Source organism: Dendropsophus ebraccatus, chromosome 5 (assembly GCF_027789765.1).
Source record: "Dendropsophus ebraccatus isolate aDenEbr1 chromosome 5, aDenEbr1.pat, whole genome shotgun sequence".
Taxonomy (NCBI): Eukaryota; Metazoa; Chordata; class Amphibia; order Anura; family Hylidae; genus Dendropsophus; species Dendropsophus ebraccatus.
In genome coordinates, this window is record NC_091458.1 from 18,776,564 (window position 1) to 18,848,652 (window position 72,089).

The 72,089-nt window shown below is 43.4% G+C and overlaps 1 long non-coding RNA gene across 1 annotated transcript; it reads right to left on the bottom strand.

The window, feature by feature from the left end:
• Nucleotides 1–13,282: 13,282 nt before the first annotated feature.
• LOC138793409 (uncharacterized) lies at nt 13,283–46,986 on the bottom strand. Its single transcript, XR_011363256.1, has 3 exons — nt 46,691–46,986; nt 14,799–14,855; nt 13,283–13,485 (listed from the first exon to the last, which is right to left on the bottom strand). It is a non-coding gene; the product is annotated as an uncharacterized lncRNA (long non-coding RNA).
• Nucleotides 46,987–72,089: the final 25,103 nt, after the last annotated feature.

Consider the following 72,089-nt stretch of genomic DNA (forward strand, 5'->3'; position numbering starts at 1 on the left):
CAGCTGTCCTTAGCTTGTATGGGGTATTGCAGCTCAGTTCTATTGAAGTATATGGAGCAAACCTGAGGACAGGGGTATTGTTAATTCTTTCTTTCTATTCTTTTTTTTTTTTTTTTTTTTTTTTTTTTTTTTTTTTAGAAAGCAGCCATGTTTATCTTTTTACAGCATAGGGGATCACAAGCCGGTCAGTGGGGGTGTTTGTGTGTGTGTGTAGGGGAGGGAGGGGGGAGGATGTCACCACTGGGACAACAGGGACAAAATTGTCCCCAAAATGAATAAACAGCATGGACCATCCACAACCAAACTCCTTCTTTCTCTATGGGGTTTCTGAAGATCATTTATTTATTCATTTATTATTTGTTAAATTATATATTTTGTTTATTTGTGATTTTTGTTGATTTTTTTTGGTTTGTTTATTATTCCTTTTATTTTTTTTCTTTAAATTTTTTCGACTCTTTCTATGGCGCAGTGAATAGGGCCAATAATACAATTTCTCCTGTAAAAAAAAAAAAAAAGCGTAAAAAAATTCCCCTACAGCTCTAATAACTTAAAAAAATAAAAAAAAAAAGCGTAAAAAAAGTTTTGACTCTTAAACTGTCTGTGACGCCAAAGGGGTCAAAGTAAAGTAAGTTTTCTATGGAGGTTAAAGCGGATGCCGCTTCATAACCAGCAGGAAAGAGGCGGCCGAGGCCAAACGCTCCCGGGATATTTGAAGCCGAGAAGTGATTTGTTTTTTCCTATGAACAAGTGAGATCTTCCACCGTAAGACGAATGTTGTGAAGGTTGAGGGACGGATGACTTTGCCGGCGACATCTCATCCCCCGCTCCACATCACAGCATAGAAATAAATGGCAGTGAATACATAAAACATTCCGTGTTCCGGGAGGATAATAGGTAGATGTTAATCTACATGTTGGAACGCGCCATTCCTGCCCATAGCGCTAGGTTTTCTGTTTTTTTTTATCTTTCCACAGGATTGAAAGCTCTGCATAGTACATAACATCCGAGCGATAGAAATCTTGCATAATGTAGGAGCCGACTGTCCCGGATACAGGAGAGCGACGCAGAATTCTCCTCTATACAGTAGTAACGCTGACAATAATTCGTCATAATATTCCCGATATCAAACGTCTATAAATCACCGACTATTTACGGCCTGGCCACCAGTCGATATTTACAGACGTCGCCTCTAACAGATGTCGAGAGCCGAAGATTTTTCAAGCGTAGTAAACAGCATAATGTAGACAATGATCGGCCACTAGAGGTCAGGTTGTAGCACATGTGCTGGATGTGACGGCTGCGGCCGTGAGATGCCGCCCGCCCGGCCGAGGATGCTTCTCTGCATACAGCGATGGGAGAAGGATTCGCTCTTCAGCTGATTTCTTCTCTTTTACATGTTGGAAATCATCAATATTTAATGTTGGATAAAGAGGCAACAAGCAGATTTTATCGGTTTTCATCGATTTATACAAATCTATCAAATTTATCATTTATCTAAATTTATAACACCCAGTTTCCGACACCAAATCTAATAGCTTGTTGTGTAACTGCAATCAAACATGTGATGACTTGTCATGAGTCTTTTTATTGTTAAAGGGGAACTCCATAATGGTGTCAGAAAATTCTATAGATTTGTAAATTACATCTATTTAAAAATCTCCAGTCTTCCAGTACTTATCAGTTGCTGTATGTCCTGTAGGAAGTGGTGTATTTTGTCCAGTCTGACACAGTGCTCTCTACTGCCACCTCTGTCCATGTCAAGAACTGTTCAGATCAGTAGCAAATTCCCATAGAAAACCTTTCCTGCTCTGGACAGTTCCTGACATGGACAGAGGTGGCAGCAGAGAGCACTGTGTCAGACTGGAAAGAATACATTACTTCCTGTAGGGCATACAGCAGCTGATAAGTATTGGAAAACTGGAGTTTTTTTTTTTTTTTTTTAATAAAAGTAATTTACAAATCTATATAACTTTCTGACACCAGTTGATATGAAAATGATGTTAACTGATACAAGTTCTGTAGAAGATCATCTGGGTTACATTGTTACTATGTTACTCCTGGGAGTGGCATCAATGTGTTTTTGGTTACAGTTTATACACAGTGACAGGACAAGGGGTGGGCAGGGTAGGCACCTGCCTAGGGCATCATTGCCTACCCAATATGGATCTCCATGCTATCAACATGGACCAATGTGCTAAGTAGCATCAATTGAGAAAGCTGATGTAATGTGGACCTTATAGCCCCCCACCCTATCTCTTACGCTGTAGGCTGCTGGCTGCATTGCGTCTGTGGTCTGCAGGAAGCTGGGAGAAGCACATCACCCCCTATCCCCTCCTCTGCTTCAGAAGCAACATGATGACTTCACTTATTGTGTATATTGGGGGAGTGATGGGCCTGCCGGCGAGGGAGCAGAGAGGAGGTAAGTATGTACTGTTATTTTATTTATGAATTCTTTTTGCTGAAGGGTTGAAACTACCTCCTGAGGGGCATGTACCCACAGGAGGCAATATGTACTATGTACTAGAGTGGGCAACTATCTACCTATAGGAGGGGTGTTTGATTACCTACAATGGGGCAACTACCTGGGGGGGGGGCAGCAGCTACATATACTTGGGGCACCTACTACATATAGCGGCATCTGGCTACCTAAAGGAGGGAAAATAGGAGTATTTCTCTACTGGTGGGCACCTTTATACCTACAGGGGAGCAACTGCATACTGGGGTTACCTGTCTACCTAGTCAGAGATATATTACTATCGAGTGTACATATATTTCTACTAGAAGAAGCACCCATCTACCTACTGTGGCAATATACCTGCTGAGGCACCTATCTACTGGGGGCCTATACCTGCTGAGGCACCTATCTACTGGGGGCCTATACCTACTGGGAGCCTATACCTGCTGAGACACCTATCTACCTAGTGGAGGCCTATACCTACTGAGGCACCTATCTACCTACTGGGAGCCTATGCCTGCTGAGGCACCTATCTACCTAATGGAGGCCTATACCTGCTGAGGCACCTATCTACCTACTGGGAGCCTATACCTGCTGAGGCACCTATTCACCTAGTGGGGGCCTATACCTGCTGAGGCACCTACCTACTGGGGGCCTATACCTACTGGGGGCCTATACCTGCTGAGGCACCTATTCAACTACTGGGGGCCTATACCTGCTGAGATACCTATCTACCTACTGAAGCCTATGCCTGCTGAGGCACCTATCAACCTAGTGGGGGCCTATACCTACTGAGGCACCTACCTACTGGGGGCCTATACCTACTGGGAGCCTATACCTGCTGAGACACCTATCTACCTACTGGGGGCCTATACCTGCTGAGGCACCTATCTACCTAGTAGGGGCCTACACCTACTGAGGCACCTACCTCCTGGGAGCCTATACCTGCTGAGACACCTGTCTACCTACTCGGAGCCCATACCTGCTGAGGCACCTATCTACCTACTGGGGGCCTATACCTACTGAGGCACCTATCTACCTACTGGGAGCCTATCCCTGCTGAGGCACCTATCTACCTACTGGGGGCCTATACCTACTGAGGCATCTACCTACTGGGGGCCTATACCTACTGAGGCATCTACCTACTGGGGGCCTATACCTGCTGAGGCACCTGACTACCTACTGGGGGCCTATACCTACTGAGGCAAGCATCTACCTACTGGGGGCCTATACCAGCTGAGGCACCTATCTACCCACTGGGGGCCTATACCTGCTGAGGCACCTATCTACCTACTGGGGGCCTATACCTGCTGAGGCACCTATCAACCTACTGGGGGCCTATACCTACTGAGGCACCTACCTACTGGGGGCCTATACCTGCTGAGGCACCTATCTACCTACTGGGGGCCTATACCTGCTGAGGCACCTATCTACCTACTGGGGGCCTATACCTGCTGAGGCACCTATCTACCTACTGGGGGCCTATACCTGCTGAGGCACCTATCTACCTACTGGGGGCCTATACCTGCTGAGGCACCTATCTACCTACTGGTGGGCAGGAAATTACTAGTGATACTCATCTTCCTACTGGAGACAGATACCTAATAGGGATTAGCATGAAGAGGGGAAGATGGATGATGCTTGATCACCGGAGAAGGAAGATATAGTACAAAGATTCTTATATTCACATCTACTATTGATCTATGCGAAATTTGTTGAAATGACTAGTTAAACTTCCCTTCAACCCAAGAATCTCTGCTGATCCTGACATAAATGAAGTTTTCAGCTTATTCTCTGGTTTTCACTTTAAATTACAAAAAAGGTGCAATCCATCTGCTTCCCTGAAATGTCTGAGAAGAATTATAGGAGAATGGAGGTTTGTGTAAGACGATAATGATAGATCCTGTATCTGCATTACCATTGTCATCTGTAATCAGCGCTCCCCATCTGGGGTGTAGGTGCTAATGCTATAGCTGATTCCTCACTGATGAGTGTGTATGGGTCAGGGGGAGGTGTCAGGGTGAGTACACACTTGAGTGTCACAGGATGATGAAGTGTCACCTGCTGCGCAGCCTAATAACATCAGAACATTATCTGCGAGCTCATTATCAGGGCTCATAGCCGCACACTGATTCTGACATCTGACATTTCTCTAGAATCTTTTCTGGATTTCATGGTTACGAACATTACTCCCAGGTCCGCTGGGATCTGTATGAGACAAGCTCCATTATGGGCCCATGGTGCTCATCATTCTTATCAAGATGGAAACGGCAGTGAGCCAGGGAGGGAAGTGCCTAACCGAGTGCTTCTCCCAGCTTGTTTTAAAGCTTGTGGATATGGGAAAAGTCCAAGCAAGAGAATCTCATGAACAGATTCCCAAAGCGTGCACGCCTAACTGCTGCTCCATTCATTGTCTAGGAGAATGTCAAAAATGGGGTACCAGTGAAGCATGTGCCCTGCTTCTCCATTCAGATGGAAGCTAAGGAAGTCCCATTCTTAAGATTGCAGGGAGTCCCAGCAGTCAAACACTTATTCCTTATAGAGTGAACTTGGTGGCAAAACCCCTTTAATTTCAGGGGCACAATGCAATACTTCACTTCCCCAGTGGTGGTGCTGCAGACAAGACAAACACTTCACACTACACATTACTCCTGATCACTGGCGGGGTTAGCATTCCTGCCAGTAGGGGGCACTGTTGGGCCTTTTTTTATGTGGTTTCACATGTCCAGGTCTACAAGGTGAGAGGAGACTAGATAGGCCAGTCCACAGGAGAAGTTGAGCAGTAGGAATTTGGCTTGGTTGTTCCAGTAGCTAAATGACTCACAAGCTCAGTGGTAGTCCTGTATCTATTACTGTCCATCTCATTCAGTCAGCGGCACTAAAACCTCCCCCTTACATCCTGGTGCAATGCCTTCCATCTACACTTTGAACTACACAATCCAGCAGCATGGCATACAAGGTCAGAACCCCCCTGCCTCCATGTGGCACAACCACTTTGCACAAACCACCCCCTTATATTTAACAAACATAAGGTGACCACATGCAAACATAGACATATCAATATATAACATACAGTATGTGCACTATGTCAGTAGCTTAGTATCAGGCAGGGGCCAGCAGTATCCTTATTACCGTGCCTAACCATGTATTATATTCTTAAAGCCCCCCCCCCCCCCCAAAAAAAAAAAGCGAACCTCGAGCATGTTGGAGTCCATCCGAACCCGATCGTTCGGCATTTGATTAGCTGGGGCTGCTGAAGTTGGATAAAGCTCTAAGGTTGTCTGGAAAACATGGATACAGCCAATGACTATATCCATGCTTTCCACATAGCCTTAGGGCTTTATCCAACTTCAGCAGCCACCACTAATCAAATGCCGAACGATCGGGTTCGGATGGACTCGAGCATGCCCGAGGTTCGCTCATCTCTTGTGGCTAACTCTACAGACCAGCTGGAATTCGAGTATATTCTTTCCTACGAGGAGGACATGTTGAAGTCCTTCCTTACCCATCGTGTTTCTAATCCCATCATTTCTATTCAGGGCACATGTGGAAGTGCAGACAATTACAATGCTCTGACAAAATAACTTTTTAGAAGAACCTGAATGTTTCCATTCTTTATACACCGAGATTGTAACAAGGTAAACGCAATGTTTGCTCATCCGCTCCGCTCATTTTTCTAAATCAGCCACATTTGACACATTTTTTAAAAGAAAAAATATTTCATTGCTTTATCCATCTCTGTCATGGCTGAGATAGATTTCAATTCGGAGCCTGCAGTAAAGAAGTAATTATACGTATTTCTTGTAAACTCCTTACATAGAGAATATTATTTATAGAGTATTGTCGGGGAAAGCTTCAGCGTTTTATAAAGGAGAGATGCTGGGGGAATTACACAGGTAAGGAAACAATGAGCTCAGCTTAAGGAGGTATTGCTTGTTATATGGAAGAAGAAAAAGAGAATAGCTCCTAGGCCAAAATCTGCAACAGGACCCCTGACTGTGGTGCTTCTGTAATGGTGCGGGTCTTCTGGGCCTTTCCAGACTCCAGGCCTGACCTCAGCAGAAGACATAGCAGCTATATAATACAGTATGTGCAACTACACAGAGACCAATGAGGTGCAACAGACCACTGCCACCTTAAAAGTAGCCTATTAGATTGCATAGAGAGGCCCTTAGATGTCAGTATCCACCCATTTATATTCTATCTATCTATCTATCTATCTGTGGTACTCGGCCAGTAGTATTATTGTCGTGACGCTAGTGCTTGTCCAGCTTGTCCACAGGTGTGATGTTCGTACCTGATTGTTTGTGTGGCTTAAATAAAAGTAAAAAGAAAAACAAAAAGTACTTTGCTCAGCGCTGCCCAGAAGGAACCATCCAGAGATTGCCAAATAGAATAAAAAATGAGATTTATTTATAAAATAGCACTAGTATTTACGCGATTCGGGAACATGCAGGCTCCCTTTCTCAAAATAAGGTGTTTGTGTGGCTGGCAGTGATCCCCAAATGGTCGGTGACCTGCCAGGTTGTTGCAGGTCCCTTGGGCTCTTGTTACCACAATCCTGAGTGACAACTGGCCCACCCGGACTGTCGGTACCGCCACCCACAGAAAGGGGAAAAATGATCCAAGATGTACAGTGCTGTGTGTATAGGTGCTGGTGCATATAGAAGATGACAGAGTCCCGATAGTATAAAAATAAAACAGCTTTACTGTAAGGCTTCTCAGGGCAACAGTACACATTTCACAAAATAGATAACTCTACACAGACTTTAGTGCTTAACCTTTTGTGCTTGAGAAAAAGTAAGAGAGGTAGTTGTAGTGGTGCTTGTAGGGTACAGTAGAGTAGGGTAGATGAGAGGAGTTGGCCAGAGGAGCCCCAACCCTTGTAGCAACCTGAAGATATCTTTGTAGTGAGAAGTTTACTTGTATTTGTGTATTGACCACCTTCTGCCCCCTGGTATCGTCCCAGTAGGGTAATACGAGCCCCAGCCATGGTTATCTGGGTGTAGCTAAGTGTCTGGGATGTCCCAGTTACCTGCACTGCACGATAGGATACATAGGCCCTCAGTACTGGCTGCTTTGTCCTATTGAGGCTAGTTCCTCTTTGGTTAAGGATACTGCCCTGCTCTTTTTAGACGTATTTTCTGCTTAGGTCAGGGTTTTCCTGGGGTGACCTCTTCCTTTAAAGTGCTTAACACTGCATATTAGATAAAAGAGTAGTAGTAAAAGAACTGGTTGTCTCTTGCTGCATCTATACAATCCTGTGTCTAGACTAGACTGCACTCAACTAACTTCCTCCCACACTAAGCTAACTAATTCCTCCTACATGGAGTAAGTGAGTAGAGAGTACAGATTGGCAGAAAAAAGAAAAAGCACCTCCTACTGGTCAGCAACAAACACATGATATAACAAACATTAGCCTATAACTTTGTGCAGCTGTACATAGAAATACATAAGCACATAGAAAACACTGACACCTAGTGGTGAAACTTTAGAATGCCTCATCACCATTTTAACCTGAGAGAGAACTTTGTGACAGGTGCATAAGGCACTCAATAGTGGGACACCACCTATCTATCTATCTATCTATCTATCTATCATCTAGCTAGCTATCATTTTACATTTACAGCAATGACTAAATAGATAAAGAATAAAAACAGAAAAGGAAAATCACACAAGCTGCAGAGAAGCAGGAATGTGTGTGGGGGAGGGGTTTGAGGTTATTGCACATTGTATGGACCAAAGATCATGTAAGTGTCTCATTAATCTCCCATATACATGACATATAGGGGGTCTTGACCACAAGAAAAGCTCACTTGTTCTCTATATGTTCCGCAGTTTTTATTTTAGTTTGGAAAAAAAAATATGTTTTTTTTTTTCAATTCTATTGTATATGGATCCTCTGTGTTATTCACATTTATCAGTAAACTCCTCAGCAATCAGGATAGGGCTTTGGTTTTTAAGAATCTTTCTAACCTATGAGATTTTATAAGTTTCAAAGAATACAATCCCTTTAACACAGTTATCACTGCACACACAGCATATCCATATATTACTCTCAGCTATAGAATCCTATATAGATGGTGTCTTTGTGTTGGGTCATTTCCCACATACAGTAATAATAAAAGAGCAATACAAGCCGGTATCATTGTGCAGGATTCTGGGATGGCATCAGGCCTATACATATCTACCACAAGGTGGCACTGTAAGAATTTCATGTTTTATATCGGGAAGATTTCTTTATGTGTTTGAACTTGAATATAAACACGTTTCAACTGCAATGAGGCCGAACCTTATATCTGACCGTATAACCGTATATATGTGCAGCCGTGACATTGTTTCCGTTTTTGTTACTGAAGATTAACCCTTTGAGAACCAAGCCCCAAATGACCCAGTGGACGGCGCCAATTTTCATTTTTTGCACTTTCATTTTTTCCCTCCCCCCTTCTAAGAGCTCTAGCACTCTCAGTTTTCTATCTACAAGGCCATGTAAGTGCTTGTTTGTTACAGGAATAGTTGTACTGTGTAATGGCGTCATTCATTTTACCATAACATGTATGATGGAATCCAAATATATTATTTATGAAGATATAAATAGGTGAAATCGTAAAAAAGATTGCAATATGGTAACGTTTGGGGGGTTCCTGTGTCTACATAATGTACTATATGGAAATAGCGACATGATACAATTATTCTATAGGTCAGTCCGAACACAACCATATGCAGGTTACACAGATTCTCTAATGTTATAAAAAAAAATTTTATGAAATCCTTTTTTTTTTTTTTTTTGCAATTAATTATTAATAAAATGGGCCTATTGTGACTCTTATAACTGTTTTAGTTTTTTACCTTTGGGGCTGTATGGGGTGTCATTTTTTTTTGCGCCATGATCTCTAGTTTTAATTAATACCATATTTATGTAGATTTTTGATCAGTTTATTAGGGTTTTTTTTTTTATAAATAAAATAACAAATAATCTGTAATCCTGGTTCTTTTTTCCCCCTTTTCGTTTACACCGCTCGTGGTGAGGATTACGCAGGCTACGTTATAAAATATGTTTATTTAATTATTTTTATATATTTTATTTATATAATGGGATAGGGGGGTGATTTTAATATTTATTGGGGGAGGGGCTTTGGGGTATTTAAAAAAGAAAAATCCTATTTTTTACACATTTTTAGTCCCCTTGGGAGACTTTTACATGCAATCATTAGATTGTATACACTGATCATTGCTATGCCATAGGCATAGCATTGATCAGTGTTATTAGTGTTCTGCTTATTGAGCCTGCCTGTGGCAGACTCAATCAGCGGAGCACTTATCGGACCGCACAGAGGAAGGTTAGAGACCTCCAGCAGTCCGTGAAAGCGATCGGGACCCCGCAATCACACTGCAGGCGTCCCGAGTTGCTCCTGTCACTTACACTTTATTAGGCTATGTTCACACTACGTAAAAGTACGGGCGTTGTTGCCATCGGAACAACGGCCGTACTTTGTACCGGGTGGAACACTGCCTATTCTTATATAGGATCCCGGCCAGAGCGCATACACATCATACACACTCCGGTCGGGATCCTATGCGGCACCGCAAAGAACTGACATGTCAGTTCACACAATGAAGCGAGCGGCCCCGGCAGCTTGCTTCATTGTGTGCTGAGAGTTCTGATACGGGCGCGGAACGGCCGTTCTCTTACGTAGTGTGAACATTGCCTAAGGGTTAATGACAGGCTGCAGCGTGATCGGTGCAGTCTGTCATTAACAGTGAGGGCCCCACCTGCTATGAGACACTCTCCGTTCCGGAGCGCTCTTCATAGTTACTTAGAGACCCATAACGTACAGTACATTTACGTCCGTGGTCGCCCGGTGACAGACATCCATGACGTACGTGTATTTCCAGGGTCGTCTAGGGGTTAAAATGCAGAATAAGAACATTTAATGCTGTGTGATTGCACATTATTGCAGCTCATGTAAGTGAATAGGGTCGTGTTCCGACCCACAAGTTGCCGAGACCTTGCAGTTACAAGAAGTCCACCTGAGATGGATTCCAAGCATTTATGGGTAGCAGCACAACCCCATTCACGTACACGAGATGCAATGATCTTTGATCGAGTAGCAAAACATTGTTGGTGTTTCTTTGGTCACATGATCAGATATCACTCATTTGCCCCAGCCTAATGCCCCATGCACAAGTCAGGAAAATTTCCTGACCCATAGGCATTTTTCCCAAAGGGTGTGCATGCCGGAAAAGAGATTCTGAACATTATAAGACATATCCAGAATTCTGGCACGGATGTCCCATAAAACCCTATAGGAGCATCATCGATTCTGGAAAGCACCAAGTGGACATCCATAACCTGTCTGGAATACTGGATTTTATGCTTGCAGAGCGCACCAGCATAAGCGCCTAGGTAAGTGCCCCAGGTTGCTGTTCCTGGCTCTTTAACTGTATGTGCTCCTAATCAGTAGAGCATACAGTTAAATGTGTTTGACCGGGTGAGGAGCCATTAGCTCCCCGCCCTGTCACTCACTCTTCTAGGATGAGGCAGCATGATACATGAACATGAGGGTTGCAATTATCCTGGTACCACTGGAATTCATCTATCTTTATTTTTTTTGTCCAGTATATAGAGTAGAAAAGGGTAGCAAACATGTCCGAGTGCCTCTTTATTCAGATGAAGATGGGTGGCATAAGGCCTCTATGGGTGGCATAAAACTGCAACCAATCAGATGCTCATCATCTATCCTGCATAAAGTAAATAAGTGTCTTTTAACCCTTTGAGGACCAGGCCCAAAATGACCCAGTGGACCACGCAAATTTTGATCTTAGTGTTTCCGTTTTTCCCTCCTCCCCTTCTAAGAGCTCTAGCACTCTCAGTTTTCTATCTACAAGCCATGTAAGTGCTTATTTGTTACAGGAATAGTTGTACTGTGTAATGGCGTCTTTCATTTTACCATAACATGTATGATGGAATCCAAATATATTATTTATGAAGATATAAATTGGTGAAATCGTAAAAAAGAATGCAATATGGTAACGTTTGGGGGGTTCCTGTGTCTACGTAATGCACTATATGGTAACAGCGACATGATACTATTATTCTATAGGTCAGTCTGAACACAACCACATGCAGGTTACACAGATTCTCTAATGTTATATATTTTTTTTATGAAATCCTTTTTTTTGGCAATTAAATATTAATAAAATGGGCCTATTGTGACGCTTATAACGGTTTTATTTTTTCACCTACGGGGCTGTATGGGGTGTAATTTTTTCCGCCATGATCTCTAGTTTTTATTAATACCATATTTGTGAAGATCGGACGTTTTGATCACTTTTAATAGATTTTTTTTAATATATAATGTAACATAAAATCGGTAATCTGCGCAATTTTTCCCCTCTTTTCGTATACGCCGTTCACCGATCACAATGACGCTTGTTATATTTTAATAGATCGGACAATTACGCACGCTACGGTATATTATATGTTTATCTATTTATTTATTTTTATATGTTTTATTTATATAATGGGAAAGGGGGGTGATTTAGACTTTTATTGGGGGAGGGGTTTTGGGGTAGTGTAATAGTGTTTTGAACTTTTTTTTTTTTTTTACACATTTGAAGTCCCTTTGGGGGACTTCTACATTCACTACTTTGATTTATACACTGATGATTGCTATGCCATAGGCATAGCATTGATCAGTGTTATCGGCGATCTGCTCATTGAGCCTGCCTGTGCAGGCTTAGTGTAGCAAATCGCCGATCGGACCGCAGGGAGGCAGGTGAGAGACCTCCGGTGGCCCGTTTCAACGATCGGGACCCCCACAGTCACACTGCGGGGGTCCCGATCGGTAAGTGACAGGGGACTCCCCCTGTCACTTACACTTAAACGCCGCGGTTGCCGCGGTTTAAGGGGTTAATGACACGCGGCAGCGCGATCACTGCAGCGTGTCATTACCGGTGAGGTCCCGGCTGCTGTTTGCAGCCGGCCCCCACCTGCTATGAAGCGCGCTCCGCTCCGGAGCACGCTTCATAGCGGGAGAAACACCCAGGACGTAAGGTTACGTCATGGGTCGTCTGGGGACAGACTTCCATGACGTAACCCTACGTCCAGGGTCGTCTAGGGGTTAAAGGAAACCCTCTTTAAATGGGTACTCCAGAGACAACAATTGTATTTGTGCTCCCTGCTGCCACCTCTGTCCATGTCAGGAACTGTCCGGAACAGAAGAGGTTTTCTATGGGATTTGCTACTACTCTGGATAGTTCCTGACACGGACAGAGGTGGCAGCAGAGAGCACTGTGTCAGACTGGAAAGAATACACCACTTCCTGCAGGGCATACAGTAGATGATAAGTACTGGAAGACTGGAGATTTTTAAATAGAAACAATTTACAAATCTGTATTACTTTCTGGCACCAGTTGGTTTAAAAACATTGCACCCCCGGAGTACCCCTTTAATTGAAATAAATATATATATATATATATATATATATATATATATATATATATATATATATATATTGCATTTGTGGGCTTAGTAGAAAAATAACAAGATGGAAACCTGGCAGAAAGTAAAAGTTTATTACCTGACTGCTAGTGACAAGCGCTGTGAAGTCCTCCTGCGAGCAGCACATTGAAGTCATCTCAATTCTAACCAGGATCCTCTTGGCAGACAGTGATGGAGTGTGTATATTTATAGATCATGTTCCAATAGAAAATTGTTTCATGTTGTTTGTTAAGGATGCAAAGAAAACAGAATTCTTTGGAAATAGTCGAGATTTATGAAATTCTAAAAAGGCATTAAAAATAAATTTATTAAAAAACGTCAGGATGGATGAATCACGTCTCATTACAACGACAACTAAGGAAGGAGGGGAGAGCAGAAGTTGCAGGAAAATTAAAGAACATTTGGGAAAAAAGTTTCCGTTTGATGGATCCAGAGATGGAGGCTGTGAAAAATTCACTACTCTGTGTATCAATCCTGACACTTCAAGGGACATGGGAGAAGTCTCGATCATCTCATCAGCAAGTCACTGTGAAACATTACATTCAAATGGTTTACATAATTTCAATAAACTTTGCATAAATCAATAGGACGAGTGAATAAAAGAAATTTTATAATATATCTTATCAGAGAAAAATGCTTCTCTTATAATACGCCTCCCTCATATTCGTTCTGTAATATATCTTATCAGAGAAAAATGCTTCTTTCTCATATTAAGCCTCCCTCATATTCAATCTGTTTATTTAATTCTGTATGGTGTTTACATCTAGTAGCTAGTAGGTAACTGGGAGATCATGTTATATGCTGCCCATACAAGTTTATGGCAATGCGAGGGCTAAAAGGGAATTGGGAAGGGGAGTAAATTAAAACAGGAAAAGCAGCCAGTGACACAGAAAAAAGTTGCATAGAGAATAAACAAGTGCTAATTTATTCCAGGTTCATTATTTCTCAATAATGTCCTCATTTCTGCTGTCACTTCTTAGGGTGTGTATGGAGGCCTAGGTGAGCAGGATCTTCTCTTTGGAGATAATTAGAGATGGGCAGTGCTTCTCCACAAAGTCAGACAAATAGTGAGATTCTCCTCATGTACACACAAATAGTGCTTCTCCTCATGTACACACAAATAGCGCTTCTCCTCATGTACACACAAATAGTGCTTCTTCTCCTGTACATAAAAATAGTGCTGCTCCTCAAAGTCCCATAAATAGTGAGCTTCTCCTCATGTACACACAAATAGTGCTTCTTCTCCTGTACATAAAAATAGTGCTTTTCCTCATGTATACACAAATAGTGCTTCTTCTCCTGTACATACAAATAGTGCTGCTTCTTCTTCTTCTTCTTCTCCTCCTCATGTACACACAAATAGTGTTTCTCCTCATGTATATACAAATAGTGCTTTCCCTCATGTATGCACAAAAAGTGCTTCACCTCATGTACACACAAATAGTGCTTCTCCTAATGTACACACAAATAGTGCTTCTCCTCATGTACTGTATACTCAAATAGAACATCTCCTCATGTACACACACATAGTGCTTCTCCTCATGTACACACAAATAGTGCTTCTCATGGACACACAAATAGTAAGCTTCTTTTCATGTATACACAAATAGTGCTTCTCGTTATGTACACAGTACATAAGGAGAAGTAACACAGTAACACCAAGTCATGGATTTCTAGTAGGAATAACAGAGGATCAGCCCATCGGAGAACCATAAGAGTAGCTAATCCAGGATTGTTATTTCATAGAGAATGCAAGGACTTAGTGAAATAGACAAGTGGTGACACGTTCCCTTTAAGAGGAAGGGGAACCCTGGCTACATCTGTATATGAAATACTCACCCCCTGCTGCTCCTGTGCATTGACTCTGTCCAATAGGTGGTCCCTGTACTTCTGTCTCTACCAAAAAAAAAAAAAAAACACATGTTAATTTGTGATTGTTGCATCTGACATGGCATCATCAGAAGGGGCCAGAACACTGACACCAGCCAGACGCATGGGATTTGCAGAAGGTTAATATACTGTTTATTTTATTTTCCTGTAGTTAATCCTAAATGAATTTGGTGCACTGGGGGCGGGGCTACCGCCATGGAGCACTGATCTGCCCCTCCCCCTCTCATGATTATAATGGAGGGATGTCACTCCAGCCGTTCATTACTGCAGAGAGCTGGATGAATGGTGGATTTACTATCCAATCTAATTCATAGACAGTGAAAGGAGATTTACTAAGATGTTTTTATCAAGTTTTTTGTGTGTGTTTTTTATATTTTACTTTTTAGACATATTTTTTATGCATTTGCAAAACTTTTTTTTTGCAAACTGTCAGGTTTTGACCTAACACCCCCCAAATGTAACGTAGAAAAGTGGCCTGGAAAAGTCCAAATAATAAATCCCCCCCTCCCCATGCTTTCCCCTTAGACCAGTCTCAAGCCAAGCAGATAAGCCACGCCCATTTCTCAATAATACACGCCCCCTTTTTTTTTAACAAAAGTATCTAAAAGACATAATACACATGAGCAAAATGTATTCATCAATTTAAAATATCAAACCTTTCAGTACCTATCAGCTGTGGTATGTCCTGCAGGAAGTGGTGTATTCTTTCCAGTCTGACACAGTGCTCTCTGCTGCCACCTTTGTCCATGTCAGGAACTGTCCAGAGCAGGAGAGGTTTTCTATGGGGATTTGCTACTGCTCTGGACAGTTCCTGACATGGACAGAAGTGGCAGCAGAGATCAGTGTGTCAGACTGGGAAGAATACACCACTTCCTGCAGGACACACAGCAGCTGATAAGTACTGGAAGATCTGAGATTTTTAAATAGAAGTAAATCTATCTACAAATCTATATAACTTTCTGACACCAGCTGATTTAAAAAAAAAGCAGTTTTCATCAGAGTACCTCTTTAACCTCCATTGTTAGACAGCAGAGATGCAACTTATAGTACCCAGGCCCCAATGCAGAATTTGTAAGAGGCGCCTGCACTGACCTTGTCCCATTTATAATACTGATGTCCTGAGGGGAGGCAGACAGCAGGGTCGGGGTGCTACTTTTACCTTTGCACCCTCTATATACACCTCTGATCTGTAGTGCGCTATGAGTAACAACACTTTGTCGGCTTCTTACAGAAATTTGCTTTTACTTTTCCATTGAAAAACAGAGAATGAAGCATTGTAGCTTTCAATATTGCTGACATCTAGTGGCCAGACGGGTTCTGTAGACCATCCGGAAAACCTGTATTTACAGTCTACAGTAAAAGTGAACGTTATCACCAGATTATTCCACGTAAGAGGAGGACTCCCCAGCAGACTAGTGATGAAGATCCCGGCGCACATCACGTCTATGTCAGCTGCTCACTTCAATGTGGATAAGGTCCGATAACAATCTGAACTCTTTAAGGGTATCTTGACTATACCTCAAAGCCAGATCTCAAAAATCGAGACCTGGGTTCTAGTACATGCCTTGCCTTATAAATAAGCCTAAACATCACATCACATCAACTGGTTTCAGAAAGTTGTATAGATTTGTAATTTACTTCTATTTAAAAATCTCCAGTCTTCCAGTACTTATCAGCTGTTGTATGTCCTGCTGGAAGTGGTGTATTCTTTCTAGTCTGCTGCCACCTCTTTCCATGTCAGGAACTGTCCAGAGCAGCAGCAAGTCCTCATAGAACACATCTCCTGCTCTGGACAGTTCCTGACATGGACAGAGGGGGCAGCAAAGAGCAGTGTGTCAAACTGAAAAGAATACACCACTTCCTGCAGGGCATACAGCAGCTGATAAGAGTTGAAATTTTTTAATAGAAATAAATCACAAATCTATATAACTTTCTGAAACCAGTTCATTTGAAAGAAAAGAAAAAGGATTTTCACTGGAGTACCCCTTTAACCTTACCTAGTTTTAAATGCAAATGAGCCTGCATGTTCTAAATGTTTCTTATACACCCAGACCCAGCACGGCAGAGAGGTCAGAGGATTTTTCAAAATAATGTTTAATGTATAGACTGAGGTCACGGGTCATATGGCTTTATAACAGGAGAATAAATAATCATGGCAATATGATTCATTATATACTGTAGTGTCAGTGCTTAAATCCCGGGGGAACTGCATAACAAGTTACATTCAGGAGGATGAGGATCTCTACCTACTATAATATATGTGAATGGAGAAGAAAGTAATATCCAAGTGACGTGATTGGATCCCTGATTCAGTATTTATTTATACATGGAGAATGTTATTTATATACTGTATAAGCCAAGCATGTTTGACACCTGGGAGGAGCTTAGCATGGTAATAGTTGTACTTAAAGGAGTTTCAAAGATCCACAGTGTCAAATCATGCAAGGTCCAACCCCTAAGACCCCTACAATGTCTAAAACAGGGCCCAGGGTTCCATAGTCTCACTGCTCTTACATTAACCCTTAGAGGACCGGGCCAATTTCAATTTTTGCGGTTTCGTTTTTTCCTCCCTGTGCATAAAAGGCCATAGCACTTGCATTTTTTCACCTAGAGACCCACATGAGCCCTTATTTTTTGCGCCACTAATTGTACTTTGCAATGACATGCTGAATTTTTTTTATAAAGTACACTGCGAAACCAGGAAAAAATTCAATGTGTGGTGAAATTGAAAAAAAAAAAAAAACGCATTTCTTTTATTTGGGGGGTATTTGTTTTTACGCCATTTGCCCTGGGGTAAAACTGACTTGTTATATATGTCCCTCAAGTTGTTACGATTACAACGATATGTAACATGTATAACTTTTATTGTATCTGATGGCCTGTAAAAAATTCAAACCATTGTTAACAAATATATGTTCCTAACAATCGCTCCCTTCCCAGGCTTATAGAGCTTATATCCTTTGGTCTATGGGGCTGTGTGAGGTGTCATTTTTTGCGCCATGATGTTTACTTTCTATCGGTACCTTGATTGCGCATATGCGACTTTTTGATCGCTTTTTATTACAATTTTGTCTGGATTTGATGCGACCAAAAATGCACAATTTTGCACTTTGGGATTTTTTGGCGCTTACGCCATTTACCGTGCGAGATCAGGAATGTGATTAATTAATAGTTCGGGCGATTACGCACGCGGCGATAGCAAACATGTTTATTTATTTATTTATTTTTATTTATAACCTGGGAAAAGGGGGGTGATTCTAACTTTTATTTGGGGAGGGGATTTTTTATTGATCATAACACTTTTTTTTTTCTTTTACACTTATACTAGAAGCCCCCCTGGGGTTAGGGTTATTCCCCCCTGGGGTTAGGGTTATTCCCCCTGGGGTTAGGGTTATTTCCCCTGGGGGACTTCTAGTATAAGTTTGAAAGCTGCATCCGATTACTTTATTAGCGGACACGGCGAACGGACCATGCCCGCTAAAAGCCATGGTCCCGGGCTACGAGCAGAACCCGGGACTGCGGCGATTCAGAGCGTGGCCGCCGCGCACACATGGAGGCGGCCCTGGACGTCCAAGAATCCAAGTCTGTTCTGTTTTCTCTAGACTTAGAGGATGACCCCTTGTCATGATTACAGGCCTAGGAGTAAAAAGATCACAAGAAACATGTCTGTATTGTCCATTCATATATTTGTACATCGTGATCAGGTCGCCCGTAAAACGTATTTTTTCTCAACTGAATAACTCCAAGCTTGATAACCTGTCCTGGTCCTGTAACCCACCCATTCCCTTAATGACCTTTGTTGCCCTCCTCTGCACCCGCTCCAGTTCAGCTGTGTCCTTCTTATATACCGGTGCCCAAAACTGTACACAGTATTCCATATGTGGTCTGACCAGTGATTTATAAAGAGGCAAAACTATGTTCTCATCTTTAGCATCTATACCTCTTTTGATGCACCCCATTATTTTATTAGCCTTGGCAGCTGCTGTCTGCCACTGATCACTAAAGTTGAGTTTACTGTCCACTAATACCCCCAGGTCCTTTTCGGAAGTAGTTTTACCCAGTGTTTTATTATTTAGCACATAAGTGTACTTCTTACATAACTGTAATTATTTCTACGGGCCAAATGCATAACCTTACATTTATCCACATTAAAATTCATTTGCCATTTCTCTGCCCAGGCCTCCAGCTTCTCCAAATCCCTCTGTAATATGATATTATCCTCCTCTGTGCTGATTACCTTACCCAGTTTAGAATCATTGGGAAAAAATGAGATTCTACTCTGTAGCCCCTCCACAAGGTCATTAATAAACATAATAAAAAGAAGTGGACACAATACTGACCTCAACTAGTAACTAAAACGCAATGAGAGTATGCCTACCAATGATCGCCCTCTGTTTCCTATCACTTAACCAGTTCCCTACCAATTTGCATGTGTTTTCGCCTAGTCTGAGCATCCTCATTTTATATACCAACCTTTAATGCGGCACAGTTTCAAATACATTTGAAAGTCCAGATACACAACATCCACAGCCTCCCCCAGGTTCAGTCTATAACTGACCTCTTCATAGAAGCCGATGAGATTAGTGTGACAGGACCGAACCCTCATAATTCCATGCTGGTGCTGCGTTTTAAGATTATTTTCATTAAGATACTCCAGTATAGCTATTACAAAACCCTCAAATACTTTACCCACAATAGATGTTAGACTTACAGGCCTATAGTTTCCAGCATCACTATTTGACCTCTGTTTGGATATCAGTATTACACTGGCTATGTGCCAGTGTTTAAATTTAATAGGTTTTTGGTACAAACACTGATTAGCAGTTTAGATTTGAGATGAAGAATTACTTGCTTGCAAAGTTTCTAGTAAGTCTTAGATAAAGTCTTGGACTTAAAGGACAACTTCCGCGGGCCCCCGCCCCCCCCAAAAAAAAAAAAAAAAAAAAACACAGACACACACAGACACCATACTCACCATCCCTCCGCCGTCCAGCGATGTCTCTGACTTCCGGGTCCTGGGGATGGAAAAGGCTGCCAGTGCGCTTTCGGGAAGTGGGGGAAGGGGGCCAGACCGGGTATTTAACCACATTACAAAGTTATATAACTTTGTAATGTGTGTTAAATAAGCTAAAAAAAAAATTTCGTGGGAGTTGTTCTTAAAGTAAGGCTAGGAGGTTTCAGCAAAGGACCTGTCCTATATGCATAACACTCTGTTGGGGAGAGACTTACAACCTTGGCTTCAGTTGCGTGACTTGAATATAGAGAAATAACCTGCTCTCACTGCTGTGAAGTTCTATTTAATGCTGGAGTGTAACATCCAGGAGTACATGGGCTGGGGTTGCACCACCAGGTGGAGCTAGTCCCTTGAGATTACCGAGCAATAGTCAGCGGGGCATGTCGGCTAATTGCACTTCTCCAAACCTTTATGTAGATGTCTTTGTTCATACTCGAAGACTTGGGACACATATTTAGCGACAACCAGGCCCGGATTGGTAATCTGGCAAACCGGGCAAATGCCCACTGGGCTGCCAGGATAACCAATCCGGGGGCCGCTGGTCCTGGCCCCCATCTGCACCGGCCACCAGCAGTGGCTGCTAGAATAGCGCAGCCGGCCGCTGCGCTATTCATTCAGCCTCTGCAGAGGGCCGGTGACCTGGCCCTTTAACTGTGAGCGTTCAAGATGGACGCTCACAGTCTGCAGCGGCCGCATTCTGACTGACAGAGCCAGGGAACCATTGGCCCCTGGCCCTGCCAGTCACTCTTGTGGCATGTGCCCCCCCGGGCCAGTCTTCGCGGCTGAAAGTTGTCAGGGCCGGCCCGGGGCCGCAGACGTGCCACGCGCAGGCACGTCTGCAGGCACCTCTGCCAGGCTCCCAGCGGCTGATGTCACTGACGCGCCGCTGAGGACCTGTGAGGAGAGACGCCGCCGCCGAGCTGCAGCATAGAGAAGAGGCTGCAGACTGAAGATCCGGGACCAGGAGGAAGAAGCTGCTGGGAGCGAGGTGAGGTGAGAATGTTCTTTTTTTAAATTTTTTATTTAACCCCTTCACATGTGGCCATATGGGGGGGGGGGGTCTCTACAGGGGGGCTATTCTATATGGGGGGATGGCTGTCTGGGGCTTTACAGGGGCTATTCTCTATGAGAGGATGCAGGGGGGCTATTATTTATGCGGGGATGCAGGGGGGGGGCTATTCTATATGGGGGGGATGCAGGGGGCTATTCTCTATGAGGGAATGCAGGGGGGGGCTATTCTATATGGGGGGATGCAGGGGGGGCTATTCTATATGGGTGGGATGCAGGGGGGGCTATTCTATATGGGGGGGATGCAGGGGGGCTATTATATACGGGGGGATGCAGGGGGGGCTATTCTATACGGGGGGATGCAGCGGGGGCTATTCTATATGGGGGGATGCAGGGGGGCTATTCTATATGGGGGACGCAGGGTCTATTCTCTATGAGGGGATGCAGGGGGGCTATTCTCTATGAGGGGATGCAGGGGGGCTATTCTCTATGAGGGGATGCAGGGGGGCTATTATATATGGGGGGGATGTAGGGGGGATGGCTGTCTGGGGCTCTACAGGGGGGGCTATTCTATATGGGGGGATGCAGGGGGGCTACTATATATGGGGGATGCAGGGAGGGGCTATTCCATATGGGGGATGCGGGGGGGGGGCTATTCTATATGGAGGGATGCAGGGGGGCTGTTCTATATGGAGGGATGCAGGGGGGCTATTCTATATGGGGGTGCGGGGGGCTATTCTGTATAGGGGGGATGCAGGAGGGAGGATGGCTGTCTGGGGCTCTACAGGGGGGCTATTCTATATGGGGGGGATGTATAGATGAGGATGTTGCTGGAGCAAGAATCCTAAAATGTCTGGCAGATCGCGTGGAGAGAAGTCATGGCCACAGAAGCCTTCATGATGGCCGGAGCCAGATGGAGAAGAAAAGGAAAAGTGGACATCTCTTCATGCAGAGAAGACGCCTACTGTGAGTCACAGGATGTAACTGCACTACTATCACTTACAAAGTCGGCAGAACCTTTATACAGCTGGGATCTACCTCTTTATCGGGGTGTCAAACTCAAGCCCTCCAGCTGTTGCAAAACTACAATTCCCAACATGCTTTAGCTGTCCAGGCATGCTGGGATTTGTAGTGTTCTAACAGCTGGAGGGCCGGAGTGTGACACCTGTGTTCTATGGTCACTGCTGTGGTAGAATATTGGTCTTTATATAGTGGCTATTATTTGATGACAGTATAGTGGTATCCAGTCACTGTATGGTGGAAGTAGTGGGCATGGTGTGATGGTATGGTGGTATTATCCAGTCACCGTATGCTGAGGGCAGTGGGCATGGTGTGATGGTATTACTCGTCCTGTGTATTCTGGTATTATTGGTAATATTAGTGTTGTATATAGTGGATTGTATTCAGTCACAGTGTAGTGGTATTAGTCACTATGTGGTGATAATGGCCGTGCTCATGGTGTGGTGATATTATTTGTTACTTATATACTGGTAGTATTGGCAATATTGGTGGGTTTGCTTAGTAACAGTATGGCAGTAATGTGTACGGTGTGTTGATATTTGCTTACTGGTGTTATTAACTATGAGAGTATCATGCACAGAAAATTACACAGAATATGTATCCTAAAATTTGTCCTGGGGGAGGGGGGGGGATGGATAGATGGATAGATGGATAGATATCCAGTAAGAAATGGCTATCTAGCAGCTTATTATGTAGCTTTGATTACACATGAGATCACAACCAGCAGACACATTTTAATAATTAAACCTTACTACTTATACCGCCATTATATGTAGTGCAGACATAGTAAGGATAAAAGGGATTTAAAAAATATAGTAACTTTTGTCCAAAAACAGCACCACCCTGTCCTCAGACTGTGTGTGGTATTACAACTTGGCTTCATTCACTTCAATGGAACTGAGCTGCAATACCTCACACAAACTGAAGAAGAGTGTGGCGCTGTTTCTGGAAGAAAGTGGCCATGTTTTTCGCCTTTAAAGGGAATCTGTGAGGTCCGTACCAGGTCTAGGGCTGTAGATCTCAGCAGACAGGTGTGAGGGAGATATCACTGACAGGACCTTTAGTCCAGTGTAAACTTTTATAATTGTCCTTTTCATTACTAACTAAAGTTTCACAACAGCAGCAGCAGCCTATATATCCATCAGTCAGAGCAGGAAGGGGCGGGGCAGAAGGTGCTGCTGTGGCTCCACCTCTGTGACACTTCAGCTGGTAATGAAAAGAATGATTATAGAGGTTTATGCTAAGTTTACACGAGGCGATTATCGGCCCGATCGTACGATTAACGATTTCGAAGTAACAATTTTTTTTTATAACGATCAGCGTTTAGATGGTACGATATATTGTATGGAAAAATCTTTTTGCGATCGTGCGCCCGCAGCCCGGCCCGCCCGCAGCACGCTTCCCCGCTCAACTGCAGCCCCCTGCGCCGCCCCGATCGCCACCCCCGCCGCTGCTCCGATCGCCCCCATCGCCGCGGCCAAGAGCATACGAATTTTTTGATTTATGAACATGTTAAAAGATCAAAATGAACGATTTTTCGATCGTTCGCCGCGTTTACACGTACGATTATTGTTTGAATTTGATTGTTATCGCGAAAATTCGCCCGATAATAGTTTCGTGTAAACGTAGCATTACACTGGACTAAAGATCCAGTCCCTGATCTGTACGCTGGGATCTACAGCTGTGTACCTTGTATAGACCCCACAGGTTCCCTTTAACGGCTAAATGAAGCCGAATTTGCTACAGTGCGTATTTTACACGGCTATCCATGATATGGTGTGTGGGCTGCTGGGGTTTGATTGCCAGGGCTGATTTTAAGTCCCAGTCCGGCCCTGGCGACAACCCCCCCACAACATGGACGGTTAGGTTCCCTTTTTAGTGGTAGTTACGCCTAAGTGGTCTAGCAGGCCATAGTCTTGCTGGCAGGAACTTTTCGGATAATAGGAAAGGACTTCCTGAGGAACCTGAGCTATGGTTCAGGACTTCAACCAGGAATGAGTTTGATCCCAGTGCTTCGCTCACCAAACTTCTAAGGGAAGGCTGGGACTAGTCTCCGACTGGAAGGAAGTAACCTGAGGTACCTAAGTATCTGATAGGTCAGGACCTTCTAGAAAGACCTGTGATAGGCTGAGCAGTCAGATGGCAGATGGCAAGCTATCCTCTTGCACACTTACAATTGTTAAAAAACAATTAACCCCTTCAATGTCCTTCAGCGTGCTGGCTGTATAGAAGACAGCCATCTTCTGGCCAAAAAGTAGTACTACACAGAGTACTGCATAGAGGAATCCATCAAAAGCATGCATGCAGTACCTGAGCACACGACAGTGGCACATGGGTTCTGGGACACTGCAATGTCTTCCATAATCAGAGTCATTCATGTTTTGTATTTCTTTTCTTTTCTACTCTGACCACTATGATGACTTCTTTCAGCCATTATTCGCCTCTATAAAATTCTCATTCTTTCAGCACTCTCCCCATCACAACGTCCATAATAATAATAATAATACCACAGGGACTAATAGTACCCCCATAGTGCCCTCTTAGGCACTACCTTTCGTCCTTGGTGAGGACAACACAGAAGAGGTTTCAAAGTTTCTAATACTGTATACACCCCCCCCCCCCCCCCCCGCAGGTAGCCCCCGTACTGTAAACACTCCCCCCCCCCCCCTTTGCAGGTACTCCTACACTGTACACACTCCCTCCCTGCAGGTAGCCCCCATATTGTTTACACTCCCCCCCCCCTTGCAGGTACTCCTATACTGTATACACTCCCTCCCTGCAGGTACTCCTATACTGTATACATTCCCTCCCTGCAGGTAGCCCCCATATTGTATACACTCCCCCCGCAGGTAGCCCCCATACTGTATACACCCCCCACCCCTGCGGGTAGCCCCCATACTCTATACACTCCCCCTCACTTGCAGGTAGCCCCAATACTCTATCCCCCCGCAGGTAGTCCCCATACTGTATACACTCCCCACCTGCAGGTAACCCCGATACTGTATACACTTCCTCCCTGCAGGTAACCCCGATACTGTATACACTCCCCCCCCCTGCAGGTAGCCCCCATACTGTATACACTGCCCCCCTTGCAGATTGAGCCCCCATACTGTATACACTCCCCCTTCAGTTAGCCCCCATGCTGTATACACTCCCCCCTGCAGGTAGTTCCTATACTGTATACACCCCCCCCAGGTGGCCCCCATGCTGTATACTGTACATTCTCTAACACCCCCTTACTGTATACATTCCCCAACACCACCACCCGGCAGGTAAATCCCTTTCTATATACACTGTACACTGTTAGGGTGCCTTCACACCTACCGGATCTGCTGTGGATCCAGTGTCATTCAACCCTATGACACTACATACTTGCAGCAAGATTGACAACCTGCTGCGAGTATGTAAATTAACTCCCTTGGTGGCCGGAGTGTAACTTATACTGATAGAGGCCCCCATCATCCCGCCCGCACAGACCGCTGTTAGATGGTGCAGGCTTCCCTCCAGTGTGTTCAGCGCTGTGCTGCTGCTGCTGTCGGGCACGGCTCTCTCCTCACGGCTCTCGGCGTCCCCCTCAAAGCAAGCTGGAGCGGTGTGTGCAGCGTCCAGAGCCGTGAGGAGAGAGCCGTGCCCGGCAGCAGCAGCACAGCGCTGAACACACTGGAGGGGAGCCTGCACCATCTAACAGCGGTCTGTGCGGGCGGGATGATGGGGGCCTCTATCAGTATAAGTTACACTCCGGCCACCAAGGGGGTTAATTTACATACTCCGCCTCCCCTCCTGTACATCTGGCAAGGACGGGACCTTTGCTCTAACCTGCCCAGGCATCCAATGCATCTGCCTGCCAAATTTTGGGTCAAATGGTTCAGGCGTTTGGAAGTCTATATCTATATCATTTTTATGATATATATATATATATATATATATATATATATATATATATATATATATATAGATAGATAGATAGTAGTGGGAATTAGCATCACAAGTGGTAGGCACAAGCAGGCTTTGGATGCGACAAAAAGTATTTATTGGTAACAAACCAGAAAAAAAAAAATAGTCCAGCATGAGGCTTTTGCAGCAGCCGTTCAAGCTTCAAACACAAAGCGATTGCCTTTTTAGGAACATTAACAGAAAGAATATATACAAATAAATATTATTATTATTATTATTATTATTATTATTATACACCACCGTGTAGTTATGTCCTCATTCAGACCAGCAAGTCTGTAGCAGCTCGGTTGCAGGGCTTCTCTCTTCAGCTCCTGCCAGATTCACTGTGGATCAACTGACTCTCAGCAGCTTGTGTCTCCACACCTGAGGTACCAAGTCAGAGGCTTTTAAAAAAAAAAAAACAGCAGCTCAAAGAAAGACAGCCCACAGCAGCTATACTAAATAGCGAATGTCACTAACCTATAGTTACTGACCACGAACTGCTGTCTTTCCCCCACAGAGTCCCAGGACCTCTGTGGCAAATACATTGTACTTCAACTGCTGCAATTCAGGTATATGGAAGGTCCGGGATGTACTGGCAACCCTGACCTCCCTGGAACTTCCATACAGAGCACCATAACCTGCTTGGCACATATGTACCTTCCACTATTTTTCCTAATGGTTGACTACAAAATATATATATATATATATATATATATATATATATATATATATATACATATATATATATACATACATATATATATATATATACATATATATATATATATATATATATATATATATATTTCAAAATCTTTCTTAATTATGTCTGTGGGATGAGTATCGAGTGTAACAATCCTTTTCCCCTACAGGGGACCTTGTCATTTCTCGGTTTAATTAGAAAAGGAGCAATACTGTTAATGGAAATTTGGGAAAACGCACTGATAGCGGAGTAATTGTTTGGGTGATATATTTTATCCCTGCTTTTATTATTGCGAGTTAAAAAAAAAAAAAAAAGAAGAAGTGGAAATGTTGCCATTTATTAGGAGCGGCTTCCCTGTGATTGATTAATTACATCTGCTAATTAGATATGCACTCCGTTAGATTAAGTAAAAGTTCCAGCTTCATTAATGTAGCATTAAGATACAATCAAATCTAAAAATCCTCCATCCTACAATTTACTAATTCCATGATAACATCTGCCCCAATTAGAAAGTATTAGGATAGCGAGCGGCGTGCTCTCAGATGGAGTGCTGGGCGCGCAGTCATTAGAAAATGCTTACATGTTGGTTTTTTTTTTTTTTTTTTTTTTTTTTTTTTTAAGCTTAATTTATGTGTTCAACAAAAGGAGCATATGGGTTTGTATATCATAGGTTACAGCGGTGGCTGCAGTAGGATTGTGATTTACACATACGTTGTATTGTTACGCTGTAGAACACTGAGTTTCCTAATGAGCATCACCAAAATATTTACATCTTATAAATTACATTTTGAGCCTATTAGATGGCGCAAATTGTGACAATATTTCCATTAACCCCTTCCAGTCCTGCTCTATACTTAAAGATGAACAAAGCGAATCTGACAATGTTCTGAATTGGCCATTACATTCGCTTCAAAACGATTCGCCATATTCACTTTGCAAATAAACTAAACATGGCGGCCACCCACGTTTGCTTACAGTACTGTCTTTTGGCGGGAGCAAAGATTATTCATAATCAGTGTCGGACTGGGGTATCTGGGGCCCACCAGAGGAAATAATCCTGGGGGCCCACCAATGAAGAACCAGTGAGAAATTACATGTCAGTCAGTGTTTGTGCAGGTTCTAAAGCTGGGGGCCCACCGGAGGATTCCCCGGTCCTCCGGTGAGCCAGTCCAACACTGTCCATAATTCCTTACACCTGTCCAATCATCTACAGGCCCCACTGTGATGTCAGTAACCCCCCCCCCCCCCCCCCACTACCACCACCACCTCTATATAAGGTGATTGGCTTCCTGGAGGTGGCCAGGCTGGGTATAGTGGAGAGAAGGTTGCAGTGGGCAGAACAGAACAGAAATACAGAGAGATAGGGCCCTATTCCACAGTAACGATAATCGGCCGGATTGGGCCCATTTGGCCCAATTCGGCCGATTATCGTTCGGTGAAATAGAGAGAACGATCAGCCGATGATCGTGTCATCGGCTGATCGTTCATTTAGGGCCAGACCTAAAATCATCGTTCCCCCACCGCGCATCGCTACGGTTGAATAGCGGTGCGCGGCGGGCGACCGACGATTTGAGAAGAAACAGCAGCAGCATCATCATACATTACCTGGCTGCAGGGCTTCTTCATCTTCTGCGCTGTCTTCATCCCCGGGTCCCGCGCGCTCTATCTTCTGAATGGCCGGTCAGCTGACGGACCGCTCAGCCAATCACAGGCCGGGACCACCGCAGCCTGTGATTGGCTGAGTGTGGCCTGTCAGCTGACCGGTCATTCAGAAGATAGAGCGCGGGGGACCCGGGGAGGAGACGGAGCGGAGGAGAAGCCCTGCAGCCAGGTAATGTATGATGCTGCAAGGGCTGCAAGGACATCAGTAACAATGTCCTTGCAGCCCTCGCTCAACGATCATCGGGCCGTGGAATAGGCCCAGTAATCTAGCAGATCGCCGCTCGTTCACATCGTTGATCGGGCCCTCCTCGGCCCGTGGAATAGGACCCATAGGGACAGAGAGGAGAGGAGGGTGGAGTGTGGGTGGTTTTATGTGGGAGTTGTGAAGCCATTGTTCAGTATACCAAAGCACTGGGTGCTGGGTGTGCATTATATCAAGTCACTGGGTGCTGGGTGTGCATTATAGGAAGTCACTGGGTGCTGGGTGTGCATTATAGGAAGTCACTGGGTGCTGGGTGTACATTATAGGAAGTCACTGGGTGCTGGGTGTGCATTATAGGAAGTCACTGGGTGCTGGGTGTGCATTATATCAAGTCACTGGGTGCTGGGTGTGCATTATATCAAGTCACTGGGTGTGCATTATATCAAGTCACTGGGTGCTGGGTGTGCATTATAGGAAGTCACTGGGTGTGCATTATATCAAGTCACTGGGTGCTGGGTGTGCATTATAGGAAGTCACTGGGTTCTGGGTGTGTATTATACCAAGTCACTGGGTGCTGGGTGTGCATTATAGGAAGTCACTGGGTGTGCATTATAGGAAGTCACTGGGTGCTGGGTGTGCATTATAGGAAGTCACTGGGTGTGCATTATATCAAGTCACTGGGTGCTGGGTGTGCATTATAGGAAGTCACTGGGTGCTGGGTGTGCATTATATCAAGTCACTGGGTGCTGGGTGTGCATTATAGGAAGTCACTGGGTGCTAGGTGTGCATTATAGGAAGTCACTGGGTGCTGGGTGTGCATTATAGGAAGTCACTGGGTGCTAGGTGTGCATTATAGGAAGTCACTGGGTGCTGGGTGTGCATTATAGGAAGTCACTGGGTGCCAGGTGTGCATTATAGGAGGTCACTGGGGGCTGGGTGTGCATTATATCAAGTCACTGGGTGCTGGGTGTGCATTATAGGAAGTCACTGGGTGCTGGGTGTGCATTATAGGAAGTCACTGGGTGTGCATTATAGGAAGTCACTGGGTGCTGGGTGTCCATTATAGGAAGTCACTGGGTGCTGGGTGTGCATTATATCAAGTCACTGGGTGCTGGGTGTGCATTATAGGAAGTCACTGGGTGTGCATTATAGTAAGTTACTGGTTGCTGGGTGTGCATTATATCAAGTCACTGGGTGCTGGGTGTGCATTATAGGAGGTCACTGGTTGCTGGGTGTGCATTATAGGAAGTCACTGGTTGCTGGGTGTGTATTATAGGAAGTCACTGGGTGCTGGGTGTGCATTATAGGGAGTCACTGGGTGCTGGGTGTGTATTATACCAAGTCACTGGGTGCTGGGTGTGCATTATAGGAGGTCACTGGTTGCTGGGTGTGCATTATAGGAGGTCACTGGTTGCTGGGTGTGCATTATAGGAAGTCACTGGGTGCTGGGTGTGCATTATAGGAGGTCACAGTGAGCACAGTGTCCATCTTAATCACTCACTGGGTGCTTATTTACCAATGTCCACTCCGGCCTGGGAAAACAATGATATTATGCCATTAATCCACCAACGTCCACTACTGTCCATGGTAGAAATTGAATGATTGACAGGCTGATTGACATTTCCCAATTCTGACAGTCACAGCGATAGCTGTTTAAAAAATTGCTACTCTGTAATAGTCCCACCATTGTAGCTACTATAGTTTGCCTGTTTTAATAAAAAAAAGTTTGTTTGTATGCGATTTGCAAATATTTGCAAATTTACGAAACAAATTTCCGAGTGATTCGTTCATCTTTATCCATACTGTGGCCAGTGACAATTTAAAAAAATCCAGGCATTTACAATTGCCATGTCCAAGCATTTCTGATAATGTCCTGTAGGAGAGATATAGATACATTCCCTCCATGTGTCTGCTTTGTTTTGCTAGCTTGTTGCCATTGGTTATGATGCACCTTTAAAGGGGTACTCCACTTAAGGTTTTACACCTGTTCAATCCTTCCTGACCTATAATCTAAGCTGGTGTGTAACAAGTTTCTATTACATTAATTGGTCCGTTTGTCTGCAGCACATCCTTATGCTGGGTTTACACAAAACGATATTTGGCCCGATCGTACGATTAACAATGTTGGAGTAATGATTTTTTTTCATAACGATCAGCGTTTAGACGGTACGATATATCGCACGGAAAAATAGTTTTGCGATCGTTTTGTGATCGCGCACCCGCAGCCCGGCCCGCCCGCAGCCCAGCCCCTTGCTCAACCGCAGCCCCCTGCGCCGCCCCGATCGCAACCCCCGCCGCCGCCACTCCGATCGCCACCCCCCCGCTCCGATCGCCCCCCGCCACCGCTCTGTTCGCCCCCCTCCCCCCCGGCCGCCGCTCCGATCGCCACCCCCGCCACATCCGCTGCTCCGATCGCCCCCCCCCCAGCCGCTCCGATCACCACCCATGCCGCCGCCGCTCTGATCGCCACCCCCGCTCTGATCATCCCGCTGCTGCCACTCCAATCGCCCCCCCCCACCGCCGCTGCACGGCAGCACTGATTGGCTGAAGAGGGGAGCCAGGAATTTCAAACGGCTCCTCTTCAGCCAATCAGTGCGCTGAAAAGGGGAGTCGGGGATGCTGAAGACCTGCTACGCGGAGCAGGTAACGTATCCTCGTGGCCGGGGCGGTGGGGGCAATTGGAGCGGCGGCGGCGAGAGGGGGGTGGGGGCGATCGGAGCGGCGGCGGGGGCGCTCGGAGGGGTGGCGGTTGGGGTGGGCGATCGGAGCGTCGGCGGGGGGGTGGGCGATCAGAGCGTCGGCGATCGGAGCGTCGACGGCAGGAGTCGTGGGGGTAGCGATCAGGGCGGCGGCGGGGGTGGTTATCGGGGCGGCGGGGGTGACGATCGGAGCGGCGGGGGTGGCGATCCACCCGGCGCAGGGGGCTGCGAGTGGGGGGCCAGGCTGCGAGAGGGGGGCCGGGCTGCGAGCGGCCGGACTTTCGCGCGACGACGGTTTACACGGAATGATCAGCGAATTTTTTGCGAACAACGAACGACGATTTAAGAACAAGATAAAGGATCAAAATGAACGATTTCTCGCTCGTCGTTCTATCGTTTGCTGCGTTTACACGTACGATTATCATTTGAATTCGATTGTTATCGTGCAAATTAAAACGATAATCGTTCCGTGTAAACCCAGCATTATGGTGCGTTTACACAGGCTGATTATTTGAAAGATTTTAAAAGCCAAAGCTAGGAATAGATTTGAAAAGAGGAGAAATCTCAATCTTTCCTTTATGATCTGTTCTCTATTTATAGTGTGTATCGGCTTTGGCTTAAAAAATCTGGCAGATAAATCTTTCTGTGTAAACGCACCATTACTCCATTACTCATCACTTCCTGGTCCACTCTGTCTCCACTCCTCTGTCCTCCCCCTCCCTTCTGAGACCAAAGTCACATGATCTCTGTCTCTTATGTTGCCAGGCAAGCTGTAAAACCTCATCTTTAACCTCGCCCGCCACTGACATCACACCAATCAGTGGGCACCTAGCAAAGGGGTGGAACAAAACAGTGACAGCCTCACGAGCAGTATAGGGGAAAGGAAACACAGTTGTTCCATCTCTCTCTCTTTCTAATATATCTATGTAGATGGATGAATAGATAGATAGATAGATAGATATGTTGTTTACAGTGTAAAACAGAAGCAGATTGAGCCAGCGATTGGCAGATACTACAAGGTGAGGTGGACACTTGGAAGTTGCCTCTGAGGTGCAATGCATGATGGGAAATATAGCTTCCCGACTGGCAACATCTTGGATATAGACTGGCTTTTAGAAAAACTTTTAACTCAGGAACGGTGGCTGCTAGAAAGTTTGGAGGGTTCGGGAGGTTTGTTCAGGGACTGTCAATGTACCTACCATGGAGGCAGGCCATGCTTTTCCAGCAGAGACCCAGGCCCCCCTTCTGCCCAATGGCAGTTGCGTAGTCTGCCTCCATGGTAGCTACACCACTGGCTCTGGCTCATAGAGGTGGCCCCAAAATGGCACTGAAATTATTTGATAAAGTATGCCTCATGTTTAGCATCCACATCTCATGCGGCTGTAACTGAGCCAGATGCTTTATCCTGAAGCTACAATCCGTGATCCTTCTGATGTTGCATCATAATGTGAGCTATCAATATCAGTAAAATAACAACAGTAACATTGTCAGCTCAATAATTCCACCAGGAGCTGAACTCCTACAAATTGGAGCATTACATGAAGAGCCCTCGTCTGCTCGAGTAGACAGTGAATAATACAGTATTTCGCTTACTTACGCTGACACTGAATACGTGGTTACTTCACTGTTTGGGGGTAGATATAAAACGAATTAATGTCAAAATCAGTAATAATATCTCGTAGCATTTACTGATCGCTCTCTGGAGGACAAAAGAACAGACCTGCATAGTAAGCGTCTGTACAGTCTGATGGTAGAAGGATGGAATAAAGCCGATAAAACTATAAAAGCTATTACAAGAAATGAATTACTGTAAGGGAAACCTGGACATGGACGGAAGACCGGGACAGACAGATGGTGTGAGCCCTAACGCTAACCCCTCAAGACTGTGCCTGCCTATTTGTCAGTCCGACCCTAGGCGGTCGGCGACAACTGTTCCCTTCATTAGGTAAGCAAAACATAGAATGAGACAAGACAGACAAATGCAATAAAGGATAGTCAGGCAGATACCGGTCAAACTGGTCAGAAGGACAGGAAAAGAGGTCAGAATACCAAGCAATCCAATCCATTATAAACGCCAGCTCAAGCTACAAGAGACTATCGCAAGTGGACTTATAAGAGTCCTGGTCCAGGGTCTGATTGGACCAGCCCTCTGGCATCCAGACCACACAGAGCACAGACTGAGGGGGAAGGAAGATGAGTGGAGAAGGTAACTGTCCATCCCTACTTAGTCTAAACTGGCGCTGGAGTTCGTCGTTGCGGATCGGGCTGACAGATTACTGGGAGGGGCTGGCGATGACCCAGCAGTCATGGTGCACATTGGCACCAATGATAAAGTTAGAGGTAGGTGGCGGGTCCTTAAAAACGATTTCAGGGACGTAGGCAGGAAGCTTAAAACTAGGACCTCCAAGGTGATATTCTGTATTACCTGTACCACGAGCCACACCTGAGACACAGCGGGAGATTAGGGAGGTAAATAAGTGGCTCAACTGCTGGTGTAGGGTAGAGGGGTTTGGGTCCATGGAGAACTGGGACGACTTCTCGGTCGGTTACAGGCTCTACGGTAGGGACGGGCTGCATCTCAATGGGGAGGGTGCAGCCGTGTTGGGGGAAAGATGGCCAAGAGGTTGGAGGAGTGTTTAAACTAGGGACCGGGGGGAGGGCAACTACAATACAGCAAGTGAAGACAGAGTAGATGGAGAGCTGGGGCTAGATTATGGAACTGGGGGTGGAGTGGCGGGAGGGGATAGAACAGTCACTAGTGAAAAGAGGAAAGGGAATATGGACAAACATATTAAATGTATGTATACTAATGCTCGAAGCCTCACTAATAAAGCTGAGGAATTAGAACTCATAATGGTGGAAGAGAAATATGATATAGTGGGGATAAGCGAGACATGGCTGGATGAGAGCTATGACTGGGACGTTAATATCCAGGGTTAAAGTCTATTCAAAAATGACCGTAAAAATAAGAAATAGGGAGGGGTCTGTCTATATGTTAAATCATGCCTTAAGCCTATTCTGCGGGAGGATATATGTGATAATACTGTGGAGTCTCTTTGGGTAGAAATAAGGGGAGGGACAAGGAATAATACAATTCTTATAGGAGTGAGTTATAAATCTCCAAGTATAGTGGAAGAATCAGAAAATCTTCTTATAAGACAAATAGACATGGCAGCGAAGCAGGGGGAAGTCATTATTATGGGGGACTTTAACTACCCAAATATAAACTGGAAAACAGAAACCTGCAGTTCCAGCAAGTGAAGCGGGTTTTTGGAAATAGTAAAACATAATTACCTTTCCCAACTAGTACAGGAACCAACAAGGGGGGGGGGGGCACTCCTGGACCTGATCTTAACCAATAGGCCAGACAGAATATCAAAAATAGAGGTGGGGGGTCACCTAGGTAATAGTGACCATAACATAGTAAGGGGCTACAGAAACATTAAATTTCAGAAAACTAAGAGAGGACCTTGGGGACATAGACTGGGACAATGCCTTCAGAAATAAAAGAACACAAGAGAAATGGGACATATTTAAGAGCATCCTGGGTAAATCGTGTGAACGACACATACCATATGGGAATAAAAGTAGTAGAAATAGGAGAAATCCAATGTAGTTAACTTGCAATAAATGATAAGAAACATTTAGACTACTAAAACAAGAAGGTAGTGGGGAAGCATTGAGCAACTATAGACATAAGAATAGAATAAACAAATAAAAGAATCAAAAATTGCCACAGAAAGTAAAATGAATCTGAAATGTTCTTCACCTATATAAATAACAAAAGACTTAAAACCGAAAATGTTAGTCCCCTCAAAAATAATCTGGGTGTAATGGTGGAGGGGGAAGAGGAAAAGGCCAATCTACTAAATACATTCTTCTCTACTGTATTCACAGAGGAGAATCCCATAACAGACGACATGACTAGGGATAATGTAAATCCTCCCATAAATCTCACCTGCCTAACACAACAAGAAGTGGGGAGACACCTTAAAAAAATTAAAATACATAAATCACCGGGCCCAGAAGGTATCCATCCTAGAGTTTTGCAAGAATTGAGTACTCTGTTAGACAGACCCTTATTCCTAATATTTAAAGATTCTATAACAACAGGGATTGTTCCACAGGACTGGCGCATAGCTAATGTGGTACCAATATTCAAGAAGGGGTCAAAGAGTGATCCTGGAAACTACAGGCCTGTAAGTCTGACATCTATAGTAGGTAAAGTATTTGAGGGGATTGTAAGAGATGCTATACTGGAGTATCTGAATTAAAATAATCTTATGACGCAGCCCCAGCATGGATTTATGAGGGATCGGTCCTGTCAGACTAATCTGATCGGCTTCTATGAAGAGGTAAGTTATAGACTGGACCTGGGGGAGGCTGTGGATGTTGTATATCTGGACCTTTCAAAAGCAGTCGATACTGTGCCGCATGAAAGGTTGGTCTACAAAATGAGGATGCTGGGACTTGGGGAAAACGTATGCAAATGGGTAAGTAACTGGTTGTGTGGCAGAAAACAGAGGGTGGTCATTGATGGAACATATTCAGATTGGGTTTTAGTTACTAGTGGGGTACCACAGGGGTCAGTATTGGGTCCACTTCTTTATAATATTTTTATTAATGATCTTGTAGAGGGGCTACAGAGAAAAATCTCCATTTTTGCAGATACTAAACTGGGTAGAGCAATCAGCACAGTGGAGGATAATATCATATTACAGAGGGATTTGGAGAAGCTAGAGGCTTGGGCTGTGAAATGGCAAATTAAGTTTAATGTGGAAAATTGTAAGGTTATTCATTTGGGCCGTAGAAATAATAAGTACAGTTATGTGCTAAATAATAAAACACTGGGTAAAACTACTTCTGTAAAGGACCTGGGCGTATTGGTGGACAGTAAACTCAACTTTAGTGATCAGTGCCAGGCAGCAGCTGCCAAGGCTAATAAAATAATGGGGTGCATCAAAAGAGGTATAGATGCTAAAAAGGAGAACATAGTTTTGCCTCTTTATAAATCACTGGTCAGACCACATATGGAATACTGTGTACAGTTTTGGGCACCGATATATAAGAAGGACACAGCTGAACTGGAGCGGGTGCAGAGGAGGGCAACAAAGGTCATTAAGGGAATGGGTGGGTTACAGTACCAGGACAGGTTATCAAGCTTGGGGTTATTTACGCTAGAAAAAAGACGTCTTAGGGGCGATCTGATCACAATGTACAAATATATGAATGGACAGTACAGAGATCTTTGTAGTGGTCTTTTTACTCCTAGGTCTGTAACCATGACAAGGGGGCCTCCTCTACGTCTAGAGAAAAGAAGATTTCATCATCAGCATCGACGCGGGTTCTTTACTGTACAGGCGGTAAGACTGTGGAACTCTCTGCCACATGATGTTGTCATGGCCGATTCATTAAATAAGTTCAAGGAAGGCCTGGATGCTTTTCTTGAAAAATATAATATTACAAGTTATGGGCATTAGATTTCCGCAGATACGTTGATCCAGTGATTGTTCTGGTTGCCATTGGAGTCGGGGGGGGGGGGGGAGTTTTCTCCCTGTGGTGGGGCTATTGTCGTCTGCCTTGTGGGGGGTTTTGCCTTCCTGGATCAACACAGTAGGATTTCCCTAGGTTGAACCTGATGGACTCTTGTCTTCTTTCAACCTTATTTACTATGTAAACTATCTACAGCCCAGGACTATAGCTAGCGGAATAGCCCAGATGGGAGTAGTAGAACCTGTCAATCACCACTCAGCAAGTGCTGGAATCAGACACAGTTCAGAGTGATAGGAAATATACATACTGAACCATGGCTAAAAGCACAGTCTTGGTCTCATTTTAGAGGCAAACAACTACACTGAACAGGCGCTGACATAATTTAAAAATGTGAAGAAGGGTGAAGGATGAGGTTCAGCTAAAGAAGATAAGCTTGTGTTATACCTTTTTATTAGGATCATATGCCAAACTATTCGATAGGGTGACAAATATTGCTATACTATACAACATATGTGCCCTGTGAAGAAATAATACACAGTGCTCAAATACTACAGTACCCAAAATATAGGGGAGGAAAGTATGAATTGAAGGGTTTTTCCTGCTGTTCTATCTTCTCCTATTAGTTTGAGGCAACTGGTATGCAAAAGTGTTGTGGCCTGATCCAGAGCAATGGATCAGGCAATCCTAACTGCTCAGGTCTGGCTAGTCTGGTTGGAGTTGGCTAGTGTCCCAGAACCCATATTCCACTGCTGCTGGGTATATGTATCTTTATTCCAGGGATAATCTGTGGACAAGGTCTACAACACGGATGGGGAACCCTCAGCCCTCCAGCTGTTGCAAAACTACAATTTCCATGCTGCTAAGTATCCAGATAACCATTAGAGAGTGGTGATGTCTCTATTATACCCATACACACTATAGAAAGGCCATCCTTATTTTATAAAGTAATAAATGCTCGACCAGCCTAATGATCTTCAGAAAGGACAAGCCCAGCAGGCCTTTCATCCAACTGCAAGACTGTAGCTACAAGGAGTAAGTGTCCTATTACATGGGCCGACTAGGGCCCAATCATTTTAGTAAACGAGCGCCAATCTGCTAGATCAGCGCTCGTTTGTTGGACCTATTAAAAGGCCCGATGATGGGTCAGCAAGGGCTGCATGGAAATCGTTAGCGATGTCCATGCAGCCCTTAACAAAACACCTGAGACCTTATCTTTCCCCGCTCCTGGTCTTCTTTCCTGTGCTCTGCACCTTCCCGATCCCATCGGCAGCAGTGTCTGAGTGGCCTGTCAGCTGACAGGCTGCTTAGCCAATCACAGGGCAGGACTGCCACAGGCTGCTCAGACGCTGCAGCCGCTGGGACCGTGAAGCTGCGGAGAGTAGACCGGGAGCTGGAAGAGGTAAGGTATCAGGTGTTTGGGCAATCGTTAGCCGTCGGCCACCCATCGCTATTACACGCAGTGATGCACGGTCGGCGCCCGTCGATTATAGGTCCATATGCTTGGCATTTGACTCTCGATGGCTGGACAAGTTAGATGCAGTCTTAGGGAGTCCTGGAAAACCAAGATACATCCTATGGACTATGGCTGTATCCATGTTTTCCAGGACTCCCTATGGCGGTATGTACTGTAACTTCTCCAGCCGCAGAGAGTCAATCGGCAAGTGTTCTGGTTCGGAGAACCGAACAGTTCAGTGTCTCTACCCAACACTAATAAGTAGTCAGGAAGCAGTCTTTGCTCTATGAAAAGTCCATGGAACAGACAGAAACAGCCTGGCACAGCCCCTGGGGTTTACTAGATTGGGGTTTAGGATTAAATATAGTTACATAGTTAATACGGTTGAAAAAAGACACATGTCCATCAAGTTCAACCAAGGAGGGGATGGATATAGGGAAGGGGGAGGGGTGATATATACTTGTAAAGGGTCAAATATGGACATCGAGGGCACTCGCCTTAATGTACAGAGACCATATTCTTCCTTCTGGAGGGAACTAATCTGCAGCTACATGAAGAGGGGTCTGGATTTTGCAGCAGTCTGTGGTTGCTTGCTGTGTAGTTACAGGAGGCGTCCAATGGTGGCAGCGATTTCCCTCCTACAGGATAATGTCACTTTACAGCCCCAGGAGCCACCTAATTACATGAAGACAAATGACAACCATTACTGTAAGGTGCAGATCCATAATGACGGATCCCATCTGTGCGGACTGAAGCACACAGAGCAGGAACCTTCACATCATATAGAGGGGAAATATTATGTGTGATTATACAACCCCCTACTAACCCAAAAGGCTCACTGTTTAAAGGAATTAAAAGAGATAGATAGAGAGATAGATAGATAGGAGATAGATAGATAGATAGGAGATAGATAGATAGGAGATAGATAGATAGATAGATAGATAGATAGATAGATAGATAGATAGATAGATAGGAGATAGATAGATAGATAGATAGATAGATAGATAGGAGATAGACAGATAGATAGATAGGAGATAGATAGATAGATAGATAGATAGATAGATAGATAGATAGATAGATAGATCGGAGATAGATAGATAGATAGATAGATAGATAGATAGATAGATAGATAGATCGGAGATAGATAGATAGATAGATAGATAGGAGATAGATAGATAGATAGATAGATAGATAGATAGATAGATAGAAGATAGATAGATAGATAGATAGATAGATAGATAGATAGATACTCAGTTTATTACATCTATAATGGTTCGTCTGTATTTCCCCTCAGCTTTTGTTCAGCGATAAATATGGGGAAGAGCGCTGTGGCGGGGACACATCTCTCTCTCTTTCTCTCTCTCTCTCTCTCTCTCTCTCTCTCTCTCTGTGGCGGCTTTGGTCCCGGACTCCCACCGGAGCTCTTGACAATAGAACTGCCAATCTAATCAATGCAGCGGAGACAATGTAGAAGTGTGTACGGCAATATTTCATATCAGACAAGGACACATGAAAGAATATAGGCACTCATAAGACCCATGAGATAGGTGCGGAGTTCTTCTTGTTGTGGTGTTTGGGTGCCCCCACTGTAATCTAACTCCAGTAGATATCTGGACACAACAGACTCCTGTCTGCCTAATGCCAACAATACTCTGTGTACTGTCACAGCCCCATCCATCACATAGCAGCTGTCATCTTGTCTTGTACCTGTAGGAGAATACTTTGGGAACACCGAGGAATAAGCAGACAGGAGAACACCACCAGACGACAGAGAGCAGGTTTTGATAGCATTTTTAGTTGCACCCTGCAGTCAGATTTCCATCACATTGCTTATCCCGCATATCCCCGGCTTGCCAAGATCTTTGATGAAACAGGATTTTCAATGTGTTGAAACTTGAATTATTTTTCTTCTCTACTGCAGAGAAGTTGCTATACTTTTCAGCATCTTCAAATATATATTTTTAGTAGTGAATGGTGATGAAAAATTAATGTATAAGCCATATAAGATACCAGAGGGGTAACTTTAGTTTCCCAGTACAGAACCTGTAACAAGTCATGTATAATATAGGTGTATACTTACTCAGGTACCAGGGCTTGGATGCAGTTGCTTAGCCCCCCTTCTCACATCAGGAAAATCTATATGGATCCAGATAGATTTCCTGACCCATAGGGTTCCATTGGGCATGGTTACTTTTCAGGATTTTTCTGGACTGTCCAGTATTGTGGATGCCCCTATAGGGTTCTATTAGGCATCTGTGCTAGAATTCTGGACAATTATAGGACAAGTCCTATCATTTCTGGGCCTATTTTCCGGCATGGATGCCCCATCTAACCCTCTGGGGTCATTTACAATTCTAGACAGCTCAGGACTCAGGCAAGTGCCGAAAGGTGGTGATGCTGGCCCTTTAACTGTATGCACTCCATCAGGAGCACATACAGTTAAATGTGATGCGGTGTTTGGCTCCCAGCCCTGTCAATCCCTCTGCTCGTGAGAGGCAGCAATATGCACCCCAGCATTGCGGTGCACCAGTGACATCACTGATGAGTTCACAAAGCCGGAATACAGAGAAGCTGGAGCAGGTGCCTGCATCAGGTGAGTTTGTTTGTTTTTCGCCTCCGTTTTTACGGTCAGGAAACACTGATGGTTTCCTAAAGCCTCCTGCTCAGTGTTTCCTGACTGTAAAAATGGCCATAGACATGTGAAGGGGGCCTTACTCTGCAACCTCTATAACTACACTAAAACACATCAAAATCATCTAATCTTACCAATGTGATACAACACACAAAGATATAACAGCTGCAAATATACAGATAGAGCCAGTACTGATTACACTGGCAGCACACTGTGACCTTTGTATTGCTCTATAACCTTTCAGCCGTTTATGTTGCCCCTTATGCAGCAGGGTCCCTATACAAACAGTAGAGACTCAAACCTTATAGGAGTTCCGAGTTGAACTTACTGAACAGTAAGCTAGTGATGATTTATGCATCCCTGACTTACTGTTAGTAGGTTTACTGGACCCATTCCTATACACCTGACCAAGGGAATCTGTGTTGCCTCTAACAAATAAGCAAATGATGCTTCCTGTACTTAAAAGACCATTGGGCTTTGTGCAATAGACTGCAGCTACAGGACTTCTGTGGCCCAGACATGCACGCTGGTTCATCATCCCTGGTACACTGACTTCAATACATTATCTTGATAGGGAGCCACGTACTGATGGGTAGAAGGGGCACCATTCGTGAGTTGAGACTCTGAGATTTTGGACAGCTACAGCCAAAGGGTTAGCTGTGGAAAGAGATGGCCAGTAAATAAAGTGAATGGAGGAAATGCACAAGAGACTTGCTAACCAAGAAATGAGGGAATGTCACCAACTATATAAGACCATTAAGAAGTGTGTGAACTTATACATGAAGGGACCAACAAACCCATTGCCTCATGTGAGTAAAGTTGACCAGTTTTACAGTGCACTGTGTGGACTATGCTTGTTTATTGCCGTGCCATGACTCCCATAGGGTGCCCTTGGTGGACTGTTTTACCACCTTCCCTTATGGGTCATCCCCTAACTCGGTTTGGTCATCTTACACACATGATTGTGTTCAGTAGAACATGGCTTTTATGAAGGTCCTTAGAGGGGCTAATTCAGTTTTTTTTTTTAAACATGTTCAACCAGTGAGTTTTACACCATTACTGTATAGAAAAAACCTGGTGCTTAACCCTATCCTGACATTTGAGATATGGCATCATATATGAGGTCATGGTGTAAAGTGAAACTGGCTCAGTTGCCCCTAGCAACCAATCAGATTCCACCTTTCTTTCCTCACAGACTCTTTGGAAAATGAAAGGTGGAATCTGATTGGTTGCTAGGGGCAACTGGGCCAGTTTCACTTTACACCATGTTTGATAAATCTCCCCCATGGTGTTTAGAGGGAGATTAGATGCTGATTGCATTCTGTACATGGTGGATGTGTACAATCATTGGGCAGTATCTGAGATAACTCTGATTCTGACCATTTAGATGGTATTGTCAATAGCAACTATGGGATCTAGGAGGTTAGAGAGGATCAAACAAATGCTGCAAGCTACAATGTCTCCTCCCTTCTCCTCCCAGCCCTGACCCTGTGCAAAGCTTAGCTTCCAATTCACTGACTAAAAGACAAGGAAGGAGGGGAAGCAGAGAGTTAAAGCCCTCAGCCATTCAGTGATTTGGGAACGCCTCTTTAAACCCACATACAGTAACTGCCTCCCTTTTTCTTTTGTAGGGAAATAAAATGTGGTGAAATGTGAATTGAAACTACAAGTACCGAAAAAGCTCCATGGCTGCTGGGAGAAGAGATCTTCTATGCTTATGCACGTTCTACCAGGAACGGCCCACAAGAAAAAGGGCGACCAATTACAAGGGCTGGAAGAGGTAAGTTTGGAGATAGATGGGCTGTAATCAGCTGAACTCCTGAAACCTGGGGAACACCTTCCTAAGCACCTCCAACTCATTTACATATGGATTAAAACAGCCAAATCCCCGCTGGAGCAGACAGTCAATTAAAAAAAAAAAGTTATGCAGTGAATCCTGATTAAGTGACCTATCTGCACGTAGGCTTACTTAAGTAGGTTAATCAATACTGATAGGTCCTCTTTAAAGCACAACAATAAAGTATAACATAACAATTATTTCAAAATGTCACTAAAGTATACAGTTTACATCTGAATCCCAACCACATACTTTTGTCTCGGGCTACTGCAGACTCCCCCTCTAAAAAAAAAAGCATCCTCAGTGACTCGCTTGATTTCAATTTAAAAACTGGAAACAACATAAAGAATACTTGAGTGCTAGTTAACATTGCAAATTAGACGAGACAAACAGCAATTTGAGCTACAAGGTCCTAAGTGGGGAATAGAGATGAATGAACATACAGTAAGTTCAGGTAACACACACCCAAATGCTTGGTATTTGAATCCCGGTGGCAGGATGATGGATGCAGCCCATGGGCTGCCTAGAAAACATGGATACAGCCATAGGGTGAGCGAACTTCCACTAACTTCGGTTGATGCGCACCCAAATGCTTGGTATATCAATGTTTTCTTGGCAACCCCAGGGCTGCATCCTTCTTCCTCATCCATCGGGATTCAAATACCAAATGTTCAGGTGCACACTATAAGTTTGTTCATCTCTAGTGTGGAAACTACTATCAGAGAGTCCCAGTGACCTTATAGTTCTTTGAAGTATATAGAAAAGCTATTATGAAGTCTTTTAGAAGAAAAAAACAATATGAAATACAACATTTTCATCATGACATTCTAATATAGGGGCACGAGCCCAGCAGGAACCTCAGTGCAAACAATCTCCGGTCTCTATAGTACTACTGAAACGTGGTTAAGTGTCTATCTGTAGCAAGAGTCTCTGGAGGGAAGAAGACGCTGATAAAGCTCAAAGAAATAATGTAAACATATCAGCATATGGATATGAAGATACGAATATACAATACAGCATATGGAACAAAATATATAAGTTATTACTGCACAACTCTAGGAAGGGCATTGTTTAGGTAGGAGTCAGTATAGTAAAGAAGTCCAAAGCTCTCAGGTAATATGCACTTGTCATGGTTAAACATATTCATAAAGGTACTCGTAAAAACACTTGTAATGGCACTCCAGTACCTCTTTGTGAAAACACTGGTAAAAGCACCATGACTCCCGCAGACATATACATAGTAATAATACACTACTGCTACTTTATGCTCTTTTAGAAGATTGTCGACAGAAAAAGACCACCTGGTCCATCTAGTCTGCCCTTTTAGAGGTAATCACCCAGATGAAGTCCTCGGAACACAGAAAAGGCGGGGTCAGGTTTTCGAGTTCAAGGCTATTTCGATAAGTTGTATAACTCCTAAAAAACAACTTTTAAACTGGCAGCCCCATGTTCAACGGCCGGGGCTTAGAATTTGGGGGGTTCAGATTGTGGGTACAGAGTCGCTTTAAGGGATATAGGTGGTTCAGTGCGCATAACCCAGGTGAAGGGTTGTAGTGCTGGTGGCGGCTGCAGTGGAGGAGTCATGGAGGTGTGGTTAGATGGAGTCCATAACATTTGAGCCCCAGCTCGACTCATCGACTCAACTGGGGGGGGGGATGGTTGTTGGTGTAGGGGAAGGGTGTCTAGGGATGAGGCAGCATCAAATGGCAGAGTACTGCACATGGAGATCTGCCGGCAGGTGGATTAGTGCCAGATGGAGGAGTCACTGCACATGGTTAACTGTAATCACCAGACGATGGAGTCATAGCCCACTAAAGCACCAGATTGTGGGGTTGCTTGGTGGCCATCAGTGGGAGGGGAAATCGGTGCACTAGGGGTGCGTGGCCCATCTCCAGTGCACATGAGTAAAGATATAAAGTATATATAATGTAATATATAATGCCCAGACCACTGCTTTTAGAGCTGAGCAGTGGCTGGTAACTTAGACAACAAGTTTTCAACAATGGGAGCAAAAAATAAGTAGATCAGCAGAGGGGGGCAAATTTGCTAAATTATTTTTGCTTGTAATGCCCTAGATCCAAATCCCAAGCACGTGCTCTTGTCCCAGGACTACAACAGTCAGTAGATTACAGGGAAGGGAGACACCTAGTGGACAAGACTTAAAGGGAACCTGTCACCCCCCGTGCCGGGGTGACAGGCTCCCGACCCCCCGTTAGAGACCCCTATACTTACCTCATCCCGCCGGGTCCCGCTTCTGGATTCGGTCGGGTCCCGGAGATCTCAGCCGCTGCAGCCCGGCGCGCGCGCTGACAGATGAGTCCAACGCTCATAGAGAATGACGGAGCGCTGGACTCTCCTGTCATTCTCTATGGGTGTTGGACTCATCTCTCAGCGCGCGCGCCGGGCTGCAGCGGCTGAGATCTCCGGGACCCGACCGAATCCAGAAGCGGGACCCGGCGGGATGAGGTAAGTATAGGGGTCTCTAACGGGGGGTCGGGAACCTGTCACCCCGGCACGGGGGGTGACAGGTTCCCTTTAAGAACAGTTCTGTGGTTTTTGGTTAATGAATAGAGATGAGTGAACCTGGAGCATGCTCGAGTCCATCCGAACCTGAACGTTCGGTATTTGATTAGCTGGGGCTGCTGAACTTGGATAAAGCTCTAAGGTTGTCTGGAAAACATGGATACAGCCAATAACTATATCCATGTTTTCCACATAGCCTTAGGGCTTTATCCAACTTCAGCAGCCACCGCTAATCAAATGCCGAAAGTTCAGGTTCGGATGGACTCAAGCATGCTCAAGGTTCGCTCATCTCTATTAATGAAGCAATCGTGGGAAGTTGTAATTTGGTGTCCGTCTAATCATATTGACCCACAAAAAGTTACTATTTGTACAACCCACTGTGGTGTTATATACATTCTACATATCTAAATTCAACACATTACAGTCCTGTATGTAGTACATTATATGGTACCATTAAAAAAGAAAATAACTCGCCCTTCAAGAAAAATATTGACATACGGCCATGTCGGTGGAAAATTCAAAAAGTTCTCTCGCAACGTAGTGATTAAAAAAAAAAAAAGAAAAGCCATAGTAAAATATTGCCCCGTAGGGAAGGGATAATATAAAGCATATTATTACGTAAAGGATCAAGGTATAACAGCTCTGTTCAAAGTGTCCACCACATTGCAGATTAGGCTATGTTCACACTACGTATATTTCAGTCAGTATTGTGGTCCTCATATTGCAACCAAAACCAGGAGTGGATTGAAAACACAGAAAGGCTCTGTTCACACAATGTTGAAATTGAGTGGATGGCCGCCATTTAATGGCAAATATTTGCTGTTATTTTAGAACAACGGCTGTTATATTGAAATAATGGCCGTTATTTACTGTGATATGGCGGCCATCCACTCAATTTCAACATTGTGTGAACAGAGCCTTTCTGTGTTTTTAATCCACTCCTGGTTTTGGTTGCAATACTAACTGAAATATACTGACTGAAATATACGTAGTGTGAACGCAGCCTTAAACATGCTCAGCCATAAGTAATGTTGTTCCTGCTCATATCACCATGCTTCTGACAGCTATGATTACATGCCACATACGCCAGCTACTGCCGTTAATCCTCAAAGTTCAGAGACCGCACAGGGTTCCTTTAAGTGCCCAATAATGTTGTCATTCAACAAATAATCTGCATGAACATGGGGAGAAAGAAGAATTTCTAGAACATAAAAATTCTAAAAAAAAATAACAAAAAATCTTAACAAATATATAAATATACAAATATTTTTGGAAGGGGAATGTAACAATGTAACATGGGAAACTTTATTACTTATTATATATTACTTTAGTGAAAGAGTAGTAGATACTTGGAACAAACTTCCAGCAGATGGGGTTGGTAAATCTACAAAAACAGAATCTAAACCTGCCTGGGATAAACATATATCTATCCTAAGATAATAAGAATGGAAATAATAAAAGGGCAGATTAGATGGACCCAGTGGTCTTTTTCTGCCGACAATCTTCTATGTTTCTATGTTTCTAACTGGTTTTGATGTGAAAATAGGAGAAACTACAGTAGATTTTTCTCTACCATGTCCACCATATGCTATATTGGCAGTAGGATCAGGAGTAACTATAAGGGGTTGCACGTCCACTTATGTATGCGTCCTTCTTTACCTTTTCTTAAGATTCCACATACCCGCAGATAGACAATATGAGATGACTAGTCTTGAGCGGGCTTGAAGACTGTTTGGGTTCGGTAATGTTCTCCAGGATCGAACGCTCATCATTTGACTCCCGACAGCTGGAGAAGTTGGATGCGACCCTAGGGAGTACTGAAAAACATGGATACAGTCATGGGCTCCTCCTGACATTTTGACCCTTAAGTGTTCATGACCTGCAACCCGGGAAGGTTATTGCGAAGGTCCCGTCCCCGCCAGATGTACAGGAGGGGAGGGGGAGGGGAAAGAGAGGCGCCCCATAGAGATGAATTGGAAAATCTCCTCACTGCATACACAGGTGATATAATTAGCTGCAGCAGACACGGCAGTTGGAGCCTTAGCAACCAATAGGATTACTGCTTTCATTTTCACAGGGAGCAATGGTTGCTAGGGAAGCTGCCTCACAACATCCACAGTAATAACTGGTAGACCCCCTACTCCATCTATACAGGACATGTATATACAGGGCCCCCTACTCCATCTATACAGTACATGTATATACAGGACCCCCTACTCCATCTATACAGTACATGTATATACAGGACCCCCTACTCCATCTATACAGTACATGTATACAGGACCCCCTACTCCATCTATACAGTACATGTATATACAGGAGCCCCTACTCCATCTATACAGTACATGTATATACAGGACCCCCTACTCCATATATACAGTATATGTATATACAGGGCCCCCTACTCCATCCATACAGTACATGTATATACAGGACCCCCTACTCCAACTATACAGTACATGTATATACAGGGCCCCCTACTCCATCTATACAGTACATGTATATACAGGACCCCCTACTCCATATATACAGTATATGTATATACAGGGCCTTCTACTCCATCTATACAGTACATATATATACAGGACCCCCTACTCCATCTATACAGTACATGTATATACAGGACCCCCTACTCCATCTATACAGTACATGTATATACAGGGCCCCCTACTCCATCCATACAGTACATGTATATACAGGGCCCCCTACTCCATCTATACAGTACATGTATATACAGGGCCCCCTACTCCATCTATACAGTACATGTATATACAGGGCCCCCTACTCCATCTATACAGTACATGTATATACAGGACCCCCTACTCCATCTATACAGTACATGTATATACAGGACCCCCTACTCCATCTATACAGTACATGTATATACAGGACCTCCTACTCCATCTATACAGTACATGTATATACAGGACCCCTACTCCATCCATACAGTACATGTATATACAGGACCCCCTACTTCATCTATACAGTACATGTATATACAGGACCCCCTACTCCATCTATACAGTACATGTATATACAGGACCCCCTACTCCATCTATACAGTACATGTATATACAGGACCCCCTACTCCATCTATACAGTACATGTATATACAGGACCCCCTACTCCATCTATACAGTACATGTATATACAGGACCCCCTACTCCATCTATACAGTACATGTATATACAGGGCCCCCTACTCCATCTATACAGTACATGTATATACAGGACCCCCTACTCCATCTATACAGTACATGTATATACAGGACCCCCTACTCCATCTATACAGTACATGTATACAGGGCCCCCTACTCCATCTATACAGTACATGTATATACAGGACCCCCTACTCCATCTATACAGTACATGTATACAGGGCCCCCTACTCCATCTATACAGTACATGTATATACAGGACCCCCTACTCCATCTATACAGTACATGTATATACAGGACCCCCTACTCCATCTATACAGTACATGTATATACAGGACCCCCTACTCCATCCATACAGTATATGTATATACAGGACCCCCTACTCCATCTATACAGTACATGTATATACAGGGCCCCCTACTCCATCTATGCAGTACATGTATATACAGGGCACTACAGGTATACCAAACTGTGACTGGGTAACACTGCCACACCAGACCTGACCAATACCGCCATACTGTGCTGGATAACACTGTCATACCAGACCTGACCAATACTGCCATACTGTGACTGGATAACACCGCTATACCAGACCTGACCAATACCACCATACTGTGACTGGGTATTACCACCAGACCTGACCAATACCGCCATACTGTGACTGGATAACACCATCATATCAGACCTGACTAATACCGCCATACTGTGACTGGATAACATCGCTATACCAGACCTGACCAATACCACCATACCATGACTGGATAACACCGCCACACCAGATCTGACCAATTCTACCATACTGTGACTGGGTAATACTGTCATAACACACCTGACCAATACCACCATACTGTGACTGGATAACACCGCCATACCAGACCTGACCAATACCGCCATAATGTGACTGGATAACACCGCCATACCACACCTGGCCAATACCGCCATACTGTGACTGGATTACACTGCCATACCACACCTGACCAATACCGCCATACTGTGACTGGATAACACTGCCATACCACACCTGACCAATACTGCCATACTGTGACTGGATAACACTGCCATAACACACCTGACCAATACTGCCATACTGTGACTGGATAACACAGCTATACCAGACCTGACCAATACTGCCATACCCCCCTCGAAAAGACCAGATTTTCTGGCAAGTCTGAACGGGAGGGTACTGCCCCTCTGCAAGGTGCTACCCTACACACCAGACCATGGGTGCCTAATGGTAAATACGATCCTGCAGGTATACAGGACACTACAGGTATACCGGACCCCGAAACTATACAGTACAGGTGCACGGGACCTCCACCAACTATATACTACAGGTAAACAGGACACCAAACTTTACACTACAGGTATACAGGACCCCAAAACTATACACTACAGGTATACAGGACCTCCACCAACTAAATACTTCAGGTATACAGGACCTCCACCAACTATATACTACAGGTATACAGGACCCCAAACTATACACTACAGGTATACAGGACCCCAAAACTATACCCTACAAGTATACAGGAACTCCACCAACTATATACTACAGGTATATAGGACCCCAAACTATACACTACAGGTATACAGGACCTCAAAACTATACACTACAGGTATACAGGACCTACACCAACTCTATTCTACAGGTATATAGCACCTTCACGAACTCTATACTACAGGTATACAGGACCCCAAAGCTATATACTACAGGTATACAGGAACTCCACCAACTATATACTACAGGTATATAGGACCCCAAACTATACACTACAGGTATACAGGACCTCCACCAACTCTATACTACAGTTATACAGGACCCTCAAACTATGCACTACAGGTTTACAGGACCCTCGAACTATATACTACAGGTATACAAGACCTCAACCAATTATACACTACAGGTATCCAGGACCCTCAAACTATAAACTACAGGTATACAAGACCTTCACCAACTATACATTACAGGTATACAGCACCAACTATATACTACAGGTATACAGGACCCCCGAACTATACAGTACAGGTATACAGGACCTTCACCAACTGTACACTGCAGATATACAGGACCTCCCTCAACTATACACTACAGGTATACAGCCCCCCCCCAACTACACACTACAGGTATACAGGACCCCCCCAACTATACACTATAGGTATACAGCCCCCCCAACTATGCACTACAGATATGCGAGACCCCTAAAAACTATACATTGTGGGTATACAGAACCCCTCCAACTACAGGTATACACTAATTTCACTGATTAACTCAGATGAAACAATACCTTTTAGCTTGGCCTCCTGGGCACCTTAGAACAAATCTAAATAACACACTGACACTTTATACCCGGGCAGCGCCGGGTACATTTTCTAGTACTATATAAAACTAAATTCAAATTACAGATCTACATTTGCTGTATACTCTACATCGGCATACCTGCAGAACAGTATGATTAGATATGCTACTACTAGTGTTGAATGGTGCTCGAGTGGAGGTCTACTTGAACAGGAGAACCAGGAGATACAGGTGCTAGTAGCGTTGAATGTTTAACTCGTGTAGAGAACCCCTCTGAAACTGTTGCATTGTATATTTATAAAGTAAGGGAATGTATCTCTGTGGGTTATTATGTAACATTTTGTTGTTTTAAAGGATATGTAACGCAGTAGAAATGTGTTGGTGGGGGCTATGCCGCAGTGTGTGCACATTACATGGGGAAGAAAGATAAAGTCATTAAACCACACCTGGCTGGATGCTGGACTCAGTGTTTTCTTGTATGTGGATCTAAACAGCACGCTAGTTGGAGTGGTAGTTCGTGCATAAAGATGAGCGAAATCCATCCGAACCCGATCATTCGGCATTTGATTAGCGGTGGCTGCTGAAGTTGGATAAAGCCCTAAGGCTACATAGAAAACATGGATATAGTCATTGGCTGTATCCATGTTTTCCAGACAACCTTAGAGCTTTATCCAACTTCAGCAGCCCCCGCTAATCAAAGGCCAATCGTTCGGGTTCGGATGGATCTCGAGCATGCTCGAGGTTCGCTCATCTCTATTAGTGCAGTGAAGCCAAGAGGAAGTGGTAAGCCGGCTTTTTTTCTGTTTCACCTTCAAATAACCTACTGCATTTTTTTGTTTTAAATTTTTGTATATTTCGTCCCTTGATGTGTAAATAAAATATATATAAAAAATTGCCTGCATACCACCGGCGTTCTAATGTGTCTTACAGTAAAGTATTTCTTTTTTTTTTGTTGTTTTGTATGTTTAATTACTTGTCCCTTTAGGGGTCAAAATATACAAAAATTAGAACTAAAAAAATTCAATCCCTTACTGCGGCGGGTGGGAGATATAATTGACGGCTGAATGATTGTTCGGTCATCAGTTATTGATGGTGCATGGCCACCTCTACCTGAGCACCATGAGGTACTCACCCGAGCATCGGGGTCAATCAATCGATGCACTATGCTCAATCGAGCATGCTCTCTCAACACTAACTACTACCTATATACATTTCAAGAAACCAGACAAAGTCAACTCGGATAAGCAGCGATATATGTCGGCACAGTGTCCTGCTGGTATGATGATGTATTCAGTAAATGTAGGGCATGGAACACATGTGAACATGCCCTTAGGGGCACTGCTTGCCAGGGCCCTTTATCTTTGCTTCTGCGTGTAAACAGCCAGCAGACTAGAAGGAAAAAAAGCCTGAGGAGAAACATTTGTCTTGTCTGCCGCCAATGACGGATAACGTGGATTCAGGACTGGAGTGACAGATGACATTGTAAAATCTACAGCAGGGTCATTTTTAATCTTTCCTTAAAAACAGAGATGGAGGAAAGGAGTATTGAGTTCCTGCCTATACAGTATGTGAGACAATAGGGAATTCACTTCCCGTCCAGGTGTAAGGACAATTGTTGGACCTCTGGATGTATCAAGGAATTCAAGACCATTGAAGTTCACTTGAAACTTGAAGTCCCATTCATAGGTCTCTTAGTTCCCTGAGCTCTTGTTGGATATTTGGGGGAATTCATAATTTTTTCTGCCCCTTATCAGTCGAATCCGGGGGTGGTATATGTCCAGGGTGGCTGAAAAAGTTCCATGTAGCGAGGGTGCCCGGAAAACATGGACACAGCCTTAAACCTTGGTTAACAACAGGATATACCAATGGTGTACTACCCTGGGGAGAATCCGGGGTATAGCCGTACCTCCTGGAAGCCTAAAGGAGCTTCCTGTTACACTTGTCTCCTCATCCTACAGCCATCTCTCTGGTCTGTGCAGTGTAACCTGCCTAACACTTGGTGGGGCTGTTCAGCCAAATAGCATTCTGGGGGCCCAACCAATCAGGGCCCTGGCTCACCATTGAATTCTAGGTTGGTGTGCCATATTTAAAGGAGAAGTCCGGAGAAAATTTTTATTAAAGTATTGTATTGCCCCCCCAAAAGCTATAGAAATCACCAATATACACTTATTACGGGAAATGCTTATAAAGTGCTTTTTTCCCTGCACTTACTGCATCAAGGCTTCACTTCCTGGATAACATAGTGATGTCACTTCCTGGATAACATGGTGATGTCACTTCCTGGATAAAATGGTGATGTCACTTCCCGGATAAAAATGGTGATGTCATTTCCTGGATAAAATGGTGATGTCACACCCCGACTCCCAGAGCTGTGCGGGCTGTGGCTGCTGGAGAGGATGATGGCAGAGGGACACTGAGGGACACAGGGCACTGGAGGGACACTGAGCATCTCTTTGCCATCATCCTCTCCAGCAGCCACACCCAACACAGCTCTGGGAGTCGGGGCGTGATATCACCATTTTATCCAGGAAGTGACATCACCATTTTATCCAGGAAGTGACATCACCATGTTATCCAGGAAGTGACATCACCATGTTATCCAGGGAGTGACATCACCATATTATCCAGGAAGTGACATCACCATGTTATCCAGGAAGTGACATCACCATGTTATCCAGAAAGTGAAGCCTTGATGCTGTAGTAAGTGCAGGGAAAATAGCACTTCATAAGCATTTCCCGTAATGTGTGTTTATTGGTGATTTGTATAACTTTTGGGGGACACTACAATACTTTAATAAAAATTTTCGACGGACTTCTCCTTTAATTCAGCATGTACCCAAGGGAAGTGCCTGCCATTCCTTCTGCATCCTTGCTCTATACCCAGGATTGCTCTGCCTACGCTAGACTGTCTTGTTTAACCCCTTACCTGCTGGTTTGGTTACTCCATATTCTTTGAGTTCACTCTTTGCTGGTTTCATTTATTGCAGCACTACTCTACCAGTTATTAGGGTATACACAGGTGTAAACTGCCCAAAGCAACCAATCACAGCTCAGCTTTCAGCTTTGGTAAACTGAGGGAGGAGCTGTGATTGGTTGCTGTGGGCCATTTGCACCAATCTATATTCTACATCCTTTGGTAAATCTGGATCATGAAGCCTAATAATGGAGTAGCGCTCAATTTTGGCAGTCATTGACCCTTTGGCAATTATCCATTCCAAGACTAGTGATGAGCGAGCATGTTCGTAAATGTTCGTTTGTTCCTACAAACCAGATGTTAATTGTTCGTGTTCGCTGATCGCAAACAATTTGTTCAATGATGGGAGTTGCTATAATGATCCTTTTCGAACTTGCGAACGTATGCCACTGCGTAATTTACACTTTGCGTCTGATAAACTGTGCGCATGTATGTAACTCCAGACCAAATGCGTACGCAATCTGTACGTAAATTTGCAAATAAATGCAAATGAATTGCGTATGCAAATGCGTAATTTACACTTTGCACCAGATAGCCTGTACGCATGTGCATAAACCAAAATATACGCTTCTACTGTATGTTAGTTATTTGTTTGTGAATGTTCGACGAACACAAACCGATTAGGATTTTTTTTTTTACGTTCATCTTTGGGATATGAACAGAACATCGGGATGTTTGCTCATCACTATCCAAGAGCTTTGTGGAGCCTCTATGTTGTGCAAATGACATAATCTGACTTGCACACCATACTAGGCTAACTTCTGTAATGACACTTTGGTATACACCATTGTGCAATTTATGGAATTTAACAATGTAAAAGGGAAACTCCGGAGGCAGGGAGGGGGGGGGGTAAATCAGCTTAAAGGGGTACTGTAGAGTTTTTTTTCTTTTTTTAAATTATCTGGTGTCATAAACTTACATAACTTTGTAAATTACTTTACTAAAAAAAGAAAATCTCCAGACTTCCAGTTCTTATCAGCTGCTGTATGTCCTGCAGGAAGTGGTGTACTCTTTCAAACCTGACACAGTGCTCTCTGTTGCCACCTCTGTCCATGTCAGGAACTGTCCAGAGCAGTAACAAATCCCCATAGAAAACCTCTCCTGCTCTGGACAGTTCCTGACATAGACAGAGGTGGCAACAGAGAGCACTGTGTCAGGCTGGAGAGAATACACCACTTCCTGAAGGACACACAGCAGCTGATAAGTACTGGAAGACTAGAGAGTTATAAACAGAAGTAATATATTTCTATAAGTTTCTGACACCAGATGATTTGAAAAAAGAAAAAAAAATCTTTAGGCTATGTTCACACAACTTGAACAACCTGCCGTTCCGTGACCCCGGCCGGGTCATGGAACGGCCGATCTCTGCCCGGATCATCCCAGCCAGTATTTAAGTACCGGCCGGATGATCTTTCCGGCCGCTCGCTTCACTGTGTGAACTGACAGGGTTTCCTCGGCCGCAATTCATTGAATTGTGGCAGCCGAAAACTGAGATGTCAGTTATTTGTGGAGCCGCACGGATCCCGGCCGGAGCGTAATCGATGTGTAAACGCTCTGGCCGGGATCCCATTAAGAAACAGGCAATGTTCACAGGCGCATAAAGTATGGCCGTTGTTGCCGATGGCAACAACGGCCGCACTTATACGTAGTCTGAACATATCCTTAAAGTGCGCCTTTAAGCATATTATATTTATTCTATTTATTGCATTGTGAGCCAGACTTCCATTTAGATGCTTTAACATTGTAGAATTGTTTTTCTCACATAGTTAAAATATGCAAAACGCATCATCCTGGTTCGTGGTTACAAAGCACTATGGGATTTTTTTTATTTTTTATTTTTACAATGATTTCATTTCATTCCTACAGAGAATAACTAACATAAACAGAAAACAAAATAAGAAGTTATAAGGTTAGCCGGTTATTATGTTCCTCCCCTTAAGGCTTTCCGCGTCTCGGGTGGATTTGGCCGTCTCTCTGTTTCTTGATAGTTCATTCAGTTCTACAGTCGCTTCTTCAAGTACTTCTGTAGACAGTGTGATTTTATGTTTCCAATTGACAGCATTGGCCCCAGGCTAGTTTCCCTGCCGCTGACTATTCAGGGGAATGCTCGGCCGCCTCCCGACCACCACCTGTAATGGATTGATGGCATTATTACAATGGCTCAGATTAGAATTAATGGACTGCGCTCCATTACTAATGAGTTTTTTCTCCTCATTATTCCGCTTCTTCAATGTGAACAGACTTACAGCTCTCGTACAAGATTCCCCACAGAGGAGATGATTTGGGGCAGGTTCTCGTGAAGAACAATGTCCTCGCTGATATTTTAAAGAATTGCTCTCTGTGGTCAAAACAGCAGATGGAGATGATGGTCGGGCTGAGAACACAGGCGGCGGAGGGGGGGGGGGGGCATCAATAAATAAGTATCAATGGATCAGGGAGAGAGGACGGCTGATCTTATCCTAAAGGTGTAAGAGCCTAGTATTATAGTATTACCATGTAATACCATCTATGATAGATCATAGATAGATAGATAGATAGATAGATAGGAGATAGATAATAGATAGATAGGAGACAGATAGATAGGAGATAGATAGATAGATAGATAGATAGATAGATAGATAGATAGATAGATAGGAGATAGATAGATAGGAGATAGATAGATAGATAGATAGATAGATAGGAGATAGATAGATAGATAGATAGATAGATAGATAGATAGATAGATAGATAGATAGGAGATAGGAGATAGATAGATAGATAGATAGGAGATAGATAATAGATAGATAGGAGATAGATAGGATAGATAGATAGATAGATAGGAGATAGATAGATAATAGATAGGAGATAGATAGATAGATAGGAGATAGATAGATAGATAGATAGATGGATAGGAGATAGATAGGATAGGAGATAGATAGGAGTAATGGTGTGTTTACACAGACAGATTTATCTGACAGATCTTGAAAGCCAAAACCAGGAGCAGACTATAAACAGGGATCATGTCATAAAGGAAAGACTGGGATCTATCCACTTTTCAAATCCATTCCTGGCTTTCGCTTCCAAAATCTGTCAGATAAATCTGTCTGTGTAAAGGTACCCATAGATAGATAGATAGATAGATAGGAGATAGGTAGATAGATAGATAGATAGATAGATAGATAGATAGATGATAGATAGATAGATAGATAGATAGATAGATAGATAGATAGATAGATAGATAATAGGAGATAGATAGATAGATAGATAGATAGATAGATAGATAGATAGATAATAGTAGATAGATAGATAGATAGATAGATAGATAGATAGATAGATAGGTAGATAGGAGATAGATAGATAGATAGATAGATAGATAGATAGATAGATAGATAGGAGATAGATAGATAGGAGATAGATAGATAGGAGATAGATAGATAGGAGATAGATAGATAGATAGATAGATAGATAGATAGATAGATAGATATTAGATAGGACATAGATAATAGATAGATAGATGATACAATTATTTGGCTCTGCTTATCGGAGTCCTTGAGTTGTCCTATACTTTCATGCTGTTACACTATCTATGTGGTTGTATTTTAGTCACAGCGCCTATAAAAACATTTCCCCTATTAGACATTTCCCGGTTTTATTGTGTAACATGGCTGATTCCCTGTGATTTCCATTAGCCTTTTCTGACACTGATCAACAGTGTAACTCCTCAGTAACCTTGTCTGGGAGCTGTATACATTGTTCTGCTCCTAGAATTGTTTATGCTAGCAGCTTTATTTCCCCCACAGCTGCCCTGCCTTCTGTTCCCATCACTCCTGATCCTGGCATAAGTTATCCTGATGGAGAGGATAGGAGAGAGCGGCATATATAATATTTTTTGAGGAATCCCAGTCTTGTTGGTATCTATAAGTATCTGTCTATATATACATTGATACTAATAGAGTCAATAGATTTTTTTTACCAGTTGGAGTCCAGTCAAAAATGCATTAAATAATATATATATATATATATATATATATATATATATATATATATATATATATATATATATATCAGTCTTGCAAACAACACAGCAGATAATCTACTTCTCATTTTTCCATTGTCCAATAGGAAAAAATGAGAGGCGTGGCTTGATTAATGGGTGTGATTTTTGTCCAATTGTAGAAAAAGTCAGTGAGGGGGGGGGTGGGGGGAGGCTCCTGCCGCAGCCAGTTGTCTTATAGCCAGTCACAGGACAATGAGAAAGAGGGAGGACATGGCCGATCTCCCGGGGAGAGTTATTAAATCTTTATGTGGCTCTAGCCACTTTTACTGTTTATATAAAATTTACAATTATAGTTATATTCTATAACTATAACTTGTAATGCTTCTATCTACGGGGCTGTGTGATGGGTCATTTTTCTGTGCTGTGATCTGTAGTTTTTATAGGTATCCTTTACGTCTCGATGGAATATTTTTATCACTTTTTAGCAATTTTTTTCTGATACTTGATGTAACCAAAAATCAGCACCAACCCCTCCCCCACACACCCTTCGCCCCCAGCGCTCACCTTCTGCAGCTCCTGATCCCACAAATGTGGGTACTTCCTGTCAGGAGGTGAGGATGCAGGAAAATGGGAATACCAGAAGATAGGCAGGGTCGGTGAGCAGTGATGTTGTGTGTAGAGATGAGCGAACCGGGTTCGGGTTCGAGTCCAGCCGAACCCGAATGTTCGGTATTTGATTAGCGGTGGCTGCTGAACTTGGATAAAGCTCTAAGGTTGCCTGGAAAACATGGATACAGCCAATGACTATATCCATGCTTTCCACATAGCCTTAGGGCTTTATCCAACTTCAGCAGCCACCGCTAATCAAATGCCGAAAGTTCGGGTTAGGATGGACTCGAACCCGAACCCAGTTCGCTCATCACTAGTTGTGTGGGCATGGAGGCGAGTAAGTATGATTTTAAAATTTGGCAGGAGTTCTCCTTTAACCATCATAGAGTTCCTGTGGCCTTTCCTGTTTCCTGTTACTTTTTTCCCCACAAAATACCAATATAGCCCTGTGATGTGCCGTTTCTCCATTATTTCTCCTGGAAATGGATGTATCTTTAATGACAGTTTAAATAAATTTAAAATGTTATTTAGAATGTACATGGAATAAAATGTAAAATAAATAAAAAATTTTAGAATTATTTTATTTACTTACTCCCAACCCCCCATTTAAATCAAAGTGAATCAATAGAGTATAATTACCCCAAAACTGTTAAATTTAAAAATTGAGAAAAATAAAACTTTCAGAATGCGGGGGGGGGGGGGGGGGGGGTTTGCATCCAGATGGCCCCGAATAGGGTTAAATATGATCACAATAAATACTTCTTGCTTTTATTGTCTTACAACCAAAAGTTTACAAGAGTGTACACAGCCGGCATGTTTAATTGTGATTGTTGTAATAAGAAATTTCCAAGAATATTTCCAGAAATCCCATTGTAATTGTCCGGTTTCTTTGTAGTTTCTAGATGCGGAGTTAATGGCGACATCAATCAGTGGAGGCCATAGTCTGCTCATTTCCATATGTAAAGAATATAAACACATCATTATCATGTGGTATAGTAAGCAGCGATACCAGTGGGAATGGGAATTCTATATTCGCTTAGAATATCTGAACATTACGATATCCTGTGTTCATCCGGAAGCCAATCACTGAGGCACAATGAATTTTTCTGGCGATGAAGCCTAATTTCAACTGTCTGATTAATAAATATATATTGACAAATAAAGTTATTTTACCACCTTTTATGCTTTCCTTTAATTTCTCATACAAAGTGTCTGCTCTGTTGTTTTAATTGGTCCAACTTCCTGTCTGATGTACATTCTGTAACAGACTTCCTGTTCAGGCTCTACACTCTAGCTGGAAATTCAGCCAACTCTGTCTCCCTCTCTCTACACCTTCTTGGCTTTAACATTTCAACATAGTATAAGGTTGATACAACTGACTGAATTCCTGGCTAGAGTGTATACAGGAAGAGGAAGAGCTTTTCAGATAGGCTCATAAAGGCCACAGAGCAAGCAAGTTTGCATGAAAAAGCAGATGGTAAATATAATTGAGACCACAAAGGGTAATAAAATAACCTTATTTTTCCTATATATGTTAATTTATTAGACAGTTAAAAATAGTTCGGAAAGCATTTGTAATCAGACAGTCGAGCAATCTCCATAGACAAACATTGGTGGAATTATAAGTCGAACTGAAAAGCTCAGGAACTTGAAACTTTTCACTATCATATCATGCCCCCACCCATGCTAGATCAACCCTGGCCGCCTGTAAATGTTTTTTATTTTAAAAATCAAAAGGTCTTGTAAGGGACATACAGTATGACCAGAGTTAATAGGCAGGAAAGCCACAACAGTGAGCCCTAGCGCCAGGCCCCACATCTGTCTTTACCTACATGACAATCCGACCCTAGTCAGTCGCTGACAACTGGGTGATGGTCCCTTTCTACGCCAACGCATACATTGAGACAAAACAAGGCAAAACAGAAACTAAAGAATGGTTGATCAGAAGTGGGTCAAAAAAACAAGCGGGCAAATGTAGTACAAAAACAGCAGAGATACAGAAGGTCGGAAAGAAGCAAGCAAGAGGTCAGAAAATTTCAAAATAGCAATCCAGGTAAATGCCAGTGAAATCCTAAACAGACTAATAGTAAGCACTGAGTAGAGGGCCAAAGAAATACTTATGTATTATCTATTATGTCAGAGTCCCAGTCCAGGGTGTGGTTGGACCAGTCCTCTGACTTTCAGACCACACTGATCACAGGCTGGTAAAGAAGGAATATGAATGGTGAAAAGAACTGTCAATCACAAGGAACGTAATTTTCTACAGCCCAGAGCAAAGGCAGCAGGAAAAACAGCCGGGTGTGGTAGAATCCAAATAACACAGCAAAGGATGAATAAGAGCAGAGTTCAGACCAGTGAAAGGCAAAATGTAATAAATGTGCAAAATCCTGGTCAACATTAGTGATGAGCGAACATACCGATGTTCGGTTCCCAAACACGAACATTAAAGAAAATGATCGTGATCGGTTCGTGTTTGTCGAACGTTCATGTACAAATAATGAACATACAGTTGAAGCGTACGTTTCAGTCTACATACTTGCGTACAGATGATCAGGTGCAAAGTTTAAATTATGCACTTACGCAAGTTCGAATATGTTTCAAAATAATCGTTATACCATTCCGACCATCAAATTGTTCGTGATCGGCGGACACGAACAATTAGCGTCATGTTGGTACAAACAAACGAACATTTACGAACATGTTCGCTCATCACTTGTAAACAGTGCATCCTCTGCCAAACTTTATGGATAGAAGCTGACACTAAAGCCCACTTCAGTCTAGAAAGTTACATCAGCCATGAAGCGGTCAGCTATGCACTCACACAGTGTGGCAACAAAGTGTTAAAGCCAACGGAGTTTAAAATTTGCCTATCTTTTATATGGTCATTCAGTACAGAGTTCTAACCTGCCCCTTATAGTGGTTAGAACTGTGCCTCAGTAGCTTGGTGAAAAAGGTTTCCTTTATCAAGCAATTGCACACAATCCTAAGCACAATGCCAAGTGTAAGCTGGAGGGGTGTAAAGACGCAGCAGTGGAAATGTGTCCTCTGAAATCATGAATCACCTCTCATTCTTTGGCAATCTGGTGGATCAATCTTGGCTTCATTCATACTGGCACCTTGTACCTAAAGGAAACTTTGGTAAAGGGTGGGTAATATTATAGAGCAATATCCAGAATGCAGACTGGTTCAGCTTGCAAATATACAGCCCAGGCTTTCTCTTTCCTCCTACTAAGCCCCACCCCAAGTTCCTGTGTTCTGTCCTGATGCCAACTGTTGCTAGAGACAGATCTCCCATAACAACTGGCAGTGGACAGCAGATTACAGACAAGTGAGACACCAGTTGGCCAATGCTTTAGAGCTTTTTATCTGAGGAATAAGGAATGTTTTCGAGTAAATGGACATAATATTTATGTTGCATAAAATAATATAATACAGAATATTATATATATATATATATATATATATATATATAATATTCTGTATTATATTATTTTATGCAACATAAATATTGAATATATATATATAAAGAAATGTGACAGAATCCTGGGCAGAGCGGATACCCTATTCAAATAAAATATAAATATAAGTCAAATATAAATCAAAATTATATAAAGTATAAATATAGGAAACCAACATATAATAGCGTTAAAAAAAATACTAAAAATAAACAAAGAAATAAAGAAAATAAATCTTCTAATCCAAATGATATGCAAACACAGCATTTGATATATATCCATTATAACCTGTTAAATAAACATTATATGTCCACCAGAATTTACGTTTTTTTTGTGCACTAATGGGATTCCGATTATGCACCAACTATATGAACGTGAGATCTAAATATTTACATTTTCAGGATGTACGAGGGGGCTTAGAGCGTGAAGAACAAAAAAGTCGCTAAAGGAGAGATGGTGAATATTTTTGAGAACCTGCATCCAGGAAGCCTGGGATAGGACAAGGGTAAATAGGTGATATACAGGTGGAGATGACATGTAGCTAATGACACACGTCTCATTACTGGGAATATCCATGATGAATGAACACCGCCATGTGGAACCCGTCTCCCATTGTAATAATTGCTGGCCCACAGGTTATTTTTCCGCCTGTAAACCATAGGAAGAAATGCGTAGCCTTTCAGATACAAGACGTTGCTTCTCTTTAGGATCTTGGCTAATTACTTTATAGCGGCCTTCATGTATCCTTACTTGTGCGCTCCTCTAATTGGAATTTCTGGCGAGTCTGGCGGCTTGACATGCAATGTGTACTCTTGCAATATCAGGCATTATACTCACCATTAATTGTGTGTTATAACTTGTTATGTTCTCATCACCGAGAAGGTAAAAAGTGAAGCAATTAGTGTCGATGGAAGAAAAATCAAAAAGGCTCAAAAAGCTTAATGAAGAGCGGAGTCCTATATCGGGAACATAATAATGTTTTAGGCTCAGCTTCTCTTCGTAATTCATCTCGACATTTAAAGGGGTTATCCTAATATTACGGGTTATCTAACTAGAGTAGGGGTCTGACCACCGGGAACCCACCGATCACAACAATACAAATCCTTTGTCCCTCCACAGCTTAATTAGTTCTCTAGGGGACTTAAAGGGGAACTACTGTATCAGCAGCTTAGATCAATCAGATGCTCGTATACTAGGTACACAAAAGGCTCAATGAAAATCAACATGCTTTATGCTATGTTTACATGGAACGATAATTCGCCCGATCGTACGATTAACGATGTCGGAGTAAAGTTTTTTTGTTCATAACAATCAGCGTTTAGACGGTACGATATATCGTACGGAAAATTCGTTTTGCGATCGCTTAAGCCTATCTCACACATTGGTTAAATCGGCTAACGACTGTTCACACGGAACGATCTGCAAATTTTTTGCGAACGATCAACGGCGATTTGAAAAGTTGTTAAAAGATCAAAATGAACGATTTCTCGCTCATAGTTTGATCGTTCACAGCGTTTACACGTACAATTATCGTTCGAATTTGATCTTTATCGCGCAAATTCGCACGATGATCGTTCCGTGTAAACGCAGCATTAATCAACCAATTGACAAGCCAATCAACAAGCTTTAAGGCTATAAAAACACATAATGCATTTCCTCAACCTTAAACCCATGCGGGGGGGAGAACCAGTCTTCTATCTTCACTATTGCCTCTCAGCCAATAGGCAGATGCTGCAGTTTCTCTCCTCAGCCAATCAGCAGCTGCTGCAGTCCCCCCACCTCCACCCCCGACAGAGCACAGTCTGGACCCCAGAGAGTAAACTTAACCCCAAGGGCCAGACTGTCACTTTGTAAGAAATCAGATCAGGCCAATCAGGCGGCACCTGGTTAACCCCTTGCCGCAAAATGACATTTCCAGAACGTCATGTAAAGCAGATAGTTCCTGCAACATGACGTTCCACAGCTGGGGCAGTCATTCTCTATGAGCGTCGGACTCATCTCTGGTGAGCGAGCGCACGGCTTCCAACTGGGTTCGGGACCGGGACTTCGAGGAAGGGGTAAGTATAAGGGGCTTCACCGGTGGGTTGGGCGGGCTTCACCCAGGCAGCCGGGGTGACAGGTCCCCTTTAAGGACCGATTCAACAGTACTAGGACACTGCAATGGCAGTCAGAGGAATCTAGAAGAGAAATAGAAATCACTGGAGGCTAAAGTCATAAAGGCAAAAGAAACATATCAACCGTCTCCCATGTTCCACATCTCATCAAAGCAAAACACAGTAATCATCTATGTGCAATATAGTATAAATGTGTTTCTGATGCCCACGCAAATAAATACAGGAATATCTGCCATACAGGACATCATAATCCTCAGAAATAACTTTACAGTCTGGCTTTAAAATGATGTTTTTGCACATACAGCATTTCCGAAAATTACTATTGTTAAAATAGCAAGTCTGTAATCTGCCGTTTTGGCAATTTTAATTTTTTTTTTGCATTTTTTTTTTTCTTCAAAGTCGCTGGAAAATACTAAAAGGAGCTATTTAAATGAATGTTAATGTGCGTTCTCTCCTGAATGTTGTGATGAAGTCGCCTTCCCATAGAATGTGTCAGAAAATGAGACCCGAGCCTAAGGCTATGTTCACTCATTGTATGACACTGGCCGTTCCATGACCCCGCCGGGTCACGGAACGGCCGGTGTCAGATAAGATAAACCTGGCTGGTACTGCAGTGCTAGCCGGATGATCTGTAGCATCAGTGTGTGCCCGCATCAGAACTCCCCACTGCACACAATGGAATGTGCACCCTGAACCACGCGTTTCATTGTGTGCACTGACAGGTTCTCTGCGGCCGCCACTCAATGAATAGCGGCCGCAGTAAACTGACATGTCAGTTTTTTGTGGCGGCGCTAGATATCCCGTCTGGAGCATATACTATGTGTGCACACTCCGGCTGGGATTCCATAGACAGCAACATAACATAAATTTTCGTATTAACCCCTTAACGACCACGGGTGTATGTTTACGCCCTGAAGTCGTTGAGGGAATTCAGAGGGGGGCAGCGCGGCGACCCACGCTCTGAACCACCGCGATCCTGGGTGCTGCTTGTAGATCCCAGCTCGGCACTCTATTGTTTTCTGCTTCAGCAGCCGAAAGCAATACAGTGCCTATTTCATTGATCAATGCAGTATTACTATACTGCATAGACCTCAATGAGAGATCAGTGTGCTTATACTAGAAGTCCCCCAGGGGGAATAACCCTAACCCCAGGGGGAATAACCCTAACCCCAGGTGGAATAACCCTAAGGCCAGGGGGAATAACCCTAACCCCAGGGGAATAACCCTAACCCCAGGGGGAATAACCCTATTGCCAGGGGGAATAACCCTAACCCCAAGGGGAATAACCCTAAGGCCAGGGGGAATAACCCTAACCCCAGGGGGAATAACCCTAACCCCAGGGGAATAACCCTAACCCCAGGGGGAATAACTCTAAGGCCAGGGGAATAACCCTAATCCAAGGGGGAATAACCCTAACCCCAGGGGGAATAACCCTAAGGCCAGGGGGAATAACCCTAACCCCAGGGGGAATAACCCTAACCCCAGGGGGAATAACTCTAAGGCCAGGGGAATAACCCTAATCCAAGGGGGAATAACCCTAACCCCAGGGGGAATAACTCTAAGGCCAGGGGAATAACCCTAATCCCAGGGGGGCTTCTAGTAAAAGTGTAAAAAAAAAAGAAAATGTTTTATTATTAATAAATAATAAATTAGGGGAGGCCTAATAAAAGTTTGAATCATCCCCTTTTCCCATGTTATAAATAAAAATAAATAAATAAATAATAAACATTCCTGATCTCGCACGGTAAACGGCGTAAGGGCAAAAAAATTCCAAAGTGCGAAATTGCGCATTTTTGGTTGCCTCAAAAATTGTGATAAAAAGCGGCGATCAAAAAGTTGCATATGCGCATTCAAGGTACCGATAGAAAGAACACATCATGGTGCAAAAAATAACACCCCACACAGCCTCATAGACCAAAGGAAAAAAGCGTTATAAGCCTGGGAATAGAGCAATTTTAAGGAACATTTTTTTTTTTAAGAAAGGTTTTAATTTTTTTAAAGCCACTAAATAAAATAAAAAGTTATACATGTTACATATCGTTGTAATCGTAACAACTTGAGGAACATATATAACAAGACAGTTTTACCCCAGGGCGAAAAGCATAAAAACAAATACCCCCCAATAAAAAAAAATGTGTTTTTTTTTTTTTCAATTTCACCACACATTTAATTTTTTCTGGTTTTGCAGTGTACTTTATGCAAAAATTCAGCCTGACATTGCAACGTACAATTAGTGACGCAAAAAAAAACAAGGGCTCATGTGGGAGTCCACATTATAAAGGGATTATAAAACCTAGAACAACATATATCAAAAGAAGGTTTGTCTTCTGGGACGAGACACTGAGGGGATTTTTCTAATGTAGAGAACATAACATTGAGGGTTTGTACACGATTTAGACTAAGGGTCCTATTACACCAACAGATTATCTGACAGATCTTTGCAGCCAAAGCCAGGAACAGACTATAAACAGAGAACAGGTCATAAAGGAAAGACTGAGATTTCTCCTCTTCTCAAATTCGTTCTTGACTTTGGCTGCAAAGATCTGTCAGATAAATCTGTTGGGGTAATATGGTCCTAAGTGTCCTATTAGACGGGACAATATGAGGAGCAAGCGAGGGGTGCCACACCAGCCAATCATTAGGCAGCACGGATAGCATACTATTAAATATTACACTGTCACCCATTGTCATTAGGAGTCTAATCCCGAATTATGTAAATTTTGGGGTGAATACTTAAAAGAGGCAGATTTTTTGAAAAAAGTTGCTTTAAAAAATATTCGCCTGTCGAATACTCGTTCATAAATGGAACTTAGCCTAAAAACAGGCGGAAAACCAATTATTCAACTAAAAAATAGGCGCAAACTGATTGATAAATTTCCCCCACAGTTTATATATACTGCATATAGTAATATATATATACTATATATAAATATGTAGACTATATATCTGGGCACAACGAGGGTCATCGTTTCCAAGCTACTATTTACTAGAGAGCATACATAAAAGTTATATATTATAGAGAATTTGGGTCTATCGGGCATGAGGGAATCATCATTTTTTTCCCAAGGTCATTGAGCCATTGCTTCTGCAAACGTCAGTACTACATCGGAGTAAGCAGCCACTTACCACAGATTGGGAATGTCTTGATCTCACAGTATTTTGATGCAGCAGATGGTTCTTTAGGTAAAGTGATTTATACAGGTGCATTTTCATCTTTGTAAGTGTCAGTGGTTTTCTGCTTTCGACACATCTGCTCCTTACTGACACTGCTGTATTGACTTAAAGGTCATCGTGTGACCCGACCATCAGCACAGATTTTTGAAAGGCGGCATAGGAGTGACTTATAAACTGGTCATTCAAGTAATGGAAGCGTAATAGAAGATCAAAGGAAATTATATTGTTTTTATGTCAGTTGAGGATGGAAAAAAAAAATATATATATATATATATATATATATATATATATACTTACCTAGTCTTGGTTCCCTGCAATGTCAGTGTCCAATCCTTTGGTCTTTTCTCTTCCAGATTCCAAAATGAGCACTTGGGAGAAGCCCTGGTCTTCTGTAGCGCCTGTTCAGTAGTGTCTGGTCCCCTAGTCTTCTTTCTTCTTCCCGCTTCTGAGACAAGCTCTTGGTAGAAGGACCTGCCACTTCAGCCAATCCCTAGCAGCAGAAGTGTCCCATATTTACCTAGTCCTGGTTCCCAGCTCCCATTAACTGTACCAGTGTCAAGTCCTTTGGTTTTCTCTCTTATTCTTCTAGTTTTCAAGTTAAGCATTTAGGAGGAGGATCAATCTCTGGTCGAGATGGGACAATATTGCAACATAGCCCCGGTCCCCCACTGCTCCTGTTTACCAGTATATGGTCCTCTGGTCTTCTTCCAGCTTTCAAGATGAGCACTTGGGAGGAGGACCAATCACTGGGTGAGATGGGACACTACTGCAACCTAGCTCTGGTCCCCCACTACTCCTGTTTACCAGTATCCAATCCTCCAGTCTTCTCTGTTCTTCCAGCATCCAAGATTCGCACTTGAGAGAAGGACCAATTGCTGATTAAGATGGGACACTGCTGCAATCTAGCCCTGGTCCCCTACAACTCCTGTTCAGTAGCGTCTGCCCCCACCCCCCCAATCTTCCCTCTTCTCTCTGCTTCTGAGACAAGCCCTTGGGAGAAGGACCTACCAGTTCATCTAATCCCTAGCAGCAGAAGTGTCCCATATTTACCTAGTCCTGGTTCCCCGCAATTCCCATTTGGCAGTGTCAAGTCCATTGGTCTTCTTTCTTCTTCTAGCTTCCAAGATGAGCACTTGGTAGGAGGACCAATCACTGGTCGAGATGGGGCACTACTGCAACCCACTACTCCTGTTTACCAGTATCCAGTCCTCCCATCTTCTCTCTTCTTCCAGCTTCTGAGATGAGCATTTTAGAGGAGGACCAATCATTGGTTGACATGGGGCACTGCTACAACCTAGCTCTGGTCTCTTGTAGTCCCTGTTTAGTAGCATCTTGTCCCCTAGACTTCTCTCTTCTTCCTGCTTCTGAGAAAAGCCCTTGGGTGCAGAACCTACCACTTCAGCCAATCTCCAGCCACAACAGTGTCCCATGTCAACCAGTGATCGGCTGAAGTGGCTTATCTCAAAAGCAGGAAGAAGCGAGAAAACTAGAGAACTAGATACTGCCTAGGCATGATGGGAATTGTAGTTTTGCCACAGCTGGAGGGCCAGAGGTTCTCTTTCCCAAATCCTGGCTTTTTAAAGCAATGTAAGTGGTCATCTCAAATAGGTTTTACTACATATACGTTATTGATTTCTTTCATTTACATGTTGTTGTTTTTTTTCAATTTATCTGATTTTTCAATAAAGAGAAAAAAGAGTATTTTATTTTGATGTTGTTTATATATTACAGACGATGATCTGAATTCCATCACAATACATCTTATATGTTTAGCGTGAATCCCTATTACTTTTTGTCATTGGACGTATAGTGATTTCTGCAAGGTATTATAATTCAGCATGAAATGCTCGCCTTCATAGCGGTAAATACATTCGCTTCTGGCTATTTTAAACATTGAGACATGGCGCATTTGATGGATGATGGATAGTTAGGTGCGACTAGGAAGAGAGAGATCTGCAGTATTAGTTCTGCAGGTTTCACAGTGAGTTTCCTTCTGAAATCGTGCCATCTTTCCGGCAATGACTCTACAGAGCACTAAGTAAATGTTGTGGTGTTTGCTTTTTGACAGGCAGTCTTCCAAATTGCAGCTTTTACAGCCCTAGAGGTTTTCACACAGGACTTTCCAAAGAGCTTATCGTCTTTTCCCAGAATGTACTTGAGTAATTTCACTTCTTAGCTTGAAATTTTTTTCAGTCTTGTGTTCCTTTTTTAGTTAGTAAGATAACTTCTGGATTATTCCTCCCTCTAATCTTGAGTCTAGGCCGAGAGTAACTCGCAGGAAATTCTCAACTGTCAAAAACAAAACAAAAAACATTTCCAAATCCAGAAAAAATCTTCACCTATATGATTATACTATTCCCATATTAACCTGTTACCACTATGTTCCCACTTTTTTTTGGGACGTTTTACAGCCATATTTTTCGTTAAGCTGTCATTCCGGTAAACCACTTACATGGGACATCTAAGGGGTTTAAAGGCCATGATCCGTTTTATTCCCGATCCTTATAACTTGGCACAATGCTAGTTATATACTACAAACAGGTTCATGCTGATGGAGTAGGCTATTTCCTGCCATATCATCAATGAACACCACCAGCCAAAAGGGGCTAAAAGGGTCATAATCCACCTCTACGACATCACTGATTAGAAGCTTTCAAATCTACACCCCCCACCCCCACCCAGTCCACCTTATCCCCAAGCTTTCTTCTGTGTATATCCCCACCCTAACCCTTTTTTTAACACTAACAACTGGCACGTTTCCTTCTTTTTAACATGCAACCATCACACCAGTCTTTAAGAAGCCTTCTCTCAACACACTCTCTTTGTCTGGGTATCACCTCATCTCACTGCTCCAGTTTGCCTGAAAACAACAAGTCTGCCTTATACTATCTCCCCCCTTTCATTCAGTCTAGATTCTGACCCCCCCCCCCCCCACTCTACAACTACCATCTACTAACAACCAAAGCCTCAAGGCAAAACGACCGAGTAGAGGCAGCCACTCCCCCCATCTGGAGCACAGAAAAAAAAGACAAATTTGGTCAGCTCTCCTAGAACACCATTCACACTAGGCAGGAGCATGTTGCCATGGCTGAAGCTGCAAACACACAAAAACACAGAAAAATCCAACAACTCACTGCAATGGCAAGATACAGGCCCACTACAGACATGAAAATAGGTAAAAGCAGCACCCCCAACTGCTAAAAAAAATTACCACAAAAATAATGAGGCTCTTGGTTACCATTTGCAAACAGTGTAAACCACCCCACCACAATAAGGTAGCCTCATATTTGGGGCAGACCCTACACTGTACTATGGCCTCTCCATGACATGGAATACGCCTATGCTCTGAGCATGCAAGATCCGTCTTATACCTGAAAAAATAATTGTGCCACCTGGGTGGGATGGGTGTAGTGCACGACCAAGTAGAGGCAGCCACTCCCCCAACTGGCACACAGAAAAAAAGACAAATTTGGTCAGCTGTCCTAGAACACCATTCACACTAGGCAGGAGCACGTTGCCATGGCTGAAACTGAAAACACACAAAAACACAGAACAGTGCAACAGCTCACCGCAATGGCAAGATACAGACCCACTACAGACATGAAAATAGTTAAAAGCAACCCCCCCAACTGCTGAAAAAAAATTCCCACAAAAATAGTGAGGTTCTTGGTTACCATTTGCAAACAGTGTAAACCACCCCACCACGATAAGGTGGCCTCATTTACCTAGGTTGTATCCCTGTTTTCCAGGCAGTACTCGGGCTCTCTTCACCTTCCCCATGGAACGGGAAGGCATCGGGAATCAAATGACCAAGGTTCGAGAAGGTTCGAGTTAGAACAAACCTGAAAATTCCCGATGTTTGATCATCTCTACTCCACTCACCGTGTTCAGAGGAAGAACAAGGATGAGTACAACCCCAAGAAAACAATCCCAAACATGAAGCATGGGTTGGAAACCATAGTTTAAGGTGGCTTTTCTGCAAAAAAGACAGGAACAACCAACACGTATTGAAGGGAGGATGGATGGGGCCATGCATCGTGAGATTTTGGCCAACAATCTCCTTCCCTCAGAAAGAGCACTGAAGATAGATTATGACTGGGTCTTCCAAGAGACACACAACCAGGGCAACTAAGCAGCCACTCGGTAAGAAGCATTACAATGTCCTTGAGCCAGTCTCCAGCCCTGAACCCAATTGAAAATCTTTGGAGGGAGCTGAAACTCAATGTTGCCCAGCGACCTGAAAGATGTGGAGAAGATATGTATGGAGTACGGGCACACAAGCCATGCGGCAGTGTCTGCAAACCTGATCAAGACCTCCAGGAAACGTCTGACTTCTGTAACCGCAAACCAAGGTTTCTGGACCAAATATTAACTTCTTTTCTTCTATTGTATCAAATACTTATTTCAGGTAATAAATAAAAAAATATTTAGTTATTTATTAATCATATAATCTGTTTATCTAGAATTGTTTTGATAGATTCTGTCTCTCACAGGTGAAGTGTACCTACGATAAAATTTACACCCCTCTCCATTCTGTGCAGGTGTAAAAACTTGCAAAAAAACCAGCAACGTATCATGTACTTATTTTTCCCGCTGTATATTACACTGTAATAAGGTAGCCGGCAAAACTTGTTAGAAAAACACATTTTACCGATGTTAAAATAATATGTAATTTTCAGATAAGACATTACTTGGAAACGGTGACATTGAAGAGGAGTTGTACATGTCCCATCTTGAAGGTTATATCAAAAAAGAGAGAGGAGGCACCTTGTTTGTAAGCTGCACAAGTCTCCCTATGGCCTCAAGCAGTCGGCAAGACCAAGAAACATGAAGATGAACAAAGTTGTATTGGAAGAGGGATATAAAAGAAGTCAAGCTGCTCCATGTTTGTACACAGAACGGAGCGTGGAGGTGGATGTGCCTTCTTCTACATGAAGACGATGTCATTGTATCTCCCAGAGAAGAGACGCTAATTGCAAAGTTACAGGAAGTAAAGTTCTAAACCAACATTTTGAGGCGAAGGACCTTGGAAATGTGATACGGGAATCAAGATCTGGAAGATGGGAGTTTTCCTTCTCAGGGGTTATCATAGAAAAAAAATAAAGTTATTGTCAAAAGTTATTGAAAAAAAGTTATTGATTACAGAAAGTCCGGCTGCAAAAAGGAGACATACAGTAGCTGGGGAGAGAGCTTGGCAGATGTGCTATTCACTCCCTGACCGTGTCTTCATAATGGATTATTCCGACCATGGTAGGAATTAGTGGCTGGCAAGGGTGTTGATGGCCCTCTCTCCTTGGCCATAT